This window comes from Chrysemys picta, chromosome 1, assembly GCF_011386835.1.
Source record: "Chrysemys picta bellii isolate R12L10 chromosome 1, ASM1138683v2, whole genome shotgun sequence".
Taxonomy (NCBI): Eukaryota; Metazoa; Chordata; order Testudines; family Emydidae; genus Chrysemys; species Chrysemys picta.
Window position 1 is genome coordinate 350,507,040 of NC_088791.1, and position 70,650 is coordinate 350,577,689.

General features: G+C 51.5%; 3 protein-coding genes and 1 pseudogene across 3 annotated transcripts; 2 read left to right on the top strand and 2 right to left on the bottom strand.

Annotated features, from left to right (window-relative positions):
• Positions 1 to 410: 410 nt before the first annotated feature.
• Positions 411 to 1,695, top strand: LOC101946175 (olfactory receptor 51G2-like). Its single transcript, XM_005311446.4, has one exon. The coding sequence runs from the start codon at positions 438 to 440 to the stop codon at positions 1,365 to 1,367; it is 930 nt and encodes a 309-aa protein (XP_005311503.1). The 5' UTR covers positions 411 to 437; the 3' UTR covers positions 1,368 to 1,695.
• Positions 1,696 to 11,615: 9,920 nt separating this feature from the next.
• Positions 11,616 to 12,709, top strand: LOC101946455 (olfactory receptor 51G2-like). The gene has a single exon (XM_005311447.3). It carries the CDS (start codon positions 11,616 to 11,618, stop codon positions 12,549 to 12,551), a length of 936 nt encoding a protein of 311 aa, XP_005311504.1. The 3' UTR covers positions 12,552 to 12,709.
• A 5,008-nt stretch (positions 12,710 to 17,717) lies between these two features.
• LOC135984278 (olfactory receptor 51G2-like) lies at positions 17,718 to 23,015 on the bottom strand. Its single transcript, XM_065599122.1, has 2 exons — positions 22,872 to 23,015; positions 17,718 to 18,591 (listed from the first exon to the last, which is right to left on the bottom strand). Exon 2 carries the CDS (start codon positions 18,567 to 18,569, stop codon positions 17,802 to 17,804), a length of 768 nt encoding a protein of 255 aa, XP_065455194.1. The 5' UTR covers positions 18,570 to 18,591; positions 22,872 to 23,015; the 3' UTR covers positions 17,718 to 17,801.
• A 29,319-nt stretch (positions 23,016 to 52,334) lies between these two features.
• Positions 52,335 to 53,078, bottom strand: LOC135984279 (olfactory receptor 51L1-like; annotated as a pseudogene).
• Between the last annotated feature and the right edge of the window lie 17,572 nt (positions 53,079 to 70,650).

Consider the following 70,650-nt stretch of genomic DNA (forward strand, 5'->3'; position numbering starts at 1 on the left):
TATTAGTATGGGTAACCATAATATTCAATTACAATTGTCAGGGTAGTTTTCAAAAGTCTTGGAAGGGCTCTAAACCTTCCTGATTTCTATCACAAAATGTGTCTGATTAATGGGAATAAGGGGGAAACTTTCCCTGGGAGCAGATATCTCATATCTGCCTATTGCAGGGCTTCTTCCACCTTCCTCTGAAGCATCTGGAACTGGCCACTGGATACTGGGCTAGATGGACTACAGGTCTGATCCAGTCTGGCAGTGCATATCTTACTATTAGCGGTTTAAATCCAAGAGTATGTTTTTGCTGATATTCCTTGATATCCTGGGAGTCTCTAGACTTGCACTGAGAGCAGAAACGTGTCTCATTAAATATCATCGAGTCTCTTGTTCTTTTCCGTTTCAGGAAATAAAGTTCAAAATTCCTCAGACCTGTCCATTACATTATGTCAGCTGTCAATGATACCAAATTCAAAGCGTTCCTTCTCACCGGGATACCTGGGCAGGAAGACATCCATCCCTGGATTTCTATCCCCTTCTGCCTAATGTATGTTATTTCGATAGTAGGAAATTCAGTCATTCTGTTCATTATAAAAACAGATCCAAGCCTCCATGAGCCCATGTACATTTTCCTTTCCATGTTGGCCATCACAGACCTTGGCATATCGATAGTCACAATACCGACGACACTGGGCATATTCTGGTTTAATTCTAGGGAGATCAGCCTCGATGCCTGTTTTGCCCAGCTGTTCTTCATCCACTCACTTCAATGCATTGAATCCTCCATGCTCTTGTTGATGGCCTTTGACCGTTTTCTTGCAATCCGTGACCCTCTGAGATATGCCTCCATCTTAACCTTGCCGAGAATAGCCAAGATGGGACTGGTGTTTGTGCTAAGAGGGGTGGCCATAATACTCCCACTCCCCCTTCTCCTGAAACGGTTCAGGTACTGTCGAGCCAATGTCCTGTCCCATTCCTACTGCGTGCACCAGGACGTCATGAAGATGGCTTGTTCAGATATCTCAATCAACAGCATCTATGGCTTGTTTACTACACTCTTAACGGTGGGGTTGGACTCACTGGTCATATTCCTCTCTTATGTGATGATCCTCAAAACAGTGCTGAGCATCGCATCCACTGCGGAGTATGTCAGGGCCCTGAACACCTGCGTCTCCCACCTCTGCGCAGTCCTCCTCTTCTACACGCCAATGATCGGCCTGTCTGTGATACACAGATTCGGGAAGGGCTCTCCTCCCTTGCTTCAGATTCTCCTGGGCTACATCTACCTGCTGGTTCCACCCCTGATGAACCCAATTGTGTACAGTGTGAAGAGCAAACACCTTCGTGCGAGGATAATCAGAGTGTTCATCAAGTGAAGGGTCAATTCATCACTGGCTGCAACACTGGTGATGTGGTAGCCGAAAAACACGGGCCATCTATTCCATCCTGGACCTTACAACTGAGATGACATGAGCTACTGATCTGCACTGTGTAGAGAGAGGTTCAGTTGGGGTCTAAGGCCTGGAGCAATGGAAGATGGGCTGGTGAGAGAGGACAGCGAACTGCGGGAAGAAGACCAAAGCAGGCAGCAGCATTTACAAAGTGACTGTGTTCATGGAGAGCTGGGGGACCGGTGGAATGTTGGCCCATAAATTGCCACTTCAGTGGCTGCTCCGACCTCAGTATTCCTTTTGATACAGTCAATAAAGTAAACGGTTTTAGAGTGGTAGCCATCTTAATCTGTATCAGCAAAGACAACGAGGAGTCTTTGTGGCATCTTAGAGACTAACAAATGTATTTGGGCATAAGCTTCCGTGGGCTAAAACCCGCTTCATCAGATGCATAAATAAAATGAAGGGGGTTGGATGATGTTTCCCATTACACCTGGCCTGTCACTGCCCCCTCTCTAGCTAAACATCCACAGGCTGTGAAGAAAACTAAATAAAAATGAAATGTATGGAGATATAAATATCTCATAGAGCTGGAAGGGACCCTGAAAGGTCATTGAGTCCAGCCCCCCACCTTCACTAGCAGGACCAAGTACTGATTTTGCCCTAGATCCCTAAATGCCCTCCCTCAAGGATTAAATTCACAACCCTGGGTTTATCAGGCCAATGCTCAAACCACTGAGCTATCCCTCCCCCTAGTTGTTCTGCAGTCACACCCCACGCCCTTCCTGAGTACTCTGGGTGCTCTGTGATTTATGAGAACTGCACCAGCTGTGGACAGGAGTATTCAATTGGCATGGACACCCACCCTTCCCCTACTCCCTCAGCCACGTACTTGTGACAGCGTCATGTCAGAGATATGATTAACATTGGATCCCTTGGAGAAGCCATTCAGGGAGCCCCATTGATAGCTGTGTACACCACATACCTGCTGAGCCCACTCCCCACCTAAACATAGGAATGCTGCATGTCTGAGTGAGGGTCTGTTACGGTTCCCTCCCCACTCTGAACTTTAGGGTACAGACGTGGGGACCCACACGAAGACCCCCTAAGCTTATTTTTACCAAATCAGCTTAAAAACTCCCCTATTCCTTGGATTAAGTAATGCTGCCACCACCAAGTAATTTAAACAAACATTTAGGGAGGGCTACTTGGAGCCCTACCTTCCCCAAATATCCCCCAAGCCCCTACACCCCTTTTTATGGGAAGGCTTGAGAATAATATCCTCACCAATTGGTACAGGTGAACACCGACCCAAACCCTTGGATCTTAAAACGATGAAGAAAAAAAAAACAATTAGGTTGTTAAAAGAAGAATTTTAATTAAAGTAAAGGTAAAAGAATTACCCCTGTAAAATCGGGATGGTAAGTACTTTACAGAAGAACAAAAGACTTAAGAACATAGAGGATCTCCTCTCTAGGCAAAACCTTAAAGTTAAAAATCCAGGGATAAACCTCCCTCTAGACAAGGAAAATTACAAGCCAAAATAAAAGTAAGCTATCACATTTCCTTATTATTACTTACTAATTTTAATTGAGTTGGATTGCTTGCCTTCTTGATCTGTCTCCAGCAGGCACACAGAACAAACAGACAAAGAACAGACAAAACAAAGCCTTTCCCCCCTCCCCAGATTTGAAAGTATCTTGTCCCCATATTGGTCCTTTTGGTCAGGTGCCAGCTAGGTTACCTGAGCTTCTTAACCCTTTACAGGTAAAAGGATTTTGTGCCTCTGGCGAGGAGGGATTTTATAGTACTGTATACAGAAAGGTGGTTACCCTTTCCATTACATTTATGACAGGGTCTGACACACAGGAGAACTGGCAAGAGTCTCAGGGCAAGATTCTCTCCTCCTCTCCTTCATTGTGCTGCCCCAGATGTTTTAAAAAGGGTGGAGATGGTCCTCAACTCCCCCACAGAGGCACAGAGAGCTCCTATCCCAGCCCAGCCCATTCAGTGTAGGGTGACCGCTTTTCAAAAGGCTAAAGTGTGACACATGCAGGATCCCTGTCCTCTCTGTGACCCCACCCCTGCTCCTCTTCTTCCCCCTTGAGGTCCCACGCTCTGCTCCTCCTCTTCCCCTGAGGCTGCACCCTCTGCCCCATCTCTTCCCCCAATACCACACCCCTGTGCCTTCTCATTACCCGAGGCTCCACTCTCTCTCCAGGCCAGAAGCTAGAGCCGCACATGGTAAGAGGTGCAAGGGAGCAAGAGACACTGTGAGGAGCCCCAGACCTTCCACCTGCCCTAGACAGGGGATTGCAGAGCACCAGAGAAGCCCCCAGCCTGTGTCCCTACCCCAGGATGCATGCTCCAGGGGAAGGTGGAGAGTCTGGGGCTCCCACAGCAGCCTGGTCTCCCGGGGTAGCTCTTACCACAGCCCGGTTTCAGCCTGTCTGGGGGGCGGAGCCTTGGGAGAAGTGGAGGAGCAGGGGGAAGGGCCTACTTGGAAGAGATGGGTCAGGGGCGGGGCCTCCTGGGAAAATGAGGAGAAGGTGGTGTGGCAAGCCTGAAGCAGCAGTGACCCCAGCAAGAAGGTCGGTGGGGGGCTCCTGAGTAAAGAAGGAGGATGGGGCTGGAGGGTTGGGGAGCCTGTGTTTTGGAAAAAACTGAATTAATGTGACCCCACAAAGGGGGATTGTGGGGTCACATTAATTCAGTTTTAGTATTTTAGTACTCCTGGATTTTAATACTCCAGGCTGAGAGTAAGTCATTGCAAGGACCTTAGAAGAAAGCGCAGGGTGCCTGCAGGGCTACCTTAGACCCCCAGGGAACAGTCTGGGGTGGCACCTGTCAGCAGGGACTTCACCAGAGTGTGATGTGCTCTTGGAATCCGTTACCAACAGGCACAGGTCAGCCCAGCCCCTAGGCTGCTCTAAGCTCCACTGAGGCATGGGGAGAACAGGCAAGTGAATCAAACCACTATAGCAGGCTCCTTGCAATCCCTGCTCTCTGGACGAGGGGCGGCTCTAGCTTTTTTGCTGCCCCAAGCACGGAAGGCAGGCTGTCTTCTGCGGCATGCCTGCAGGAAGTCCCCAGTCCCGCGGATTCGGCGGCATTCCTGCAGGAGGTCCACCAGTCCCGCGGCTTTGGCGTACCTGCCGAATCCACGGGACCGGCGGACCTCCAGCAGGCATGCCGCAGAATCCGCGGGACTGGGGACCTCCCGCAGGCATGCCGCCAAAGGCTGCCTGACTGCCGCCCTCTCAGGGAAGGCAGGGCACCCCCCACGGCTTGCCGCCCCAGGCACGTGCTTGGAGCGCTGTCTCTGGAACACAGAAGGGAGCTCTGCTGGCACAGCAGAGAATCCAGCCAGGCCTGTCACCGCTCAGATGGCTGGAAGGCTGGGCCTGTGGTCTGGGCCCTGCTTTGTGAGTCAAGAGAGCTCAGTTTTATTCCCTTGCGGTGCATGACCATGGACAAGTAATTGGCTGTCTCTGAGCCTCTGCACACGTAGATAATAGTCCTGCCCTGTTTCACAGAGGTGGCAGAAGGATAAATATATTCAAGGTGCTCAGATACTCTGAGACCCTAAGATCAGGACTATGTCAGGGTTCCACAGAAAATCAACACTTCAGACATTAGTCTATAAAAGGTCATTTACCACAGCCTCCTGTGACAGCTGCTTCTGGGAAGCCCTGAGACTCCAGCACCTTGGTGTCTGTGGCAGATGTGAGGGTGCTCGGGGAAGACAGTGAGGGGTAGGTAGTGGATTTCTGAGGAGAGTGTTGGAGTTTCATTGGGTCGCCGTGTTTCAGCACAGTCACCAGACCGGTGTTTGCAGACATTGAGGCTGAATGGGTCTAACTGAGAAGCAATGGAGCAATGGCCACGGAGGCCTCATCTTAGAAAGTCTTACTGGGAGAAAGTAGCCTGAGGGCACCTCGGCCGACCAGGGTTGAGCACTATGGTAACTGGGCCAAGGCTCACACATGTTTGAGCTCCCAGAGGCTGCTTCCAGAAGAAAGGGGCAAACAGATGGGAATATGCTTTCAGAAATAGAGGGAAACTAGGGTGGGTCTGAAGCAAGGGCATAGCCATGGATGAGTGTAGATGTGTGACAGCACAAAGTATTGGAGAAAATGGTTTTAAAATAACAGGAAGATATTTGCTAATAAACCTAATGTTTTAAGTAGGCTGGGGGTGACTGTATAGCTCTGGTCACAAGCACCTGAAGGGAAGGGACTGAGGTGTCCAATCAGACCTCCTTGGTGATAAGCACGTAGCATAGATGGTGTGTTGTTTCCAGCTCAAAGAGTGGGATAATTAAGAACATAAGAATGACCATACTAGGTCAGACCAAAGGTCCATCTATTCCAGTGTCTTGTCTTCCAACAGTGGCCAATGGCAGGTGCCCCAGAGGGAATGAACAGAACAGGCAATTATCAGGTGATAAATGTGTTCTCACCTATTTCCAGCTTCTGGCAAACAGAGGCTAGGGATACCATCCCTGCACATCCTGGATAATAGCCATTGATGGCCCTATCCTCCCTGAATTTATCTAGTATTTTTTTAACCCTGTTATAGTCATGCCCTTCACAACATCCTCCGGCAAGGAGTTCCACAGGTTGACTGTGTATTGTATGAAGAAATACTTCCTTTTGTTTGTTTTAGATCTGCTGCCTATTAATTTCACTTGGTGCCCCCTATTTCTTTTGTTATGCGAATGAGTAAATAACTCCTTATTTATTTTCTCTACACCCAGGAGTGGCGCCAGGGTTTTTGCCGCCCTAGGCGGCAGCGCTCCTCCTCTGAACATTCAGGGGGCCTGGGGTCTTCGGCGGCGGGGGTCCTTCCACTCCACGTCTTTGGGGCACTTCGGCGGCAGGTCCCGGAGAAAGTGAAGGACCTGCCGCCGAATTTCCACCGAAGATCCGGAGAGGAAGGACCCCCGCCGCCGAATTTCTGCCGAGGGCGGCAAAATGCCGCCCCCGAAATCCTGCCGCCTAAATAAGCCCAGTTCCTTCACCCTCTCCTCATAAGTCATGTGCACCAAACCCCTAATCATTTTCTTTGTCTTGCGCTAGACTCTCTCCAATCTGACCACATCATTTCTGTAGTGGGGGGCCCAAAACTGGATGCAATACTCCAGATGTGGCCTCACCAGTGCCAAATAGAGGGGAATGATTTCGTCCCTCGATCTGCTGGCAATGCTCTTACTAAGACAGCCCAATATGCTGTTAACCTTCTTGGCACCAAGGGCACACTGTTGACTCATATCCAGCTTCTCGTCCACTGTAACGCCAGGTCCTTTTCTGCAGAACTGTCGCTTAGCCAGTGGGTCCCCAGACTGCAGCAGTGAATGGGATTTTTCCATCCTAAGTGCAGGACTCTGAACTTGTCCTTGTTGAACCTCATCAGATTTCTTTTGGCCCAATCCTCCAATTTGTCTAGGTCACTCTGGACCCTATCCCTACCCTCCAGAGTATCTACCTTTCCCCCCAGTTTAGTATCATCTGTGAACATGCTGAGGGTGCAATGCATCCCAATGCAGGATAGATAGGCAAGAGCATTTGTTTACAGAGCTGACACTTTGGATCCCCATGAGAAATTTGAGTCTTTTCATCTTCCTCTCCCTTGCAACATAAATTAAGGTTGCACTGACAGATTGTATGGCTTCACTGTGTATATGGAAAGGTAGAAACCTCCTTCCCAGTCTATGGCTAAGGTATTGTGCTCCTCTAACTAGCCTTCCCATCTCTGTATTGCCCCCTCCACCTTGTAAAACATCCCTTCATCAGATCCTGTGTGCAGTGGCTACTGTGACAGGCCCTTGTAACACATTTCTGATGAGCCTGTGCTAGCAGGGAGTTGGAGAGGGTCCTAGAACAGTTGTAGAGGCAAAGAGATTGTGTGGGGGTGGGCTTAGCTACCAGTGGATCAATGGGATCTGTGCATAACTTTGGGGATCCTGGGTCCCCCTTTTCATTCCTCGGGGAAAAGGGAAGGGAACCCCCTCCTGGAACAATCCGAGGGAAATTTCCATGTATGGAGCCTTGTGGAATCTCCCTTCCCTGGACTGCACCCGGGGTTTGTAATGCAGAAAAGAGGTTGCTGAGAGAAATATAGTCCTATATTTATTATTATTATTATTATTTTTGCAAGATGACAGCTTTGACATCATGACCATTAGTACTTGGCTGCTCTCGAGGTAGCAACGTGACTAATCAGAACCACATGAACATTGATGACACATCTGGATTCCAGGAATAGAGCCTGCAGCAGGGCTTGCGCTGCAGTCCAGTTGGGTAGCATCACCCCACATCCCCTGTTAATTGGCCTCCTAAAGTTTGCCATTGGCCGTGATGGGGTTAATGCTGCTGCACACGAAGCCAAGCAGCTGAGGTTCCCTGATGGCCAAGTGGCCCCCAAGGGAATGTGCAGACATGCTTCATAAAGACACATGCCTCCCTATCTGAACAGATACTGCCTGCTGCCTGCACAGCCTCTCTGATGACTCCTCGTCCTTTAGGGTGAAGACCTCTGGTGTCAGCAGCTCCCGTCTAGCAGGAATTGGGTACGTTGACAGGTTTCACTAGCTTTAAAACGCGCAGAGAAGGGGAAAGGCTAAAACCTGTTCACATTTGCAGATGTTCTGTGCAGCAGCAGAGGACTCAGCTGGGCTGTCGGGGTGACTCAGTGATGGGGCTGGAGGACAGGCAGCACTAGGTAGCTTGGGAACCTCTCCCCTACATCTCCCCAGGGTCAATGGTCGATTATTCAAGCTACACCGAAATCTGAGATTGAAAGAGAGGTCAGAGTGTTAAAACACCTAAGCCCCAAGTCAGAATTTCTCAAGGGCTCCCATTTCTAGAGGTTCCGTGTGCTCTGGGCCCGATCCTGCCAGGGGCTGAGCGATAGGAGACCCCACGGAATATTAATGACTAGTTCCCAAATCACCTCAGGTTTATTTGCTTCTGGAAATTTAATCAACAAATAATTTTCAGAGGTTTTATTCTCTGGCTTGATTGTGAACGCAGGAATTCAGAGCTGTGTTGCTTTGTGGTAACAGGTATGATAGGGCATATTTCTGTTTCCTGACTGGCTGAGGGCTCAAGAATTTCTTCCCTGTAGAGACCCCTCAGAGTTACAGGGCTACTGGCATTTCTGCCCCCTCTTTTGTCTCTGAATTTCAGATGTGAGGTCTTGTACCCTGCCCTCTCCTGGGGTGGAATCCCGTGATCTTCCCACCCTCCCACCCTGTGCTACAGCACACTATGTGTCCAAGAGGGTTTGGCACCTGTGGTACTTCACTCTGGGAGTCTGTGAGCAGTGGTGAGACGAGTGACCAGTCAGACTTCTTGAACCAAAATACTGTTTAATCTGAACAGCAGGAAAAAAGACTAACATGGGAGAATAAGAGAGTTTTCAGCCAACAGTCTGTACACATCTCCCACTTTGACAGGGACCCAGGCAGGCCGAAGGCCGTCAGACTTCCCAGAGGTGTCTGTGTCTGCCAATCTGAAGAGCTTCTCAGAAATAGTTGCCCCGTCTCTGAACAGACCCCCAGCCCTGGCAAAACAATTTCCGTAACGTGGCTGTAGCCTGGAAATAGGTTCTTCTCAGCTTGTAGCTCCGGTGTTGTCTCTCAAAATCCCTGAAGTGCTGACTGAGTGATGGCTTTTCTTGAGCTGTTGCTTCTCTTCCTGCTTGTTTTCCAGCAGCCTGCGATTAAACTAAGAAGAACCAGACTGGGTTAAACCAATATAGCCATAGCATAAACATCCCAATAGTTAACGCACTATAGCTCTACAGGAAACATCCTAAGAACTGGGTTAACACACACATTAATTATGGTAGCTCAGCTCCATGTCAGTCACAATGCCGCTCCCAGGTGCCAAGTATTTTATGCATACAGGACATAGACGGGCAGAGAGAGAGAGAGAGAGAGAGAGAGAGAGAGAGAGAGAGCAATAGACGACTTTCCGGTGTGAAATGCGGTTCCATTTCCATGAATACTCACACATTTGACTTTGAAATCCACTTACTTCATGCAAACACTCATCATACCTGAATAACAGGTGCAGGCGTTAGTATGTACTAGAGAGTGAGAGCTCAGGGAATGAATATTTTATATACTTGTCATCACTCCAGTTATAAGCAACAGAGGGTCCTGTGGCACCTTTGAGACTAACAGAAGTATTGGGAGCATAAGCTTTTGTGGGTAAGAACCTCACTTCTTCAGATGCAAGAAGAAGGGCTTGCATCTGAAGAAGTGAGGTTCTTACCCACGAAAGCTTATGCTCCCAATACTTCTGTTAGTCTCAAAGGTGCCACAGGACCCTCTGTTGCTTTTTACAGATTCAGACTAACACGGCTACCCCTCTGATACTTGACTCCAGTAATAGACTATAGTCCTTCAGAACAGTACCTGAGGCGAACCAGACAGGTTTAAACCCAGGGAGAGAGGAGCTACTAGACTTTTGTTTGCTGACAAATGATTGACTGGGGCTGAGACACTGGGATCTTTTCAGGTTCTGAAGAAATCCAGATGGCAGATGCTACATTTTAAGACCCACTCTAACCTGAGAAATCTCTGAAAGAAGATCAGAGGAGAAAGAATGGGTTGACATGTGTGCTAGAGAACAGATGTGTATAAGCTATGCCAAAACTTTTCATTGTAATTTAAATATTACAGACCAAACTTTCATGACATGCATATATATCAAAAGCTAACAGCAGAGTTGTTGGAATATCTACAGGAAGGAACATTAGTAAGTTTACTAATTAATAGTTTTAGCTTTAGAAAGTATTTCAGAAATATTCTACAAACTGTTTGCAATAGGTTTGTGCTATTCTCTAACATTTACATTTAGGGTCATGCACACAATACGTTTACAAGACTTGTGCAAGACTTTCCAAAAAGTCCTGAGAAACCAGAGCCGCTGGTCAATGTTTCAGCAAAGAGTAGAGCTGAGGTGCAGGAAAGGGGAGTGTTATAGTAGTTGTAAGTATTACATTTACGACCATCACCTCTTACATGAGCATGGCTGAAGTAACTTGCACACTTAGCTGTATATTAGTGCAACACCAGTGTTTGCAGTATTCACCAATTTGAATACCCATTTGTAATGGCAACACCTCCCCTGCCCAGCTGAAGTAACTCTGTTTTCGCTTGTAACTTGCGAGATATCTACAGGCTACTGCATGGAAAGAGGATGTAGGTCCTGTGAGGATGAAAAGAAGCCTGTAGGATGATTGAACTCTCTGGATTCGGTCAACATTGGCCATTCAAAGCACTTCAGCTTCTCTTGGAAGAGTTTTTGTAGGTCAGAGTGTACAACTGGGAGCATCTGGTAAGGGAAAGTTAATAGAGATCGGTTCTGATTGAATTTACACATGTAAATCTGGAGTGATATTTTTGAAGTCAATGTTACTGAATTAAAAACCTGGCCCCAAATATTTGTCCCATGTACTGCAAACAGGCAGTAGCATAATATGAACACTCAGGAGTGCAGACAATTGTATATATATATAATGAGGCATTGAAATATGTTTATAAATAGCTTCAGTGCAGGACAGATGAATACAATGTCAGCTTTCACCCTGCTCTCACCATGTGTTTACACAGCTGTCATGATAAAATGGGAAACACTCGGAAGTGGAGGGCCAGAAGGAGTGTCTGTGGGAAGGTCTCAACTGTAAAATCACACAGCACTCAATTAGGCTGTGGAATTCACAGCCACAAGAGACCAATGGGGTCAAGAGCTTAGCAGGATTCAAAGAGGGACTGTAGGCATATATGGGTTACAGAATATTTAATTACAGTAGTGAAGATTTTTTTTTAAAAGTCTTGGAAGGGCTCAACACTTTCCTGATTTACAGCACAAAATATGTCTAACTATTGGCTCTCGAGGGGGAGGGGAATTTTCCCTGGAAGCAGGTTATCTCATAGCTGCCTATTGCAGGGCTTCTTCCACCTTCCTCTGCAGCATCTGGTACTGGTCACTGGATACTGGGCTACATAGACTACAGATCTGATCCAGTCTGACAATGCCTATCTTTCTCTTGCTTCTATAAATCCAAGACTATATTTTTGCTTCTCTGTCTTAAGCTCCTGGGTGTCTCTAGATTTGCACCGAGAGAACTACGATGTCTCGTTAAATATAACCTAGTCTCCTGTTCTTTTTTCTTTTCAGGAAGGAAAGTAAAAAATTTCTTGGACCTGCCCAGTACATTATGTCAGCTGTCAATGACACCAACTTCAACTCTGCAATGTTCCTTCTCACTGGGATACCTGGGCAGGAAGACATCCATCTCTGGATCTCTTTCCCCTTCTGCTTAATGTATGTTATTTCGATAGTAGGAAATTCAGTCATTCTCTTCATTATAAAAATAGATTCAAGGCTTCATGAGCCCATGTACATTTTCCTTTCCATGTTGGCCATCACAGACCTTGGAATATCGATATCCACCATGCCGACAATACTGGGCATATACTTGTTTAACTCTAGGGAGATCAGCTTCGAAGCCTGTTTTGCCCAGCTGTTCTTCATACACTCGCTTCAATTCATTGAATCATCAGTGCTCTTGTTGATGGCCTTTGACCGCTTCATCGCGATCTGTAACCCACTGAGATATGCCTCCATCTTAACCCTGCCAAGAATAGCCAATATGGGACTGGTGTTTGTGCTAAGAGGAGTGGCTGTAATATTCCCACTCCCGTTTCTATTGAAACGGTTCCAATACTGTCAAAACAATGTCCTCTCCCATTCGTACTGCCTGCACCAAGAGGTCATGAAGATGGCTTGTTCAGATATCAGAGTGAACAGCATCTACGGCTTGACTATTACACTCTTAACAGTGGGGTTGGACTCGCTGTTCATATTTCTCTCTTATGTGATGATCCTCAAAACAGTGCTGAGCATTGCATCCCAGGCGGAGTGCCTCAGGGCCCTGAACACCTGCGTCTCCCACCTCTGCGCCGTCCTGCTCTTCTACACTCCAGAAATTGGCTTGTCTGTGTTACACAGATTTGGGAAGGGTTCTTCTCCCTTGCTTCAGATTGTCCTGGGATACATCTCCCTGCTGGTCCCACCCCTGATTAATCCAATCGTGTACAGCGTGAAATGCAGACACCTGCGTGCGGGTATAATCAGGGCATTCGTCAAGTGAAGGGTCAGTTCATGAACCAGCTGCAGCACTGCCGTCAAGGGAGACATTGAACAGAGCCCACCTATTCCATCCTGGAGCCTTACTTCCAACACTACATGAGTTATTGATCTCCACTCTGTAGAGAGAGGTTCAGACGGGGTCTAATGCCTGGAGCAATTGGAGACGGGCTGGTGAGGGAGGAAAGTGCACTAGGGAAAGGAAACCAAGACAGGCAGCAGCATTTTCAAAGTGACTGTGTTCGTTGGGAGCCAGGGGACCGGTGGGATGTTGGCCCATAAATTGCCACATTGCTGGTTGTTCTGACCTCAGAATTCCTCTCGATACAGTCAATAAAGAGAAGGGAGGTGGATGTTGTTTCCCATTACACCTGGCCTGTCACTGTCCTGTCTCTGGTTAAACATCCCCAGGCCATGAGAAAAGCTGCAGAGCTGTTCTGCAGTCCCAGTCCTGGCCCTTCCTGAGCGCTCTGGGTGCTCCAGCTGTGATCCATGGGGCTGCACCAGCTGTATTCAGGGGATTTTCATGGGGCACAGTCACGCATCCTTCCCCTACGACCTCAGCAGGTGCTGGTGACTGAGTCATGTCAGAGACATGATTAACACAGGAACCCCAGGAGAAGCCATTCAGGCAGCCCACCCCCTCCACGTCAGTTGATGGCTCTGCATTCAGCACACCTACGGAGTGCACCCCCATCTAACCTAATGCCCCGGATGTGGAGCACAGCTGTGTCTGTGAAGGAGGGTCTGACACACAGGAGTCCTGGCAAGAGACTCTGGCCCATATTCCCACCCTGTCCCCTTCGTTGGTGCTGCCCCAGCAATGCAAAGGGGTGAAAACAAGCCTCAGCTCCCCAACAGAGGCCTGGCTAGCTCCTATCCCAGCCCAGTACATTCAGTGTAGGATGGTCCCCCTTTCTAAAGGAAAAAGCGGAATACAGGCAGGAGCCCCGTCCCCTCTGTAAGCACACTCTTCCCCCTCATCTTCCCCCTAAATCCCATCCACTAGACAGGCCGGAAGCCAGAGCCAAGCCATGGTAAGGGCCTCCCAGGGAGAAAGGGCCATGATGGGGAACCCCAGACGCTCCAGCTGCCCTGGGCGGTGGCAGGGCCTCGGGGGAAAGATGAGCAGGAGCAGGGCCTCGTAGCGAGGGGAGCTAAGGACATTCTCATTCCCCTCCCCACCGAGAAGAGGCTCGCGTCACCCATGCTCCTGGAAGCCATTACCAACGGGTGGAGGTCAGCCCAGCCCCCAGGCTGCTCTAAACTCCACTGAGGTAGACAGAGAATCAAACCACTTTATCTGGCCCCTTGACATCCCCGTTCTCTGCAGCGCACGGGGGAGCTCTGCTGGGACAGCAGAAAATACAGCCATGCCTGTCAAAACTGAAAATTGAGATTCCCGAGCAGTGTCTCGATTCCAGATATTGGGGCTTTAAGAAAGACGGGAAATAGTGCAAGACTCCTGATGAAATCCCAGGAGCTGGCACAACTGGCAGGATCTCAAGTGGAGCACCCACAAACACAGGCACTGAGGGTTAGTTAATGGTCACACAGTCCATCTGTTGCAGAGACATTTGGCTGCAGAGCTGCGTGCTGTAAGGAACAGGGTTACGCCACAGACAGCCGGACAGAGCAGTGACGGGCTCACAGAGCCGCTGGGTTCCTGAGGCACAGCTCAGAGGGTCTCCTCCCCTAGTCAGGCATGAGACATGCACACACCGGGTAAGCAAGGCCATGCATATTCTTAATAGACATGGGAGTTACCCACGCCAAGCTCCACATGCCTGCTGCTAGCTCTCTTTTGGACCCACACAACTCCTCCCCCAGTCTAGGTACCCCCAAACTTGGTGATGTTGGAAATTTCAATGCAGGGTGTGAGGTCTATCTCCAGCACTAGAGTGGCTCTCACTGCTCATGGAGTGGGTGTGGGAGTCAGGATCAAACTTAAGGGCAGCCCAGCAGGGCTCTGTTCTGCCAGGCAACTCTCTCCAGACTCTTCAATCTGTCCTTTAAATCAGCTTCTCTATCCAAAGACTGGAAGATAGCTAATGTAATACCAATATTTATAAAGGGCTCTAGAGGTGATCCCAGCAATTACAGACTGGTAAGTCTAACGTCAGTACTGGGCAAATTAGTTGAAACAATAGTAAAGAATGAAATTGTCAGACACATAGAAGAACATAACTTGTTGGGGAAAAGTCAACATGGTTTCTGTAAAGGAAAATCATGTCTTACTAATTTATTAGAGTTCTTTGAAGAGGTCAACAAACATGTAGAGAAGGGGGATCCAGTGGACATAGTTTACTTAGATTTCCAGAAAGCCTTTGACAAGGTCCCTCACCAAACTCTCTTACATGAATTAAGTAGTTATGGGATAAGAGGGAAGATCCTTTCATGGATTGAGAACTGGTTAAAAGACAGGGAACAACGGGTAGGAATAAATGGTAAATTTTCAGAATGGAGAGGAGTAACTAGTGGTGTTCCCCAAGGGTCAGTTCTAGGACCAATCTTATTCATAAATGATCTGGAGAAAGGGATAAACAGTGAAGTGGCAAAGTTTGCAGATGATACTAAACTGTTCAAGATAGTTAAGACCAAAGCAGACTGTGAAGAACTTCAAAAAGATCTCACAAAACTAAATGCTTGGGCAACAAAATGGCAAAGGAAATTTAATGTGGATAAATTTAAAGTAATGCACATTGGAGAAAAAATAACCCCAAATATACATACAATATGATGGGGGCTAATTCAGCTACAACTAAGCAGGAAAGAGATCTTAGAGTCATCGTGGATAGTTCTCTGAAGACGTCCATGCAGTGTGCAGCGGCGCTCAAAAAAGCAAACAGGATGTTAGGAATCATTCAAAAAGGGATAGAGAATAAGACGGAGAATATCTTATTGCCCTTATATAAATCTATGGTATGTCCACATCTTGAATATTGTGTACAGATGTGGTCTCCTCATCTCAAAAAAGATATACTGGCATTAGAAAAGGTTCAGAGAAGGGCAACTAAAATGATTAGGGGTTTGGAATGGGTCCCATATGAGGAGAGATTAAAGAGGCTTGGAAAAGAGGATACTAAGTGGGGATGTAATAGAGGTATATAAAATCATGAATGATGTGGAGAAAGTGAATAAGGAAAAGTTATTTACTTGTTCCCATAATATAAGAACTACAGGCCATCAAATGAAATTAATAGGCAGAAAGTTTAAAACAAATAAAAGGAAGTTCTTCTTCACACAGCGCACAGTCAACCTGTGGAACGCCTTGCCTGAGGAGGTTGTGAAGACTAGGACTATAACAGAGTTTAAAAGAGAACTGGATGAATTCATGGAGGTTAAGTCCATTAATGGCTATTAGCCAGGATGGGTAAGGAATGGTGTCCCTAGCCTCTATTTGTCTGACGGTGGAGATGGATGGCAGGAGAGAGATCACTTTTTATTATTTATGTTCTCTCTGAAAGCACGTCCTGATTCCCCCTCTTACTGCTGAGCTGCAGGAGGGGCCCAGAACTCCCTCGTCAAAGGGGGCTGTGCTAATGACAGGCCTCATCACCAAGGGGTGTTAGGAGGAGTTCACGTTCTCCACCCTGTGCCCCAAATCACCCTTATGAGGCACACAGAGCTGAAATCTCTGTAAGTTATCAGTACAACACCCCGTGCGGCAGGGCAGTACTACTAACACCACTGGGCAGATCCCAAGACCAGAAGACACCACTGTGATCACCTAGTCTGACCCCCCCCTTCCTGTATAGCACAGGCCAGAGTTCTGCCCCAAAATAAGTCCTAGTCCTTTTCTGCAGAACTGTCGCTTACCCAGTGGGTCCCCAGCCTGTAGCGGTGCATGGGATTCTTCCATCCTAAGTGCAGGACTCTGAACTTCTCCTTGTTGAACCTCATCAGATTTCTTTTGGCCCAATCCTCCAATTTGTCTAGGTCACTCTGGACTCTATCCCTACCCTTCAGTGTATCTACCTCTCCCTACAGCTTGGTATCATCCGCAAGCTTGCTGAGGGTGCAGTCCATCCCAATGAGGGATAGATAGGCAAGAGCATTTGTTTACAGAGCTGACATTTTGGATCCCCAAGAGAAATTGGAGGCTTTTCATCTTCCTCTTCTTTGGAACATAAATTAAGGTTTCACTGATTGAGTTTATGGATCACTGTGTATATGGAAAGGTAGAAACCTCCTGCCCAGTCTATGGCTAAGGTATGGTGCACATCAGATCCTCTAACCACCTTCCCATCTCTGTACATCCCCATCCACCTTGTAAAACATCCCTTCACCAGATCCTGCGGGCAGTGTCTACTGTGACAAACCCGGGTAGCACATCTCTGATGAACCTGTGCTAGCAGGGAGCAGGAGAGGATTCTACAGCAGTTGTTGAGGCCCAGAGATGGTGGGTGGGCCTAGCTACCAGTGGATCACAGAGATCTGTGCATAACTTTGGGGATCCCAGGATACTGGGTCCCCCTTTTCATTCAAGGGAAGGGAACCCCCCTCCTGGAATGATCTAAGAGAAATTTCCTTGTATGGAGCCCTGTGGAATCTCCCTTTACTTTTGGTACCCAGAGTGGAGAGCTCATTGGTTTGAGGATTGGCCTGCTAAACCCAGGGTTGTGAGTTCAGCTCTTGAGGGAGGACACTTAGGGATCTGGGGCAAAATCAATGCTTGGTCCTGCTAATGAAGGCAGGGGCTGGACTCAATGACCTTTCAGGGTCCCTTCCAGTTCTAGGAGATAGGATATCTCTATTAATTTAATGCAGAAAAGAGGCTGCTGAGAAAAATATGGTCCTATACTATTATTATTTTTATTTCTATCATTATTATTCTATTTTATTTTATTTCAGCAAGATCAAAGTGTGACAGCATCATCAATATTATTTGGTCCCCGTCTAAGGTAGACATGTGACTCATCAGAACCACACGAACATTGATGACAAGCCCAGATTCCAGGAACAGAGCCTGCCGCAGTGCTCGTGCTGCGGTCCACTTGGGTAGAATCAACACACATCCCCTGTTAATTGGCCTTCTGAAGTTTGCATTGGCTGGCACAGTGTTAAAGCTGGCGCACACAAAGCCAAGCAGCTGAGGTTCCCTGATGGCCAAGTGGCCCCAAGGGAATGTGCAGACATGCTTCATAAAGACACCTGCCTCCCTGTTTGAACAGATACCGCCTGCTGCCCTGCAACCTCTCCGATGACTCCTTGTCCTTTACAGTGAAGACGTGTGGTGTCAGCGGCTCCCCTTCTAGCAGGAATTGGGTACGTTGGCAGGTTTCACTATCTTTAAATTGCAAAGTGAAGGGGAAAGGCTGTGAGCTGTTAGAATTTGAAGATATGATAGCACAATGAACACAAAATCCACACCCACCGTTGAAAGAATGACAATTAAACCATACAGGATGTTGACTTTTATATCCGCGCAGGCCAGCTTCATGATATCAGGGTGAAAGCAAAATGAGTGGGAAAGCACATTGCTCCCACAGTAGGTTAGCCTCTTGAGCAGAAAGGGTATTGGGAAGAGGGAGATCACAGCTCTTGAAACAATTGCCAGCCCTATTTTTATGATGGTTGGCTTGGTCAAGATGGACGAATATCTCAGAGGGTTGGAGATAGCGATGAAACGATCGAAGGCCATGGCTAGGAGCACCAAGGATTCCTTCACTGACAGTATATGGATAAAATACATCTGGGTGAGACAGGCATTGAACTCAATTTTTCTGACCTTAAACCAAAAGATGCCCATCGTGGTAGGAAGGGTACACAAAGCCAAGCCCAGGTCCATCACGGCCAGCATGGAAAGGAAGTAGTACGTAGGCTTATGAAGACTTTGGGTCTTCTTGATGATGATCAGGATCAGGCAGTTCCCTGAAAGGCCGACAAGATAGAACATGCAGAAAGGGATGGAGATCCAGTGGTGATTGGCTTCCAGCCCCGGAAAGCCCGTCAGGAGGAAGGTGGAAGGCTGATAGAAGGAGGAATTGACAAGTGGCACGGTGTGCTGAAGCTGCTCCATCCCACCTCAGATGTCGCACAGCCTAGAGTTAAAAACAAAACAGCAACAAACTGCCCATGTCATTTGTCTGTACAGTGCATAAAACCCTATAACCACAACCGCCCATCTGATTACCTGCTCTGTGGTACATATGACCACATAACTACCAAAGCCCCCCATATGAGTAGAGGCTCTACTGAACCTACAGTCATGTAATGATACAAAATTGCATGTAATTACACTGCGCTACAGGGTATACAACCATTTAATAACCACCAAAGCCCCAGGTTTAGACACTGTCATGGATCACTGATGCCTCTTTATAGAATTCCTTAGGCACTAGGGAATCTCTACAGTGATTATCACCTAGACTGAGTTTATGTTGGTAAGCAGGTACAAATTGGTGTAGGTGACACCGAAGGCTCGGAAGAAGGTGAAAGTCAAGGTCTGATTCGCTGCTGTTACACCAATTTTGCAGTCACTCCAGTGTCAAAATGACATTGTAGAATGGAGATTTGAGCCCTCAGCCTCTGTGATAAATGAAGCGGCGGGGGGGGGGGGGGAGGGAGCTCCCTTTTACAGACACCCAGTCAGCCAGTTAGCTATAAAGTCCCTCTTGGTGGCTGCTTGCTTTATCTGTAAAGGGTTAAAAAGTCCCCCAGGTAAAGAAAAGGGAGTGGGCACCTGACCGAAAGAGCCAATGGGAAGGCTAGAACTTTTTAAAATGGAAAAAAAGCTTTCCCTTTGTCTCTGGGTTGTTCTCGCTTGGCTGAAGAGACAGGGGCAACAGCAATGTTGTGTAAAGTTTGAACCAGGTACGAAAAATTATCTTCCATACCTAGAAGGATTCACTGGGACAGGGGATGTTTAGACAGACGCGATCAGGTTTATTTCTTTATTGTGGCTTGTGGATTTCCTCTGTGCTAAGCTCAGGTATTTTTGTTTTCTTTTGTAACGGTAAGCTGGACCCCAGAGAGCCGTTCCTGGTGTTTAATCCCTTTTCAGTTGCTCTATAACATCTAGCAATAGCCTGATTTTCCAGATGTTTCCTTTCTTCTTCTTTTAATAAAATTTACCTTTTAAAAAAAAAACTGATTGGTTTTGTGTCTTAAAAGGTCTGAGCATATGTTTTTCAATTAGCTGGTGGCAACCACAGGGTTTCCCTTTTGTTTGTTTCCTTTCTCGGCTTCCCCGAGGGAAGGGTGGAAAAGCCAAGGGGCCTCAGGGAAAACTTTCATTTTTTTTTTTAGTTTTTTGAGGATTTGCAAGAGGCAGTTTTTCACTTGGGTGGTGGCAGCGTTTACCAAGCCAAGGTCAGAGAAAAGCTGTAACCTTGGGGGTTTAATACAAGCCTGGAGTGGCAGGTATTAATTTTAGAATCCTTGCGGGCCTCCACCTTCTGCCCTCGGAGTGACAGAGTGGGGAATCAGCCTCGACAGCCTCCTTCACCCTCAGTTCTGAATTTGTCCTCTCGCCAATCCACCAGACCAAGACAGCTGAGTTTCAGTTTGTGCAGCTACTGATCTACAGCCAATCCTCCTTCACTTCAGTATCCGATGCCCAGCGGAGAGGGGTAGAACCCGCAGAGTAAGGAAAACACCCGAGAGAAAGTTCTACTCAAAGAGCACCTGTGATTTTTGCGAACCATACTGTGAACCTCTCTTGCAGCACCTGTCTGAGGCTTGTATGGGGCTTTACAAACATTAGGGTGAAACTCAAAAACTTCACCAGGCACTGAAGTCTTGTTTGGAGGTGTCCAGTGAGGCATAGAGTTAGTGCTGGCCTGCTGGGGTGAACGCCAGCCATTAGTGCATTCAGCCTCAGGGGCAGAGATCGAGGCCAGCATTTTCAAAGGTGCTGAGCACTGCCAATACCTTCTGACGTTAATGGGAGCCACAGGTGCTCCACACCTCTGACAATCAGGCTGCTTAGTTTGACACAAGGCTTTTGTTAGTTAGCAATGAGCAGGCATCAGTCTCCAAAAGTGCTATCAGAATCTACCCAGCGGCATTGTATGACCGGGGATGTCTGATCTGGCGTGCTTCAGCACGTACGCTGACCTCTAACTGATGGGGTTAGGAAGGAAACTGTCCTTGGGAACAGATTACTCAGAGCCGCCCGCTGCAGGGCATCTTGCCCCTTCCTCGGAGGCACCTGGCACAGGATGCTACGTCATTTCATCTCTCTGGGCCTCTGTTTCCTTCCCTGTCCTTTGTCTGTCTGGTCTATTTAGATTGTAAGCTCTTCAGGGCAGACACTGTATAGTAATTAGTGCAGTGGTGCCTTGATCTCACTCGGAGCCTGTAGGACCTATGACAATACACACACAAATTAAAGTGTTTTCTTATTCTTGGTCTAAACTGAAATGAAAGGTTCTGTTAAGGAGCCTGGTTATCTTGGACCTAAATAATACTTAACTCTCGGTATAAAATGTAACAAATGTGACGAGATCATAGTTGAATGACGATAGTGCTGCAGGTGCAGAATGCTTCATTTAATAGAGCTCATTTCAGATTAACACGTGTCAACCTGTGGAACTCCCTGCCAGAGGATGTTATGAAGGCCAAGACTATAACAGGGTTCAGAAAGGAACTAGATAAATTCACGGAGGATGGGGCCAGCAATGGCTATTAGCCAGCATGGGCAGGGATGGTGTCTCTAGCCTCTGGTTGCCAGAAACTGGGAATGGGTGACAGGGATGGATCACTTGATGATGACCTGTTCTGTTCATTCCCTCTGGGGCACCTGGCATTGGCCACTGTCAGTAGACAGGATACTGGGCTGGATAGACCTTTGGTCTGACCCAGTATGGCTGTTCTTATGTGAATATTCAGTGACATGTGATTTCATTCCTAGCAAGATTTCATCCACCAGTCTCTAAACATGCATGTAAATATGATAATGAAATCAAAAGTTTGGCAGGGACATGAATTCTCCAGCTTGGGCCATACACCAATGTCTAACCAATGGGCACTGGGAAGAAACTGTCCTCTGGGCAGGTTAGTATTGTTAGCAGTGCTAGGTTACGCTGGCACCTACTCATCACCAATCAAGGACGAAGGCCCCATTGTACTAGGCGCTGTACAGACAAGTAACAAAGATGGCAGTCCTTGTTGATTGGCTGTAGCAGACTTGGTAGAGGGTTCTGCCCTTTACCTTTGCCATGTTCTTGGAAGCTCTGGTGTGATTTGTGTCTGTGGCTTTGGTGAGAAAGCTTTCCCCATGAGCTGTCTCTGCAAGGAATTCTGGGGCACTCCACACTTCTATGGGGCCCGCAGAAAACCATCTCCATCCGGGAGAGCTGGTCACTCGTTGCCTTCACCGCCTGTGTGATGAACTCGGACTGTTCTTACTGTGGTCTTTAAATGCTGACAGAGGAGTATGGCTAGGATAGTCTGCGTTGGGGGATGGGAGACTGGCCGATGGAGAATACCTGAGCATGTAACATGAGAACCAAGGAAGGGGTTAGAGGCCAGGTGACACCTTTGCCCAGGAAACTGAACAAAGGTGGTGGGAGGGGTCGCTGAAGAGAGAGTTTTCAGGAGCTGGCTGGTGAAAAGGCCGGGAGGCAGACAGGGCTCTGACCTCCCAAGGGGGCTGTGGGGCCCCGAGACCCCAAGATGGACCTAACTGAGGGGGAATCTGTTGTCTGTGCCTGCAAGACCTGTCTTGGACTGTGTTCCTGTCGTCTAAATAAACCTGCTTTACTGGCTGGCTGAGAGTCATGGTGAATCGCAGGAAGCCGGGGGTGCAGGGCCTTGTGTCCCCCCACACTCCGTGACAGCCTGCCAAGCTGAACATCACGTGAAAACAGACAGGATATGGCCATCGAATTAAGGAGCAGGGATGGTGAGAAACGTGACTGGAAACAGCCCCTTGAAACCCTGTGTGCCGTGACTGTAGAGGCCAAAATTAATGGTCTGTTACTTCCAAGTGGGGAGAGAGAGAACTGGAACCTATGAGGCTCAGACAGCAGCCGCAGCATTGTTAACTGAATTTCAATGGCCAAGCCTTTCCCTCGAGCTGCACCAGAGGTTCATTACATCTGTCTGATACCATGCCCCTCGGCCAGGCCAGAGTCACTAGCGATGAGGCACTAGCCGCAAGGCTGGGTTTCGGATCTGATCAGTGCCTAGTAAAGACGCATTTTATTTCTCAACCGAATCCCAGAGCTACATGGAACCCCCTGGTGCCATTTCAGAGACACTTTTCCCGACTTTAAAGGTCCACGCCCCCTCCATAAACTATACCCCCCTTGTTAGCCACACACTGAATTTAACACATCAAGGAACCATCAAGACGCTGCTAAACCAGTTTACTCACCGGGCTGACACAGCAGTGGGAGGTTACGGCCTGTCCTCACGTTACAAAGCGGCACAATCCAGTTCCAGACCGAATGAAGAACTCACATCCGTCTCTCAGGGTGGGGCGGAAGGTATATATAACACATCCCGAAAAGGAATCATAGAATCATAGAATATCAGAGTTGGAAGGGACCTCAAGAGGTCATCTAGTCCAACCCCCTGCTCAAAGCAGGACCAATTCCCAGCTAAATTATCCCAGCCAGGGCTTTGTCAAGCCGGGCCTTAAAAACCTCCAAGGAAGGAGACTCCACCACCTCCCTAGGTAACGCATTCCAGTGTTTCACCACCCTCCTAGTGAAATAGTTTTTCCTGATATCCAACCTGGACCTCCCCCACTGCAACTTGAGACCATTGCTCCTTGTTCTGTCATCTGCCACCACTGAGAACAGCCGAGCTCCATCCTCTTTGGAACCCCCCTTCAGGTAGTTGAAGGCTGCTATCAAATCCCCCCTCATTCTTCTCTTCTGCAGACTAAACAATCCCAGTTCTCTCAGCCTCTCCTCATAAGTCATGTGCTCCAGACCCCTAATCATTTTTGTTGCCCTCCGCTGGACTCTTTCCAATTTTTCCACATCCTTCTTGTAGTGTGGGGCCCAAAACTGGACACAGTACTCCAGATGAGCCGGCAGGGGTCACGTAGCCAATCCAGGGTCTCAGGGGAGCCTGAGCTTTCTGAGTGTAAACGCTGTGAAATGTGCAAGGGAAAATACCGTGGAAAGTAAATGATCTTTCCATTGATGAGGCTCTCTCAGTAGAGCTGTTTTCCCCCTGCTGGCTTATTGGGCAGCGCGTTGACAGTTAGCCCTGATTGATGCCTGACAAAGCAGTGGGCTGGGAAACAAATAACGTTTATTGTGAGATTGAAACTGTAATTAAAAGAGTAATAAACTGTAAGGAAAACACACACATCACAGGCTGCCAAGGCAATAAGGGAGTTGAAATGGTGCCAGCCCTCCCCACCGTGCTCCGGATTTATTTAAAAACCATAAAATACTTTGTAATGCACAATAAAAACCAGATAAAATATGACAGAGCCAGAAACAGAAGGTTTATTAGCTACTGACTCGTACAGTCCTGTGCAGTATCTGAGTTTCTCACGTTAATAAAGAGAGAAATGTTGGTCCCATGGTGCAAATAAACAAACCCTGCATTTCTGGCTCATTTCAATACGTGTTTCCCTAGACTCATTATAGTTCTGGAACATTCAGAGGGAATCTCTCAAATGGCTTAGACATAACCCGGACACATCATGTCAGATTTGCCACAGGGAGCCAACTTCTGCTCCGATCTGCATGGGTGTGATTCCCAATGAAGTCAATAGGCGTTGCACCCATGTAAATGAGAGCAGGATATGGCCCTCCGTGTTTCAATGGCACTCACTTCTGGTGCTCCCCCGCTAGTAACAGCCCCAGCCCAGGTAGTAGCTTCTGTCTGTTCCATGTCCTGCAACTCAAGTTCCACATGAGACATGCGTATCCTGGGTCAAGCATCCATCCCATCTGTGGGATTCTCTCGCAGGTGTCCCCCGGGCCCCAGCTGTCTCCATGGTTCAGTTCATAGCCTTGCTGTTGGAGCCCAGATTAACATGTGTCAACCTGTGGAACTCCTTGCCAGAGGACGTTGTGAAGGCCAAGACTATAACAGGGTTCAAAAAGGAACTAGATAAATTCACAGAGGATGGGGCCAGTAATGGCAGGCTTCTGACAGCTCTTTCTTTTTGGGTTCTTTCCCCTCCTTTTAACCTGTGTGTCAAGCAAGTACTCCCCATTTCTCCATAAGCTTTTAGCTTCTGCACAGGGGATGCACATAATCTGTGATGAGCACGAAGGACTCAATTGTGTGTATACATGTACATGCCTCTACCTAACGATTAAAGCTGCAGGGTCAAGAATACAAGGCAGGAAGTGCCAGAATGAACCTTGCCCTCAGACCTTAATCCCATCCCGGCTCTCATATTATTATGATTTTATTGCAGCAGGAAGAGGCTATTTTATCTCATAGAGCTGGAAGGGACCCTGAAAGGTCATCAAGTCCAGCCCCCTGCCTTCACTAGCAGGACCAAGTACTGATTTTTGCCCCAGATCCCTAAGTGGCCCTCTGAAGGATTGAACTCACAACCCTGGGTTTAGCAGGCCAATGCTCAAACCACTGAGCTATCCCTCCCCTGAAGAGGGCAAGAGGCACAGGAGGATGGCGAGACTGGCTTCCAGTCATGGTCGATAGCCTCCTGCTGAGTCCGAAAACATCTGCCCTCATTGAAATAGAACTTGGGGTTCAAGGATTGGCCTTATTAGCCACCTGAGGACCCATAACTCCCATGGAAGATGATCATACTCGGGAACGAGTGATTGCCTATCATTGCGGCAGGACCTAGAGGGACCCACTGAGTTTGGGGCCCCACTGTGCAGAGTGCTGCATGCACATGTGGAGCTCAGTGTCTAGGCAGACAAAGGAGATGTTTGGGAGAGAAAATAGAAACACAGGGCGGGGGCATGACTTGCCCACAGTCACCGAGCAGCGGAGCCAGGACAGAACCCAGGTGTCCTGAGCCCCAGTCCTGTGCCCACGGGGTGTCTACCACCACACTGGCTCACACCAGGACAAATCAGGAATAACTCTACGGACAGGAGTGGGGTTACACAGTGTAAAATCAATGATCAGGGAGAGGAGAATCAGACCCTGTTTTTATAAGGGTATGTCTACCCTGCCCATAGCACCATGGTGCCCAGCCCTGGTCTGCAGACTTAGGCCTGTGCTAGCACTAGACAAATAGCCATGTAGACACACACACACACACACACACACACACACACACACTATGAGCTCATTGCTGTGACATTCGAACAATTTACTCCCACACAATTATTCTTCCTGTGATTTTGCTTAATCCCATTTCCCAGGACTGGGTGTGCTGCAAAGAGGGACACCAGAAACTGGGGAATCCATTGGTCTGCTTTCCCAGTGAGACAAAAGCCACTTTCCCATACCCTGGAGGGAGGCAGCCCTGCTTGGCAAACACGCTGAAGTTAAGTGCATTTCCGGCAATGTTTATTCCATGTTCCTTGTCCCTAATCCTATTCATATTTATAATGCAGTGCAGGGATTAGCTAGTGAACTTTGATATGGGGGTGAAGAGGGACCATGTGGAACAGGGGGCGCTGGGGGATCCTCCCAGGGGAAAATGTTTTGACGATACCTGTGCGATCGGGCGCATCCACAACATTCAAGAAGGCACCCTTGGGAAGTCGGTAGATGAGCTCCAGGGATAAAACAAGGACCTAGCAACATCTGAGGAATGGTGACACCATCTAAAGCCGGTGTGGAAATTCCCCCTCAAATGGTGCATAGGCCGTGCATGGCTGGGCCACTGTGAATTTCACCCCATTTCTTTACCGTGATGCTCTGAGCAGTGCTCAGGGGGCAGGGCTCCTCTGGGATTGAGCACCTAGACCCAGAGAAGGATCTGCCACATGCTCCTGAATCAAAAGGCAAGAAACACAGGACCAGACCAAAGCTTACTGGTAGGTCTTGGCAGAGACCAGCAGAAGCTCCTGGGACCATCCCAAGCCCCGCTTTCTGAACCTTTTCCAAGTCTAATGGACCTTTTTTGAGATGATGCGACCACATCTGCACGCAGCTGTGACAATGCGGTTCTGGCGGAACCCAACTGAGAGTGCCAACTCAGGACAAATTGCTCAAATAGGGCAGTTACAGCCCAAGGCTGGGGTTTTTTCCACCTCTAAGGCAAACCAAACCAGCCAGACTAGGAGAACTTCGGTCTCATCCCCTGGCTAACCGCAAGTCTCACAAGCAATCTCCTTAGACACTCCAGTTTCCCAATATTACCACCAGTGCCACTCGTTATGGGGACAAATGGTTATGAAAACCAATACCCCAGTAAAAGAAAAAGGTTCTCCTGACCCCAAAGGACCAAGCCCCAGACCCAGGTCAATATACAAATCGGATCTTCCCCACAAATCACGCTGTTGCCAATCCTTCAGAATCTAAAATCTAAAGGTTTATTCATAAAAGGAAAAAGATAGAGATGAGAGTTAGAATTGGTTAAATGGAATCAATTACATACAGTAATGGCACAGTTCTTGGTTCAGGCTTGCAGCAGCGATGGAATAAACTGCAGGTTCAAATCAAGTCTCTGGAATACATCCCCCGCTGGGATGGGTCCTCAGTCCTTTGTTCAAAGCTTCAGCTTGTAGCAAAGTTCCTCCAGAGGTAAGAAGCAGGATTGAAGACAAGATGGAGATCAGGCATCAGCCTTATATAGTCTTTTCCAGGTGTAAGAACACCCCTTTGTTCTTAAATTACAGCAACATGGAGTCTGGAGTCACATGGGCCAGTCCCTGCATACTTTGCTGAGGTACAAGGCGTTCTCTCAATGGGTCCATTGTATAGCTGATGGTCCTTAATGGGCCATCAAGCAGGCTAGGCAGAGCTAATCTCAGCTTGTCTGGGATGTCACCCAGAAGCATAGCATAAGTTTGCCATACAGACAGTATAGAGCCAATATTCATAACTTCGACTACAAAACTGATACACACATATAGACAGCATAATCATAACCAGTAAACCATAACCTTGTCCTAGACACCCCATTTGACCCCCTTTACACAAGATTTGGGTGCCACTACAGGACTTTGGTTGCAACAATGATCTATATGGTCCCAGTTTATGTCAATAACGTCACACCCCCAACGCAAAATTGATGCAGGAAGGGATGACACAAACATCACTGACTGCATCCCAAGAGCTCCCCATCCTGGGTTCTGTCTTACTACAGCTAGTATTGGGTTAGAAGCCATACCAGTGTATAACAGAAATGGTTTATCAAAATCATGTTTAACCACATGATTGAACCTCTTTACAACCTCAAGGTAAAACTTAGTTAGAACAATAGTGGATTGGATCTGCTCTGGCAGCATGGTTCCTGTATGTGTTATGTGATCTTGCCAAGAGCTAAAGAAAACAGCTACTTTATCCATACCAGCTCGGGCGAATGTTTGGAACCCCATTAACATCGAATAAATGCAGATATTAATGTTCTTCATAGTACAGGAATCTTGGCATTTAGCCATGAAAGCAATATGGTAGTGTGCCTCAGTCTTCCTTTTCATACAGCACATTAGGTCTGGAATGTCTTTTCCCCTGTGAAAAGTTCCCATATTGTTTATAGGCATTACCTGTGAAACCCCAGTGTAACAAGGCCTTTTAACATAATGTGTGTTCTCATGTATTCCTTTTAACATGTCCAAGGGATTCTCCAAAAGATTAGACACATTGTACATTTTTACAGTTTGTGGCAATAGCAACACATTCATTACAAAATTAAGCAATAACAACAAGTTCATTGCAAGTGTCCATCTGCAATCATGGTTGTCATGCCACACCTTTGGTTCAATACCATTGGAGTTTGGGCATTTTAAGGTTAACCTGTGGCTTCCCTTTGCCAAATTCAGTTTTCTCTTTCCTCCTTGTCCTGCAGAATCAAACCCTGATTTCTCTTGCTTAACAGAATTCACTGGCTGATGGGGTGGGCCCTCTGTGCTAACAGCTATTAGCAAGTCCTCCCTTTCCCAGCCAGGCAAGTAATTTGCACTACCCCAGACCAGAGCCAGTCCACCAGTTTTCCTATCCTTAACTGCTATAATTTCCAAGGCTGGACTCTGCCTTAAAGAGATACCACACAAATCCAAAGAGTCTGCGGGTGAGAGTTTGCTTGCTCTCCCCCGCATCCTCAAGCATTCAGCCATAAAACTGCTGTGCTCTGACACATCAGTAACCAAATCTGTCCTCAAACCCTGAAGCGCAAACTGCTCGTTTAAAGAATTAGAAAGGAGACATTTCTGTTCCAACACCATTGTCTCCCCAACAAGTTGGCCCCACACAGCCACTTGGTTATAGGGCTGCCTCAATTCCTTAACAACTTTTACTTCCTCTGAGACCTTCTCAAAGCTACCCACACTGGATCTTTTAAAAGGAAAGTCAGTGGATCCATTCACAACAGACAATTTCTGGCTGCTAGGAACTGAAACTTCCTTGATTAAATCACTCTCACACCCTTCAGTTGCAGGGAACTGCTTGCACCGAGTACCATGAGGATTCCTTTCTCCAGGAGCTTTTCTAAGCAGCAAATCACCCCTCACAGAAATTCTGCCCTTACCCTCTTCACCTAGGGCCTGCTCTAAAGGAACACTTTCCTGAGCAACAACAGACTCTGTCTGGGTTTTACTTGCATTCAGGATCACCTTTGGCCCATCAGGCAGATCTCTACACAATCCCCTTTCAGGCACACCCATAGACTTTTTAGATAAAAGGTTAGAAATACTTCCCTTCTCTTTGCCACACACAAGCTTAGGAATTTTTTCCTTTTTGCTACAAGTTGTTAAACTGTCCGTAGGTACCACAACCAAATTACCTTTCTGCTCTCCTTGTGCCCTGGCTAGGGTATCACCCTGATCAGACAGAGTTGTTACACCCTTCTCCAACCACACATGAGCAACAGGCAAAATACAAGCACCAGAATTTTCTGGTCTCTGGGACTTTGCTAAGACACTAACTGGATGCAACCTAGTTACGGGGCCATTCTCCCCAGCAGATGCAAACTTAGGACCATTCCCTTCCTGGGCTTTAGTTGAATCCAGAACCAACTCCGAGACAGCTAAATTACTCTCAACCATCACAGGCCGAAAGGCCCCTTCTGTCTGCTCCACAGACAAAAAAGAGTTGGAGACGCATTTTTCTTTACCAGACATACAGTTTGGGATTTCATTTCCCTTGTCCCAGCAAACCGGGCTGTTCACAGACAACTGCTTGGAGACTGGGGTAGCTTCCTCCATAGGCAAGTCAATACCCCTGACAGACACAGGCACATTTCCTTCACTGTCGCTATTCTTCGCACAGGAAACAGATAAGGTATAGGGACACTCATCTTCCACTCTCCTTGCCTTCCCAAACTGCTGACTAGATAAAGCCATCAGTTCACAAGACTGCCTAGACTCATCCAAAATCTCCTTGTTCTCCTCTCCCTTCGCTTGATCTAATTCCAGATTTACTTCTGAGACATTAGATAGACATTCAGAAACTTCATTTACAGCCAAACAGCTACTTTCCAAGGACAAACTTTTGGAGAAACCCTCCATAGGCACAACCTTAGGATCAATCCTCTCTTGTGCCTGGTTTGTATTAACTTGACTGACCATAGCTTTAATATCATTTCCAATCATAATATCCTTAGGGATTATGTCTTTTACTCCCACAACCATGGTGCCCTCCAATCCCTTCCATTTCAGGTGGACTTTAGCCAAAGGCACCCTGACAAAATACTTAGATAAGGCTACAACTGTTACATCTTCACCTGGCAAATAATCTCCCTTCCTGACCAGACTTGCTTTAACCAGAGTAATATCTGCTGCGGTGTCCCTCCATGCCATACACCTTTCTCCATTCACTTCTGCACTGCTAATAAACTCTGCGTTATTTCCCCCATATTTAGCTTTAATGTGAGTTTTAAGGTCAAATTCTTCAGAGACCACAGAAACAGCATTTGCACACAGGGCACCAATGCTGGGCTCTGTGTGGCTTTCCTGTGAGTTTACAACAACAGGGTTAGCATTTGCCGTGGCATTTGGGGTTGCTGGTTTTGGGCTGCCCTTCAGTGTCGGGCAGTCTGATCTCATGTGGCCCAGGATACCACAGTGATAGCATGTAACCTGTTCCGTCCTGGGATGTGAGTTCCTACCCTCCAGGCCCCCTTGAACTCCTTTAGAAGAGTCAGGTTTATTTTTAAATCCTTCCCTCCTCTTGAACTGGGGGGAATGGTGATTACTTTTCCCCGGGGTTTTACACCCTTCTCGAGCCCTGTTTTGGGTATGGGCATCCGCAATCTCTGCTGCCCGTAGGACTGACTCAGGGTCCCTGTCACACACAGCTGCTCTCACATTGTCAGGCACAATGTCTAAGAACTGTTCCAAAGTTATCAAATCCAGCAGTTTTTCAAAACTCCCATGCGCCTTAGCTCCCACAACCCACTTTTTAACAAAACCCATCAGCTTATGAGCACATTCTACAAAAGTACAATCCTTAGACATTTTAAACTCTCTAAACTTAACTCTGTAAGATTCAGGAGTAACCTTGAACCGCCTTAACACAGAATCCTTAAACAGCTCATAATCTAAGGCTTCTTGTTGCCCCAAGTCATTGAATACCTCCCTGGCCTTTCCAGTCAGTCTGGTCAGCAGGACAGGCATTCGCTGACCCTCGGGGATCTGGTACAGATTGCAGAGGCGTTCAAAGGTAGACAAAAACTCCTCTATATCCTCAGTATCGTTGTAAATGGGACACATCCTTTCCCAGTTTTTCTCATGGCGGGGGGGAAGTGGAGCACCAGGTGGGGATGACTTTCTCCGCTCTTCCAGTACTTGGAGCTGAAGTCTGGCCGTCTCCTGTTCCATCCTGTGAGTCTCCTGCTCAGCAGCGAGCAGCTCTAGACGTCCCTTACGAGCTCTCTCATCAGCCTCCTTCTCTAATTCTGCTATTTTTTGCTTCTCCAGCAACTGAAGATCCGCTAGCTTCTGTTCATGCTCAAATTGCAGTTTACTTGTCACCCTTTGCATCCTAATTTTTTCTGCATCTTCTGCAGCCTCAGGTAAGGGCTGTGCTCTTGCCCCCTGATCACTGGCTATTAACAGATTTCTCAGTTCTTCCTTTGTAGCTTTCTTTCTAAAGCTTATCCTCTTTTCTGAACACAAATTTTCCAGGGCTTTTTTGCCAAGTCCCTCATATGCTCTTTGCTCAGCCATTGCAGCAGCTCTTTAACCAACAAAACTCTCAATCCCAAAATTCAAATTTGGATAGCGTGGGGTTCTGACCCAAAGCTTAATTGACCTGGTTCTGTGGATCCAAGCACGACTACGCCACTGTGACAATGCGGTTCTGGCGGAACCCAACTGAGAGTGCCAACTCAGGACAAATTGCTCAAATAGGGCAGTTACAGCCCAAGGCTGGGGTTTTTTCCACCTCTAAGGCAAACCAAACCAGCCAGACTAGGAGAACTTCGGTCTCATCCCCTGGCTAACCGCAAGTCTCACAAGCAATCTCCTTAGACACTCCAGTTTCCCAATATTACCACCAGTGCCACTCGTTATGGGGACAAATGGTTATGAAAACCAATACCCCAGTAAAAGAAAAAGGTTCTCCTGATCCCAAAGGACCAAGCCCCAGACCCAGGTCAATATACAAATCGGATCTTCCCCACAAATCACGCTGTTGCCAATCCTTCAGAATCTAAAATCTAAAGGTTTATTCATAAAAGGAAAAAGATAGAGATGAGAGTTAGAATTGGTTAAATGGAATCAATTACATACAGTAATGGCAAAGTTCTTGGTTCAGGCTTGCAGCAGCGATGGAATAAACTGCAGGTTCAAATCAAGTCTCTGGAATACATCCCCAGCTGGGATGGGTCATTCAGTCCTTTGTTCAGAGCTTCAGCTTGTAGCAAAGTTCCTCCAGAGGTAAGAAGCAGGATTGAAGACAAGATGGAGATCAGGCATCAGCCTTATATAGTCTTTTCCAGGTGTAAGAACACCCCTTTGTTCTTAAATTACAGCAACATGGAGTCTGGAGTCACATGGGCCAGTCCCTGCATACTTTGCTGAGGTACAAGGCGTATCTGCCTTCTCTCAATGGGTCCATTGTATAGCTGATGGTCCTTAATGGGCCATCAAGCAGGCTAGGCAGAGCTAATCTCAGCTTGTCTGGGATGTCACCCAGAAGCATAGCATAAGTTTGCCATACAGACAGTATAGAGCCAATATTCATAACTTCGACTACAAAACTGATACACACATATAGACAGCATAATCATAACCAGTAAACCATAACCTTGTCCTAGACACCCCATTTGACCCCCTTTATACAAGATTTGGGTGCCACTACAGGACTTTGGTTGCAACAATGATCTATATGGTCCCAGTTTATGTCAATAACGTCACAGCAGCATTCAGGGTGTGGGCGTACCATGGATTTATACAGAGGCAATATGATATTTTCTGTTTTACTATCTATCCCCTTCTTAATGATTCCCAGCACTCTGTTTGCTTTTTCGACTGCCGCTGCACATTGAGTGGATGTTTGGTCTGACCCAGTATGGCCATTCTTATGTTCTTATGTTTTCAGAGAACTATCCATAATGGCTCCAAAATCGCTTTCTAATTTAGACCCCAACATTTTATATGTATAGTTGAGATTATGTTTTCCAATGTGCATCACTTTGCTTTTATCAACACTGAATTTCATCTGCCATTTTGTTGCTCAGTCACCCAGTTTTGAAAGGTCTCTTTGTAGCTCTTCGCAGTCTGCTTTGGACTTAACTATCTTGAGTAGTTTTGTATCATCTCCAAATTTTGCCACCTCACTGTTTGCCCCTTTTCCAGCTAATTTATGACTATGTTGAACAACACTGGTCCCAGTACAGACCTCTGGGGAATCCTGCTATTTACCTCTCTCCATTCTGAAAACTGACCATTTATTCCTACCCTTGCTGTGTGTGTGACAAGAACCGGGGACGTGGGAGGGGGAAGGGACAGCCCTCTAAGAGGGGGATGGAACCTGAGTCCCCCCCCAGCCTGGGGGAGGGCTCTGCCGGCTGGGCTAGCAGTCATAGGGGTGTCACTGCCTCCTCCAGCTCTGCCTTTTCCACGACTGACTCAGCCCCCCGAAGCTGCCCTGCTCCAGGCTAGGGGGCCTGTTTGTGGCTTGCTAGCTGAGTGAGGGGCCACCATGGGATGGGGGGGGGTTAGCACCCACCCCTCTGGTCAGCATCTCCCCATGGCTGGTGTACGTGGCTCCCCGCCAGGTGTGTTGGCTTTGTGGGTCCCCTTTCCCAGCGCCCATCTCTCCCAGTCACTGTGCAGGGAGCCCAGGCGCCGAGCTCCGCTTCGTGGAGCCCAGGGATCGAGGGGACTGACAGCGCCATGTTGCATCGCTCTACCCCAGAGGCTTTGTGTGTCCAGCTGCAGGGACTTGCTCAGGATCGCGGAGGATGGACCTGTCTGAAGCAGGAATTGAACCCAGGATTCTTGAGTGTCAGGCCTGTGCCTCGCCACTTGGTCCCCCACGCTTGCTTCCTTCCTAAGGGGGCTCCTATCTTATAAGCCTTGTTCCCATCTGTTAACAATACCCCTGAGGCCATCTCCCAATCACACCCAGCTCCTCTGCACACCCACGGCCGGCCGGGCAGCCGCCCCGCACCCACCCGTCCCGTCTTGTCCCAGGTTAGCCCCACTCCTGCGAGGCGCTGCATGTAGGGACACAGCTGTGCCCATAGGGAGCTCACCACAGGATCGGGGCCTAAGCCTGAGAGCTCTCTGGGGGAGGGGATGGCTTGTAGGCCACGTCTGCCCAGCACAGGGCCCCCTGCTCCGGGATGGGGCAGACGGGCCTGAATGCAGTTCGAAGGATGCTAATTATAGTGCAGCTTCTGCTCGTTATCATTAGTTATCTCACAGCAGCACCCAGAGGCTGCAGCTGAGATCAGAGCCCCCTTGTGCCGGGCGCTGCACAGACACAGCGCGAGAGACAGACCCTGCCCCAGCTGGGATCAGAGCCCTGTTGTGCTGGGTGCTGTACAGACACAGTGCGAGAGACAGGCCCTGCCCCAGCTGGGATCAGAGCCCCGTTGTGCCGGGCGCTGCACAGACACAGCGCGAGAGACAGACCCTGCCCCAGCTGGGATCAGAGCCCTGTTGTGCCAGGCGCTGCACAGACACAGCGCGAGAGACAGACCCTGCCCCGGCTGGGATCAGAGCCCTGTTGTGCCAGGCGCTGCACAGATAGGGTTGCCAATGTTCTACTTGCACAAAACACCCTTGCCCTGCCCCTTCTCCGAGGCCCTGCCCCCTCTCACTCCATCCCGCCTCCCTCCGTCGTTCTAGGGTGACCAGATGTCCCGATTTTATCGGGACCGTCCCGATATTTCCTTGTTTGTCCCGCGTCCCGACCGACGTGCGGTCGGGACAACCGGACAAACAAGGAAATGCCCCGAGCCTCTTCCCCGGAAGTGCTCGCGCCCACCCCCCCTGCCCCGACTCCGCCCCCTCCTCCCCCGATTGGCTCCCTCCCCGAATCCCCGCCTCTTCCCCGGGCTCACCATTCCCCCTCCCTCCGCAAGTGCTGGAGGGAGGCCCGGGAGACGCAGGGGAAGCGCGGGGCCGGGGTGAGTAACAGTCCGGCCTGGCCCAGTGCAGGCAGGACTCAGTTGGGTGGTTGGGAGAGGAGGGGGGCGACCCGCGGGGCCAGGCGACGGGGGCAGGAAGCGGCCATGGCGCTCGGCGGCTCTGGCGCCCCCGAACCCCCCGAGCCGGGGCCTGCAGCAGCGCGTACGCTGGGCCCAGCCCCTGGCTAGGCACGTCTGGGCTGCCCAGCTGGTGCTATCGCGCGGTGGCCCCGGGGTGGAGGCATCGGCCGCCCAGCCCCGTTCGTTCCCCTGCGGGACGGGGGGGCTGGGGCCTGCTGCCCCCACTCCGGGGCCGCCGCGGGATAGCACCGGCTGGGCAGCAGCCCAGACGCTGGCCAGGGGCTGGGGGCAGCGTGCGCGCTGCTGGGTCCCTGCAGCAGGCCCCGGCTCGGGGGGTTCGGGGGCGCCAGAGCCGCAGCCGCGGAGCGCCATGGCCGCTTCCTCCCCCGCGGCAGTGGGAGCTGCAGCAGCGGCTGCTCCCGAGTCCCGCTGCCCGGGGGGACAACAACAGCCGCCGCCTGGCCCCGCGGGCCGCCCCCCTCCTCTCCCTACCACCCGACTGAGTCCTGCCTGCTCGGGGCCAGGCCGGACTCTCACTACCCCGGCCCCGCGCTTCCCCTGAGTCTCCCGGGCCTCCCTCCAGCACTTGCGGAGGAAGGTTTTTTTTTTTTTTTTTTTTTTGGCCCCGCCCCCCGCCACGCCCCCCCACGTCACCCCCCCCCCCCCCCCCGCGTCCCGATATTTGTCTTTGGTGATCTGGTCACCCTACGTCGTTCACTCTCCCCACCCTCACTCACACACTCATTTTCACTGGGCTGGCTCTGGAGGTTGGCGTGCAGGAGGGGGTGAGGGCTCTGGTAGGGAGTGCCGGCTCTGGGGTGGGGCCAGAAATGAGGAGTTCAGGGTGAGGCAGTGGGTTGGAGTGCAGGGGGGTGAGGACTTCAGCTGGGGGTGCAGGCTCTGGGGTGAGTCTGGGCCTGATGGGTTTGTGGTGCAGGACGGGGCTCCAGGTTGGGGCTGAGGGGTTTGGGGGGTGGAAGGGGATCAAGGTTGGGGCACAGGAGGGGGTTAGGGTGCAGGATCCTGGCAGTACTTACTTCAGATAGTTCCCGAAAGTAGAACTTTCGACTCCTCCGACTCCTACGCAGAGGCACGGCCAGAGGGCTCTGCGCGCTGCCCTGTCTGCAGACACTGCCCCGCAGCTCCTATTGGCCAGGAACCGCGGCCAATGGGAGCTGTGAAGCTGGCGCTGGGGGTGGGGGCAGCATGCGGAGCCTCCTGGCTGCCCCTATGCGTAGGAACTGGAAGGGAGACATACCGCTACTTCTGGGCGCCGTGCGAAGCCACGGCAGGCAGGGAACCGCTGAGCCGCCAAGTGGACTTTTAACGGCCCGGTCAACATTGCGGACCGGAGCCTCCAGTGTCCCTGTCAAAAACTGGACACCTGGCAACAGTAGTGCCAGCCACTAGACCCTGCCTTCCCCCCTACTGCTGTGTCGGGCCCCAGATCACTCCTGCGGATTGCACACAAAATAGAGGTTTATTAGCAAACCAATCCTAACTCTCGTCCAAGGCCCGGAGGCGGCTCTCCTCTTCGGAGGCGGCGCTGTTGAGTGATGGGGACAGCTTCCTCCGCCGGACCTGCATCCTCTCCCGCAGGGCACACAGGTTCTCTCCACGCAGCGCTGGCGTTCTGCCGTGTACCTGGCGAAGGTGGGCGTGAGCATGACGCTGATGGAACCAGCACACGTGGCCTGCGCTCTTGCCAGGACGTGACCCTGGCTGCGGAAGCTCAGTTTCCACCCCGGCCCGGTGTCCACGGCGCTCCAGGTTAGACGCTCCGACTGTCCCGGATGTGTCCTCGGTGGCATTTCCTCTGTTGAGTGACGGGGACAGCTTCACGCTCTTGGGGGACGGGGTGAGTTTCCGAGGGGGTGGCGGGGCGCCGCGCGGTGCAGCCACCGACCTGTCGACCTGTCCTCTCTCCCGCACTGATGCCCTGGAAGTGACACGTTCGAGGAAGCCCAGTATGATTCCCCTGAAGGTGGGGCCCTTCCCCTTGCAAGGGATGGACAGTGACTCGGCCCCTCTCCCTGGAGGAGCACGGGGTGGCTGTTCAGCCCTGGGCGGTGCCTCAGTCAGCACCAGGGCCTCTGTCTGCCTCACGTTTGTTCCAGCTGTCAGGAATCCCGGCTCTCCTGTGCCCGCGGGGCGGGCTCTTTCTCCCAGGGCTTCCTGACGGGGCCCTCCCAGCTGGCTTTTCCGGCTCCTCCTGCGCTGCAGCCGGATGTTCATTTTCCGCCGGCGTTCCTGGGCAGCGGCTCTCAGCCGCTCAGCTGCCATGTCGGCATAGACGGCCTGGGAGTGTATGACGCAGGGCGGCAGGATGAAGGAGCCCAGGGCCTTCTGCGCCAGGTGGATGTCCAGCCGGTGTGCCGCGGCCCGCGGAGAAGCAAGCTGCTCCCGTGCCAGCGAGGGCCCCTCGGGCGCTGGGCGAGAGGCTGCGCGAGCGCTTTCTCCAGCAGACCAGTCGGAGGCCCTGGACTCGCTGCCCTCCAGAGACGACGGAGAGGAGGCAGGTGGTTCATCTTTCGCCACGCTGGGAGCGCCCTGCCCCTGCCATCCAGGCTCAGCATGCAGAGGGTTTGGATCTGCCGCGTCTCCTAGGAGAGTTGCTGACCCCCTTACACGGATACGCTGTGTCTGCCACACCGGAGAGCTGGCCCCCGGAGAGCGGGCGCCGTCCCCCCCCTCTAGCTTGCAGCACGGGCAGTCCAAGCATGTGCAATGGTCCATTTCCAGGTGGCCCACGATTTCCAGAGACAGAGGCTGCTTCCCTCCTGGGCCATGGCGGCTGCGGCTCCGGGCCATTCTCCTGAAGCTGGATTCCAGCTCCCGTGAGATCCTCTTCTCACTCCAAACGGCTGACTCCACGGACGAGCTCTGGGATCGCCTGCCGGTCCCCGCCAGCCGTGGAGCTCCTTCACCATTGTGGGTCCTCCAGTGCCCGGGACTCTCCTCAGAGCTCTGCTCTCTTTGCTGTGGGTGAGGCTCATGGGTCGCTGGGCGAAAGGCCAGTCCCTGGGACTCCTGGGCCCGGTGGGAAATTCCCAGCCCCTTCTTCCCAGGAAAGTCCAGGGTGGATTTCAGCTCTGTCTTGTCCTCCGGGAAGTGACGTGAGGAGCCGGGGGACCCTTCCCCATCACTCGTCTGGGAGGTCTCCTGGCTTCTCCTGCTGCTGCTCCCCAGGACGTGTTGGGACACTGCCTCGGGGCAGCTGGCTTTGCCCTCCTTTACCCCCATTTCATGCCAGTGCTGGGACCGGTGGGTGAGGGGCTCCCCGGGGCCTGGCTGGAGCTCTCCCGATTGCCCCATGGAGAGGGCTGTAGGACCTTGGCGGGGTGTATGGCAGACATTGAGCGGGGGCTGGGTTTGGCCTCTGGGCTCTGCTCCTGGTGGGGCAGGTGGCAGGAACAGCCGCAAGGACTCCTGGATCCTCCGGGGAAGCCCCCACCTCCGCTGCAGCGTCATCTTCCGGAGGTGGCGCTCCAGGCGGCCTCTCGTGTCCCCGTCCATGAGCGAAGGCTGCTGCCCCAGGACGAGGATGTGCAGCTCGGCGCGCTGGCGGGCTGCGGTCGGCCCCGGCAGTGGGGGCTCTGGCACAAAGGCTCTGAGCGACCGCTGGATGAGTGCGGGGAAGCCCCATTCGTGCTGCAGCCCTTTTTTCCTAACGTGCAGCTCCAGGGCCTCTCTGGCCTCCGGGCCCAGGAACAGAGCCTCCCGCGCCCGGAACTCGACTTCAGCCTCACGGGGTGGAACCGGCGCACGGGGCGCCCTGGGAACCATCCTGCTGAGGGACTGGGTGTAGAGAGTGCCCAGGCCCCACAGGGCCGTGAGATGTTTGTGCTGCACATTCAGCTCTAGGTGGCAGACGTCCTCCGGGTGCACAAAGGGCAGCAGGGGGTTCCTGGCTTTCGGGGCCCTGTCCCCCGCAGGGATCAGCTTGGGGAGGGGCAGCCGGGACACGAGATGCAGCCTTTGCCAGGAACGTCTCACTGCAGCGGGGATGGCCCCCAGCCGGGTCTCCACACATTTCTTTGCCACGTGGAGCTGCAGCCGCTCCTGAGCGTCACGTCCCAGGCTGGGCTGCGGGCGGGGAGCAGCGACCACTCTCCTGGCTTTCCCCACACCCCGCTCCAGGTGCACGGTGCTCTTGTGCCAGGGCAGCAGGAAAGGCCCCTCTGCATCCTTTTCTGTACGGCTGCAAGGCCCGAACTCCGCGGGGGCTGAGGTAGGTCGGAGCAGCCGCACCGACTCCTGGATCCTCCTGGGCAGCCCCCAGCGCCGCTCCATGAGTCTCTTGCGGAGGCTGAGCTCCAGCTCTCGTCTGCTGCACTCGCTGAGGAAGGACAGCTCGGCCTGGAGAACAGCCACTTCCCCGTCGGCCGGCAGAGGGGCCTTGGGCTGGCCGGGGCGGGGGGGAGCCGCCATCAGGCCCCACATGGATTTCTGGACGATGAGAGGCAGCCCCCACTCGTGCTGCAGCCTCTTCGTCCTGACGTGCAGCTCCAGGGCCTCTCTGGCCTTCGTGCCCAGGAACAGAGCCTCCCACGCCCGGAACTCGACTTCAGCCTCACGGGGTGGAACCGGCGCACGGGGCGCCCTGGGAACCATCCTGCTGAGGGACTGGGTGTAGAGAGTGCCCAGGCCCCACAGGGCCGTGAGATGTTTGTGCTGCACATTCAGCTCTAGGTGACAGACGTCCTCCGGGTGCAGGAAGGGCAGCAGGGGGTTCCTGGCTTTCGGGGCCCTGTCCCCAGCAGGGATCAGCTTGGGGAGGGGCAGCCGGGACACGAGATGCAGCCTTTGCCAAGAGCGTCTCACTGCAGCGGGGATGGCCCCCAGCCGGGTCTCCACACATTTCTTTGCCACGTGGAGCTGCAGCCGCTCCTGAGCGTCACGTCCCAGGCTGAGCCGCGGGCGGGGAGCAGCGACCACTCTCCTGGCTTTCCCCACGCCCCGCTCCAGGTGCACGGTGCTCTTGTGCCAGGGCAGGAGGAAAGGCCCCTCTGCATCATTTTCTGTACGGCTGCGAGGCCCGAACTCCGCGGGGGCTGAGGTAGATCGGAGCAGCCGCACCGACTCCTGGATCCTCCTGGGCAGCCCCCAGCGCCGCTGCATGACTCTCTTGCGGAGGCTGAGCTCCAGCTCTCGTCTGCTGCCCTCGCTGAGGAAGGACAGCTCGGCCTGGAGAACGGCCACGTCCCCGTTGGCCGGCGGAGGGGCCTTGGGCTGGCCGGGGCGGGGGGGAGCCGCCATCAGGCCCCGCATGGATTTCTGGACGACGAGAGGCAGCCCCCACTCGTGCTGCAGCCTCTTCGTCCTGACGTGCAGCTCCAGCTCCTCCCGGGCTCCCGGTGGGAGGAAGGGCAGCTCCTGCGCCGTGAACTCGGTCCCAGCTGCGCGGGAGCTGGAGGGCGGCGGGGCGGACGAGGGGCCTGCGTGGAACAGCTTGGCCAGGGACTGTCGGTAGAGCGTGGGCAGCCCCCACCTGAAGCTCAGGTGCTTGTGGAGAAGGTTGAGCTCCAGGTGATCCGACGTCGCCTGCTCCAGGAAGAACAGCTCCCGGGGTCGCTGCTCCAGGGATCTCTTGCCCGGCCGAATCAGCCGGGGCAAGGGGAGCTTTCCCGCCTGGCGGGCGGCTTCCTGCGAGTGTTGGGCCCTGCGAGGGATCAGGCCCAGGCGGATCTCTATGTTTTTCCTGGTCACATGTCTCTCCAGCAGCTGGTGGCACGTGTCCCGGCTGAGCTGCTGGCTCCATGCGGTTCCCAGGGGCCCGGCTAAGGAGACAGCCACCGCTGCGGGGCCCACGGGTGCCCCCCTGGAGGGTGATTCCCTTGGAGCCCTTCTCGCTGACAGCCCCCTGAGAGGCCGGCTGGCCCTTCTGCCTCGCGTGTCTGGATGTGTCCCCGGAGCTGCGGTCGTGGGGGGCATGAAGCCCCGCAGGGACTCCCGCACCCTCCTGGGGAGCCCCCACCTCCTCTCGGCCGCCCTCCGCCGGATGTGGGCTTCCAGCTCCCTCTTGGTGGCCAGAGGGATGGGAGGGGCCCCGCTGCTGACACGGAGCTCCATGGCTGCCGGCCGGACTCTCCCCTTGGGCCTGGGGCGCGTGGGCGGGGGTGGCATGAAACACCTCAGCGATTGCCGCACCAGGCCCGGCAGGCCCCATTCGTGCTGCAGCCGCTTCCTCAGGACATGCCTCTCCAGCAGCTCCCGGCCCTCGGGGGCCACGAAGGGAGTCTCCAGGGGGCAGAACTCGATGGCCGTGCCGTGGGGCAGCAGGGGGGCGTATGGCACAGGCGGGCCGGGCTCCATCTTGGCCAGGGACTCCGCGTACAGGGTGGGGAGAGCCCTGAAGTACTGGATGTGCTTGTGTCTCACGTCGAGCTCCACGCTGCCCGCCTTGCAGCTGAGCAGGGGGCAGAGCCGGTGATGGGACAGGGGGGCCTTGTGGCCTGGGGGGATCACTTTAGGCAGGAGCAGGTCTCTGCGCCCCAGGGCAGCCATTTTCTGAGAGCTCCTCAGCACGGCGGGCAGTGCGCCCAGTCTGATTTCCAAGCCCTTCCTGGCAATGTGCCCCTGCAGCTCCCGGGTGTCTCTGCAGCAGCGCGAGCCGGGCGCGGATTCGGACGCTCTGGCGGGGCCCTGGGAGGCCCGGGCTGGGGCTCTAGCTCTGAGGCCGGGCATCTGGGCTGCCCTCGTCACTGGGCCTGGCCCCTTTGGAGCCCATCTCCCGGATGGCCGGGGGCCGAGCTGGGGGTGTGGAGATGTGGCTGGCATCAGCAGCCTCAAGGACTCCTGGATCCTTCTGGGCATCCCCCATCTCTTCAGATGCACCATCCTTTGCAGATGCCGCTCCAGCTCCGTCCTGGAGCCAACGCTCAGGAAGGGCAGGGCCTGTGGTACCGTCACCACGCTGCCTGCCCCCGAGGGTCTGCGTGCGGTGGGTTTCGGTGGTGGGGGCATTAAGATCTTCATAGTGCTCTGCAGGGTGCAGGGCAGCCCCAGGGCGTGCTGCAGCCTCTTCACCTGGACGTGCCGCTCGAGACTCGCCCTGACGTTGCTCTGGAGGAAGGGGGTCTCCGCTTCGGCCAATTCGATCCTTCCGGGCACACGCAGGGCTCCAGGACTGACCCGCACCGGGGGTGTCCCAGGCAGAGACGTGAGAGCTTTCCCTGCGGCCCTGGGTGCCGCGCTCTCTCGGTCTCGCTGCCGTTTGGCCTCCCGCCCTGACATCCTGGCCCCACCTGGGGACTTGGCCAGAAACGGCACCCAGTCGGGGCGATGCGCCTGCTTCTGGGGAGCGGCCTGGGGGCTCCTTGCTCTGCCTCTGCGCAGGAAACTCCCTCCCCAGCCACGTTCCCCTTGGCTTGGAGGGAAGGGCTCGTGCTGGGCAGGAGAGGGGCCGGGGTACTCCTCATGCCTGGGAAGAAATGTCTCGTGCTGGCTCGATCCAGTTCTCAGCTCCCAAGCGAGTAGGGGCGGCTCGTGCTGGAGAGAAGAGGAGCTCCGAGCTAGCCCCCAGCTGTGCAGGAACGGCTCCTGCTGGCTCCGTGCGATGTTCTGCTCCGGCTTCCAGCTGATGCGGGATGGTGTGTAGTGGCCGGACAAGGAGGTGGGAGGGGGAGGTGACCCTGGCCCGGCAGGGACCCACGCGCCGGCCCTGTTGGTGTACGCCAGCCGCTCAGCTTTCCGGGCTGCCTCGTTGCACACGGCGCAGTCTGCGTCGTCACACAGCAGCTGGCGGATGGAGCGGCGCCTGGTGGCTCGGCGAGCACGGCTGGGGGGTTCCCGGCACAGCTGGTCACGCGGCTGCGTCACCCGCTGCTTCTTTGCACCTAAAACAGAACAGCAGAGAGGGCTTCTGAGGAGAGACGGGAACGTGGAGCTGCTGTGTGCCCCGGGCCAGGAGCCACGGAAGCTCCCTGAACGTAGTGGGGGCCAAGGGCTCCCGAACCGTGAACCCTGCCCACTTCTCCTGCCCCAACCTCAAATCCCCGCTCCCACCCTGCTCCTAACCCTGAGGCCCTACCCCTGTGCCACTCCTTCTCCAGGCGCCCCTGCCCTCCTGTGACCCATTCCCCACAAGGCCCTGCCCCACACCACCACTTCATCCCAAGCCCCACTCCTCCGCCACTGCTTCCCTCCAAGACCCTGCCCCGCGCTTGCCCTTTCTTCTCTGCACCCCCTGCCTCCTGTTCCTCGCCCGACCCCCTCATTCCAGTGCCCTGGCCCCAGGCCGCTCTGTGCTGCTGCTCCAGAACCTGGTATGCTGAGCTTGTGAGCGCACGGGGCCGATGAAACACTCCGCCGGCACCACGCCAGGCCCCTCTCAAACACTGCCAGTGCTGTGAACCCAGCCAGGGCATCGTGCCAGGGCTGTGAACCTGGCCAGGGCACTGTCCCAGTATCAGAAACCCAGACAGCGGATCGTCCTATTGCAAATAACCCAGCCGGTGCCCCATCCTGCAGAAACGGATCTCGCCAGTGTGCGGTATCCCAGGTAAACACTCTGGCAAATGCCGGGGCTGGCAGCACCTAGCAGCCTTGGTCTTGCCAGCCCTGGTACGATGCACACCCCTATCCAAGACAGAGCAGACGGGGTGAAATAAAGAGACAAGATCTGCTGGGCAGGGGGCAGTGCCTCCTGCTGGCAAAGCTGCCCTGTTCCGGAGGCTCCTGGGAAGGGCAGGGAGCCCTGAAGGACATGGGGACAACCAGCCAGAGGGGACAGACAATCGGGGTTTCCCTCCAGACGACGGGTCATTAGCACCATGTCAGCTTATCCCAGCACCACTCAGCACCTTGGCTCTCACTCTCATCCCCTGGGGCAGGCCAAGCCTGGGGGGCCTCGTGTGGGACCCCTGAGGTACCGTGGAGCGCTTGGGAGAGACCCTGGGATTCTGAGCCCGGGAACCGGCAGGGAGCGCGAGGCAGAGCCTTACCTTCTCCCTCGTCCTCCGTCCCCCTCCGCCAGAGTCTGCTGACCAGGAGAGCCTGTGGGAGCCAAGGAAGTGGCAGCGTTACGTGGTACCCAGACTGAGGCCACGCATAGACTCATAGACTTTAAGGTCAGAAGGGACCATTATGATCATCTGGTCTGACCTCCCGCATGATGCAGGCCACAAAGCCGTCCCAACCCTTTCCCTTGACTCTGCTGTTGAAGTCCCCAAATCCTGTGGTTTAGAGACTTCAATTAGCAGAGAATCCTCCAGCTAGCGATCCCTGCCCCATGCTGCGGAGGAAGGTGAAAAACCTCCAGGGCCTCTGCCAATCTACCCTGGAGGAAAATTCCTTCCCGACCCCAAATATGGCGATCAGTAAAACCCCGAGCACATAGGCAAGATTCTCCAGCCTGACCCTCATTAGCCATGATACTATTTACCAGCGATGGCACGCTGTCCCTCCCGCCCAGCCCAGCCCGGTGCCAAGGGTGCCCGCGCTTCCCTCCACCTCCTGCAGCTGGAGAACTCCAGGCTCCTTCGGCCACGCCCCGGGCTCCCCACCCGAGTGTAATTGGAACAATCCTAGATCCCTTCCCCCCCCCGACATCGGGGTATCGCCACACTGTGGGCCCTGGGTCTACCCTTGCCGGGGGTGATTTCTGCCCCTGGTGTTTTGAGTCGAATGGGGACCAGGCCCTTGGGCTTCCCAATGTGCTCTGGCTTCCTCTTCTCTCCCCGTCTCCCCTGGTTCCCACCTGCGAGCCCAGCTCCCCAACTGATCTGGGATGGAGGCAGGACTCTGCCTGCCCGAGGCAGGATCCCCGACTGACCACACCTAACGGCTGTCCAAAGATCTGTCCCGACTTCCCCCTTTCCCCCAGGGACCCAGGAAAGCTTGTGGCTTTGGGAGGGAGCTTGGAGGGTTTGTGGGTCAGCTTCCCCGAGCGTAGGGAAATAACTGGCCAGAGGCGGCTCAGTGCCGGGGTGCCAGGGAACCACGAGGGAGAGCCCTGGCATTTCTAGCACTAGCTGGTGGTCAAGGCAGTAAGGAACAACCCATGAATGGAGCCACGAGCTCGGTCTGTGGCCCTGTCTCTCTCTGCGGATGTGCCATGCCAGCCCAACGGGGCCTGGTCAGAACAGGGGGCCTCGGGTGCTCCCACCCACCCTCCCTTCCATGGGGCTGTGTCCAGGCAAGCTCTGCTGAGAGCACAGAACTGCTGCTGGAGGGCTGTGGGGGGGCGGTCCTCCTACCATCCTGCTTCTCCAGGAGAAGCTGTGCTGGGTCGCCATGGCCACCCAGATGACCAGGACCAGAAGGACGCAGGTGTACAACACCCAGGAGCTGTCCCAGCAGGCACAGAACCAGCTCTGCGTGATCCCCATCCCCGTGCCAAACATGCTGGGGAGGGCGGTCTGGACGCGCACTGGGGTGGAGATGCTGCACTCCCGGCTGTTGCTGCCACTGGATCTCTCCTGAGGGGCTTTGTTCCAATGAGCGTCATAAAGGGCCAGGACCAGGTGGGTCCTGACATCACAAAGGGACTGCAGGCATCAGAGGTGGGCAAGATGCTCAACTCCCTGCAGCCCCTCCCCAGCCCCCCATGTAGATACTTAGAGACTGTGACTGAGTCACCCCGTAACCTTCTCTTGGTTAAGCGAAAGAGATTGAGCTCCGGGAGTCTCTCACTAGTCTGTGTGGTGGGAAGAACATCTCAACAGCCCAACTCTGTGGCATTTAATTTCAAAAGGGGGAACTATGCAAAAATGAGGGGGTTAGTTAAACAGAAATTAAAAGGGACAGTGACTAAAATGAAATCCCTGCAAGCTGCAGGGTGCTTTTTAAAGACACCATAATAGAGGCCCAACTTCAGTGTATACTCCAAATTAAGAAACACAGTAAAAGAACTAAAAAAGAGCCCCCGCGGCTTAACAACCATGTAAAAGAAGCACTGAGAGATAAAAAGACTTCCTTTAAAAAATGGAAGTCAAATCCTAGTGAGGTAAATAGAAAGGAGCATAAACGCTGCCAAATTAAGTGTAAAAATGTAATAAGAAAAGCCAAAAAGGAGTTTGAGGAACGGCTAACCAAAAACTCAAAGGGTAATAATAAAATGTTTTTTAAGTACATCAAAAGCAAGAAGCCTGCTAAACAACCAGTGGGATGGAGGCAGGACTCTGCCTGCCCGAGGCAGGATCCCCAACTGACCACACCCAACGGCTGTGCAAAGATCTGTCCCGACTTCCCTCTTTCCCCGAGGGACCCAGGAAAGCTTGTGGCTTTGGGAGGGAGCTTGGAGGGTTTGTTGGTCAGCTTCCCCGAGCGTAGGGAAATAATTGGCCAGAGGCGGCTCAGTGCCGGGGTGCCAGGGAACCACGGGGGGGGGGGGGTGCCCTGGCATTTCTAGCACTAGTTGGTGGTCGAGGCAGTAAGGAACAACCCATGAATGGAGCCACAAGCTCGGTCTGTGGCCCTGTCTCTCTCTGCGGATGTGCCATGCCAGCCCAACGGGGCCTGGTCAGAACAGGGGGCCTCGGGCGCTCCCACCCACCCTCCCTTCCATGGGGCTGTGTCCGGGCAAGCTCTGCTGAGAGCGCAGAATGGCTGCAGGGGGGTTGCGGGGGGGTTGCGGGGGGGGGTCCTCCTACCATCCTGCTTCTCCAGGAGAAGCTGTGCTGGGTCGCCATGGCCATCCAGATGACCAGGACCAGAAGGACGCAGGTGTACAACACCCAGGAGCTGTCCCAGCAGGCACAGAACCAGCTCTGCGTGATCCCCATCCCCGTGCCAAACATGCTGGGGAGGACGGTCTGGACGCGCACTGGGGTGGAGATGCTGCACTCCTGGCTGTTGCTGCCACTGGATCTCTCCTGAGGGGCTTTTTTCCAATGAGCATCATAAAGGGCCAGGACCAGGTGGGTCCTGACATCACAAAGGGACTGCAGGCATCAGAGGTGGGCAAGATGCTCAGCTCCCTGCAGCCCCTCCCCAGCCCCCCATGTAGATACTTAGAGACTGTGACTGAGTCACCCCGTAACCTTCTCTTCGTTAAGCGAAAGAGATTGAGCTCCGGGAGTCTCTCACTAGTCTGTGTGGTGGGAAGAACATCTCAACAGCCCAACTCTGTGGCATTTAATTTCAAAAGGGGGAACTATGCAAAAATGAGGGGGTTAGTTAAACAGAAATTAAAAGGTACAGTGACTAAAGTGAAATCCCTGCAAGCTGCAGGGCGCTTTTTAAAGACACCATAATAGAGGCCCAACTTCAATGTATCCCCCAAATTAAGAAACACAGTAAAAGAACTAAAAAAGAGCCACCGTGGCTTAACAACCATGTAAAAGAAGCAGTGAGAGATAAAAAGACTTCCTTTAAAAAGTGGAAGTCAAATCCTAGTGAGGTAAATAGAAAGGAGCATAAACACTGCCAAATTCAGTGTAAAAATGTAATAAGAAAAGCCAAAAGGGAGTTTGAGGAACGGCTAGCCAAAAACTCCAAAGGTAATAACAAAATGGTTTTTAAGTACAGCAGAAGCAGGAAGCCTGCTAAACAACCAGTGGGGCCCCTGGACGATCGAGATACAAAAGGAGCACTTAAAGACGATAAAGTCATTGCGGAGAAACTAAATGGATTCTTTGCTTCAGTCTTCACGGCTGAGGATGTTAGGGAGATTCCCAAACCTGAGCCGGCTTTTGTAGGTGACAAATCTGAGGAACTGTCACAGATTGAAGTGTCACGAGAGGAGGTTTTGGAATTAATTGATAAACTTAACAGTAACAAGTCACAAGGACCAGATGGCATTCACCCAAGAGTTCTGAAAGAACTCAAATGTGAAATTGTGGAACTATTAACTAGGGTTTGTAACCTGTCCTTTAGATCGGCTTCTGTACCCAATGACTGGAAGATAGCTAATGTAACACCAATATTAAAAAAGGGCTCTACAGGTGATCCCGGCAATTACAGACCAGTAAATCTAATGTAGGTGTGACGAAATGGGGGATTTTCTTGTTTATTTTCTTGTTTTCGGTAGGGTTTCAATGGTTTGCATGCGGAGGGGGTGGGACCCCAGCGACCGGACCCGGAGACCCAGCTCAGGAATCGCAGCCGGTTCTGGCCAGTGGGAGGACAATGGCCTGCAGAGCGAGGAGCCAGTGACCTAACCAGCCGGTTCCAGCCAGAGGACAGAAGCGAGGAGAGGAGGCCCCGGTTTATGACCTTGTTTACCTGGAGAGAAGACAATGGACAGAGGCCGGGCTTGAGGCCGGGGATCTGAGATGCCCAGCTGGGAAGCAGGGGGGCTCGGGGCTGGAGAGGGGGAGCAGGCAGAGCCCACCTGGATGCAGAGAGACTGGGATGTGCTGGGCTGAGGGAGGCCAGGCCTGAGGCCCTGAGAGTTTCCTGTGCTGTGTTCAACTCTCAATAAATCCTCCTGTTTTATGCTGGCTGAGAGTCACTCTGGTCTAGAGAACAGGGTTGCATCAACCCCTTCGGGGGTGGATGCCCCGGGGGTCCAGAGCGAGTGGACTCCCTGAGGGGGCCCACGGCAGAGACAGATGTGCTAAGGCTCAGAGAGGTGTGGCTCCAGGAGGCGGGGGGGCCTGACCCCGAGAGAGAGTGGACCCCCAAGAAGGGCTGTTGCACTGAAAGGGGCACCCCCCATGGGCCGCACGGGGCCAAGAGCGGGCACGATCTGTGAGTCCATGACAGTAGGTACCGGGCAAATTAGTCGAAACAATAGTAAAGAATAAAATTGTCAGACACATAGAAGAACATAAATTGTTGGGCAAAAGTCAACATGGTTTCTGTATAGGGAAATCATGTCTTACTAATTTATTAGAGTTCTTTGAAGAGGTTAACAAACATGTGGACAAGGGGGATCCAGTGGACATAGTGTACTTAGATTTCCAGAAAGCCTTTGACAAGGTCCCTCACCAAAGGTTCTTACGTAAATTAAGTTGTCATGGGATGAAAGGGAAGGTCCTTCCATGGATTGAGAACTGGTTAAAAGACAGGGAACAAAGGGTAGGAATTAATGGTAAATGACCAATCCTATTCAACTTATTCATAAATGATCTGGAGAAAGGGGTAAAAAGTGAGGTGTCAATGTTTGCAGATGATACTAAACTGCTCAAGATAGTTAAGACCAAAGCAGACTGTGAAGAACTTTAAAAAGATCTCACAAAACTAAGTGATTGGGCAACAAAATGGCAAATGAAATTTAATGTGGATAAATGTAAAGTAATGCACATTGGAAAAAATAACCCCAACTATACATACAATATGATGGGAGCTAATTTAGCTACAACAAATCAGGAAAAAGATCTTGGAGTCATCGTGGATAGTTCTCTGAAGTTGTCCGCGCAGTGTGCAGAGGCGGTCAAAAAAGCAAACAGAATGTTAGGAATCATTAAAAAGGGGATAGAGAATAAGACGGAGAATATATTATTGCCCTTATATAAATCAATGGTATGCCCACATCTGGAATGCTGCGTACAGATGTGGTCTCCTCATCTCAAAAAAGATATACTCGCACTAGAAAAGGTTCAGAGAAGGGCAACTAAAATGATTAGGGGTTTGGAAAGGGTCCCATATGAGGAGAGATTAAAGAAGCTAGGACTCTTCAGCTTGGAAAAGAGGAGACTAAAGGGGGATATGATAGAGACATATCAAATTATGAGTGATGTGGAGGAAGTAGATAAGGAAAAGTTATTCATTTCTTCCCATAATACAAGAACTAGGGGTCACTAAATGAAATTAATAGGCAGCAGGTTTAAAACAAATAAAAGGAAGTTCTTCTTCACACAGCGCACAGTCAACTTGTGGATCCCCTTACCTGAGGAGGTTGTGAAGGCTAGGACTATAACAGCATTTAAAAAAGAACCTGGTAAATTCATGGAGGTTAAGTCCATTAATGGCTATTAGCCAGGATGGGTAAGGAATGGTGTCCCTAGACTCTGTTTGTCAGAGATCACTTGATCATTACCTGTTAGGTTCACTCCCTCTGGGGCACCTGGCATTGGCCACTGTCGGTAGACAGGATACTGGGCTGGATGGACCTTTGGTCTGACCCAGTACGGCCGTTCTTATGTTCTTATGGTCTAGGCATCAGGGTTTCTAACCTTTGAATCATTCTTGCGGCTTTTTTCTGACTTCTCTTTCATTGATAACATCCTTCTGGATGGCGTTCACCAGCATAAGCCCTTGGAGAATGGCATTAAATTGGAGTAACACCACAGTGAATCAGGCAGGTGTGGTGAGGCTCTGGATGGGACTGGTCTCCAGACCAGGTGTCTGTCTGTCAACATCCCCTGGCCACTGTCGGAAGACATGATACTGGGCTAGATGGACCTTTGGTCTGACACAGTATGGCCGTTCTTATGTTCTTATGTGTCACCATCTTCCACCCTGGCACTGTTCAATTCAGAGACAGGGAGAGGAGAATGTTCAGAAGAAAATCTGATTAAGCAGTTCTCTGCTCAGTATGACTAAGGAGACCTCCATTTACTGTACACATTCACACAGCATTGCTCATGCTTGCATTTCATCAGGAGATTCGCTATATTTAATGCAAAGCCTCAACTGCTGGAGTCACGTGATTATATGAGACTCTCAGCTTCCATGACAACAAGAAGTAAGTTTCTGGCATTCATGGTTATTCAGGAGAGAAAAAATGTGACCCAAATGCATCCTAAAGATTGAAAACCCAGAAGGTTAATAAACAGAATCCAAATTTATTATTATTATTATTAAAAATCGTGGTTTTGGAACCAATCTCTCGATTTTTGGGGGTCCTGAATCAAGATTTTTGCACTTTGGAGGTTCATAATACTGAAATTAAAACTGTTCTGTTTGCAACACATTTGTGACCTCTTGATAACCCTCTTATTTTTCATGTAGAGTTTAAATAAATAAAAATAAACTGAGTTGTGGAGTTTTATTTCTGATAAATCTGGGAATTAAAGCAGCAGCCATTTCTGTATTATTATTAGAGCTGGTCCAAATTTTCAAAAGAAATATTTTTGCTGATTTTCTTTTTTCAAAACAAATACATTCGTACAAGGAATTATTGATATTGTCAAAATTCTTCATTTCCCCCCCTAAAAATATGGTCGTATTTGATTTTATTTTCAAAAATTGTATCCAAAAATGTGTTGACATCTTTTCTTTCATGAACAATCATTTTGATTGTGTTTTTATAACAATCTTTTGGGAGAAAACACAAATGGACCCGTTAAAAAATGTTTGTTGGGGTGTGATTTTTTTTCAATCTCCCTCCCAAACAACACTTCCTTATTTACTTGCTCTATACCGCTCATGATTTTATAGACCTCAATCATATCTCCCCTGAGCCGTCTCTTTTCCAAGCTGAAAAGTCCCAGTCTTATTAATCTCTCTTCATATGGAAGCCATTCCATACCCCTAATCATTTTGGTTGCCCTTTTCTGAACCTTTTCCAAGTCCAAGATATCTTTTTTGTGATGGGGCGATCACATCTGCACGCAGTATTCAAGGTGTGAGCGTACCATGGATTAATATAGAGGCAATGTGATATTTTCTGGCCTATTATCTATCACTTTCTTAATGATGCCCAGCGCTCTGTTTCCTTTTTTGACTGCCGCTGCACATTGAGTGGATGTTTTCAGAGAACTATCCATAATGATATCCAGGATCTCTTTGCACTCTTTGATCACATGCACTGCAGTAGCCCCTCCCTTCCAGGGACAACGTTGTGGTGGACTCTGCTTCCCTGTGACCCTGTGTGTGCTGTGCTGTATAAAGATGGTCTGATGGTTAGGGGGCTAGGCTGGGAATTGAGGGATCTAGGTTCTGTCCCCAACTTGGAAGCTCATTTATGATACAAGCTTGGCAGCTGGGGTGGGGTAGGCTGGGGTGATATCTAAGAAAACCACATTTGGGCCTTAGGTTTATGCTCTGGAGTGGGGAAGGGAAGATGCCAGGAACCTAGCTGTGTCCTAACAAACTCCCCCCAGTAACAGCCAATCTGCTGGGACAGCCCTGCAGAATTCCCTGGATCTCTGTGGGGCACGAGCCAGCTGATCCAGGGAGCCACGCCCCACTAGAAGGGGTTTGCTGATTGGATTCTTCTCCGATGAATAATTCCCAGAATCCTCCGACGGATCTGCTTGGTTTTCAAGCTGTCAATGATGGGGTTCAGGACGCGGTGGGGAAGAGGGGCACTAGCAGGTAGGCATCGGCCAGGAGCATGTGCGTGAGGTGGGACAGGTGCCTCCCAAACCTGTGTAGGACGGACAACCCAATGAGTGGACTGTAGATGGTGCAGCAGGTGTGAGAGATGCAGGTGCTGAATGCCTTGACGTGCTCTTCCCAGGAGGCAGTGCTCAGGACGGCCTTCAGGATCATGACATATGATGGGTGGATGGACAAGGAATCTAATCCCTTGGTCAGTACCATGGCAGTCAGACCGTACAAGTTGACCTGTTGACCTGTTTTGTCCCCATGGGCCAACGTCCGCACATCCGAGTGCAGGCAGAAGGGAAGCCTTTTAATGAGGAAGACAACTGGCAGCATCACACAGACTGCCCACAATAGAATCGCCGCCCCTGCCTTTGTGCTCCTGGCATTTGTCAAGACGGAGGCATATCTCCGAGGGTTGCATATGGCCACAAAGCAGTCAAACGCCATGGCGACCCAGGACCCCAGACTCCGCGGTGGAGAAGGCTGGATGAAGTACATCTGGGTAACGCAGGCATTGAAATGGATGGAGCTGGAATCCAATCAGAAGATGCTCAGCATGGTGGGCAAGGTGGAGACAGATAAGCCCAAGTCTGCTAATGCCAGCGTCGAAAGGAAATAGAACATTGGGATGAGGAGACTGTGGTCCAGCCATATGACAGAGAGCATGATGAGGTTCACTGAGCCCAGAGGGAAAGCCATCCAATAATAGACATGCTGCAGCCCTGGAATTCCTGTGAGGATTCAGGCCAAGTGGCTGAAGCCAGTCTGACTCATCACTGATGTCTCATGCATTCAGTGTCCTCTGTAGGTCCAAACAACAACTGTAATAACAGCAGCATTATCCATTTGTAGGTCATCTACCAAAATACTACATTAAAAGAACATTATTAAGGTTACAAAGTCAAGCACTTAAAAGTTAGGGCATGACAGAATTAAGACTGCCTGCCAGCCCTCTTTGTGTGTATCCCTCATGAGACAGTTTGTTATTACAGGCCACATAGAATTTAGCCACAGGACCTCTGCCTCATTCAATGCATAGCATGGACCGTGCTTGCTTCATGAGCAGCTATTCAAACTCTGATTGCTGTTCCTTGATCCGGGTGTGGCCTCTGGCTTTATTCAAACCCTGTACTGAAGACAGAGGAATTAATTTGTTTTCCAATTATTATGTCCATTGTAGAGATTGGGGAAATGAGGCACAGGGAGATCAAGGTAAAAAGTGTCCCCTACTTCAGCATGGCCAAGCTGAGACGCCAGGACTGGAATCTTCAGAGTACTTAGCGTTAGGCAGCGCTTCGTATGTTCAAAACACAGTCCCCAGTGGCACCAGTGAGTGTTCAGTGCCTCTGCACCCAGGATATGAGGATCACACAATTAGTGACACGTTCGGTTTAAGTGACTTGCCCAGTATCACATAGTCAGTCTGTGGCAGAGGCAGGGATCCGATCCAATTCTCCAGGGCAGCACTCAATAGCCTTCACCCTGAGACCATCCTCTCTCTTCCAGTGTACGTTGCTCTCACAAACTGTGCCTCAACCTGATTGACGTTTACCCAGATCACCAAAAATAAACATGGATTCTCCCAGTTCTGCCCTCAGATGCGATTGTGAGACTCCCTTTGGGGATAGTGAAGTTGCCCCAGTCAAAGTCAAAGCAGAATTTGGTCAAACGGGAGTGGCACTAGGTAACTGGCAATGCCCAGATGCTGTGGGGATGGGTGCCAGACAGAAAGAAAGGAAGGAAGGAAAAAAGAAAAAAAAAAAAGAATGGTCAGCAGACAAAATGCAGTTAAACCAGAGAGAACTTACTACTGCAGGATCAGAAATAATGTGATTATTTTTGTATCTTGATGGATTTTTTATTTGGAACAAAGTCATATAAAATGTTTTAGTAGCTCTGTCATCTCCCTTCAAAGCCCGCAAGCCCATTCCCCAAACCTACACTGATGGGAGGAAAAACGGAGTTGTGTTTCTAAATTGCCAATAAAAGATCAAAGGGAAGGAAAAAATTCGGAATCGCGGCCATCAGCAAACACTGCGGCGTTGTCATGACGGTCTGAAATGTCAGCAATAAAAATGACAGCGGCAGAGTCAGTTTAACATGAGAAGAGCCTGCCATATTTTTATGCAGCGCAAGGAGTGGGGATCACTTCTTAGGTACATTTACAGGACAACAGATTCACCCACGAAAGCTTATGCTCCAATACATCTGTTAGTCTTAAAGGTGCCACAGGACTCCCTTGCTGCTTTTTACAGATCCAGACTAACACGGCTACCTCTCTGATACTTGTTTCAATAGTATGTCTGTCCAAAGCTTGCAAATCGCTCAGTAACAAAGCAGAACAGTTTAAAGCGCTGTCGCCACGATGGGATTAATCAAAGTGACAAACGCTGCCCAGAGCCCTTCTAGCACCATGAGCGACAATTCCCATGGGATCATTTGAACACAGGCTTCCCCGAACAAGCCAACATGGATTTTCAGTGACACTAAGAAAAAGCTCTGACTGCAATTGAAGTGACTGGAGTCAGAGAGAGGAGAACTTTGGTAACCGACAAGAGAGACTGTTCGTAACTTTCAAACAGGAGGAAACAGAACCATTGTGAAATCAGTATCATTAGTGATTGTGTATATGTGCCATACATATCATTGGATATAGGAACAATGAGCTTATTGATCAGACCCCGGGGAGCTTTTTCAGCCCAAACCTATATATATATAGGAACAAAATGAATATTTGGTGAAATTGACTTTCTGTCTCAGCACTTTTCTGACAGGTCATCTCACTTCTGCAGCAGACACGTCTCACTTTGAACCAGTCCCTTTAATACATTACCCGTACAGTAGGTGGGACGTGGGACTTCCTATCTATTTCGTTGCACTGTACATGGCAAAGCCAGCACTTACCCCAAATCACAGCAGAGGAGACAAGCCAGATGACTCATGAAAGAAGAGGCACAAAAGAAGACCCCAGACACAAGCAATCTGCCTGAATCTCATCCTGGCCAGAAGGAATGCACGGAGAGCCTTTATTATAGCACAGCCATATCAAACCCAATGGGTTCATTTCACCAGCAGGGGATCTCAGCTTGAGGTCACAGTTTCTCAGTGGAAATCTGACCAAGGCTGGGAACACGAGGGCTGGGTAGTGGATTGCACCCTGGTGGGGAACAAATATTTGATAAGGGGCTCTTCAATCGAGCAGACAAAGTGGAATTAATTCAGGAAAGGTTTATGGATACAGGAGGTCAGACACCAAATGATCACAATGATACCTTCTGGCCTTAGAGTCTATGAATCTATGAAAATCTCTCTATAGACTGGAGAGATGTAGATGGGTCCCAAATATGGTGATTCGGGGGCAATTCAGACTTGGGTCTCTTAGAAATGGGAAAAATGGGAAAAATTCTGGATTTGGTTCTGGAAAGAGGTAGCGTTAGAGGAGGAATCCAAGGCCGATTCAAAGGTGTGTCTCAGGATGGTGTCCCCACCAGGGCAGGAGCAGTCAGCACCCCCAATGCAAGAGGAAGATGCTTTGTTTGGGGGAAGGGGGAGCTGTATAGCGTTGGGGATTCATGGATTAAAGATCCATCCTTAGGGAACACTGAACCACTGCTCTCTAACTCTTGATGTCTGGAGGCTCCTCACTGACATAGGAAGAAGTTTGATGCTGAAATCAACCTCAGTGGCTTCTCGAGAGCTTAAATTGTGATGTCCTGGTCAGCCATTGCCAAGGCAAGATATTGCACAGGCACTAGGGGGCTGTTTCCTGGTAGGGGACAGGGTCCCCCACGTCCAAGGTGTTGCCTGGGAGATAGTGCATTTCCTTTGCCTCCCCCTGGAAATTTAATCCTTCCTTCTAGGGAAGTCCTAGACTATTTTTTTGGTGGGATAAGGGACATTGCACCATCTGCAAGTTAAATTCTGTCCTTGGTCAAATTTCTGGCCTTTCTAAGGCCAGAGGGACCAGTGGACTAGCCTGACCTCCTGCATAATATGATGAAGTGGGGTTTTCCCCCTTGTTATGTTGCATGTGAGTCTTACTGTCTTGTATGAATACTGCGTGTACCTCAGTTTCCCTGTGTACTGCACCAATGCCTAGGTGGTGGGAATATGAGTGCCCCCACCCCACCCCTTCTCCCCATGTTAATGGGTAGATAGTAGACAGAGATATTTGAAGAAAGGTGACTGTGGGGAGACACAAACACTTTCTGCAGGCACACTGGGCTATTGCTAAGGGATCAGAGATCAGTAATTCTCATCAGTAACTATCATCATACTGTGCAGCACCTTTCATTGAAGGATCTTCAAAACACCTAGCAAAGGAAAGTGACTATGAACATATACCCATTATACTGATAGGTAAACTGAGGGAAAGGGAGATGTGACTTGGTGAAGGTCACACAGAGAATGACAGACAGAACCCAGGAGTCCTGACTTCCCTGCTGTAGCCATGGTCTCTCCATTAGTAACAAGAAGGAAATGGATTCATGGTGTAGCAGGGATTGTTCATTAGGTGGGTGTGACGGACTTGCCCAGGATGCAACCTGGAACAGGGGTACCGCTGAGCCCTCTGGCATACCAACCTGGGCTCCCTCTCACACTGTGAGGCTGTGACAAGCAGCAATCCTCTCTGGGTTCTGCACTTCCACAGCCAGACACAGCCAGGGATGCACCCAGCTGCAGTTACATGAATGCTTTCACTAGGCACTCATGAACCAACATTAGAGAGGCTCCAGCCAATTCCCCCCCATCCCAGCTCCCCAGCCTAGGACCCCAGAGCTGTACCGTCTTACCCTGGTCAGAAGCCCGGCGAGGGTAAGTTTATTCCCCAATCTGCCCCCACCCCCTCAGTGTGGAGAGGACAATGCACCAGCCCCTGGTCCTGAGCAGGTTTCCCTTTTGCATTTCAAACAGAACGAGGTTTCCAGTCCAATGCCTGGTGGACAAGTGTCCGCGTCACAAAACCGACATGGATGGAACTCACAGCTCTCTCCTCTGTGAGGTTGTGTCGTCAGGTCAGAGAGCAGGGTCGCACGTGAGAGCCACTGAGAACTCGAGCTGCCTGTCAGCCCGGAAACTTTCTCCACCACTGAATTCACTAAGACCTCTAGTCCTGTAATGATTTTTGTGTTGGTTGGTTGGTTTTTAATTTCTGGGGCTGGGCACAGCCCGAGCACGCAGTACTGCAGGCCAGACCCTCAGCTGACCCCGGCTTTGGTGCTGACGCGGTATCAAAACCTCTGCAGAAGAGAAGAGAATTCATAGAGTTCAAGGTCAGAAAGGACCCCTGTGATCATCTGCTCTGACCTCCGGCATGACACACGCCAGAGAACTTCCCCCATGCCATGCCCGCTGCGGGTCTTGTAGCTCTGGATCTCACACTACAGTGCTCTTGCTAGCTAAGTCATTTCTCATGGGACGACTAGGCAAGAAAGAATAGGACTATTGGTCTGGACACAGCAGTGTCAAATGCCTTACGTCTAATCTTGGCAGGATTAGATTCTCAGTCAACGTTGATTTCACCACACACACAAACCGACAAGAAATATTCCCATTGATGATTCTAGACATTTACAGCTAGGCAAAGTAAGACAAATGCTACTTGAGAACATATTAGAGTTTCAGTTAAGGATATTGACTGGGTATATTTTGACCTGTGATGGTGACAATTTGATGTTTAACAGCTATAAAGCTTTCATTTTTGGAACCTCAATGTCTGCTATTAAATAATTGTCTGATCCCCGCCATTGCCTGGCACCCTCCCCGCCCCCCCATAATTTCCTGCAAGTGTGAACATTTAAATAGATAAAATTGGGAAAGAAATGCTCTAAAATAAACATCAATATTATCCATCAAAATTATATTAAAAAAATCGAATTCTCTCCCGCTTTCTGGGAAAAAATCAGCGTCTTTAGCTGAAAAGTATAAGCAGAAGTAGTTGTGTGGGTGTTTGAATGACTGCTGATCCAGCCGGAGAAGATCTGATGTAGGGTGGGATTTCTTGGGCACACCGAGAAAATCCACATCGCCCTGGGGTGTGGAATATTTTCCCTGCTAACGTGTCACTTCCATCGCCTTTCCTTCCCGGCAGAGCTGGGGGAATGGTAGATAATCGTTAGCCAAATATGATGTTGGAAAACAATAGCGGATAAGTTATTCAACGGCTACATTTGCAAATTATTCAGCGAGCTCAGTAAGCTGGGTGGATAATGGAGAGAAAAAATGATGGAGGTAATGATCCAAAAAGATCAGAAGACGTGCTGAAGGCATGAACTGAGGAGTGTCGTCTGGCCAGCGCGTCTGTGGGTTTGTCCGCATTAGAAATGGAGCTGTATTTAACAGCCATTGTCCAGGTAGCTGCTGGTCTGAACAGAGCCAGCCCCTGCATAGAGACAATCTCCCTCTGGAAGAGGCCAATCATGTTGTCCGCACAGGGAGTAGAATTTGGTTTACTTTGTAGTGTACTGGTTCTTAACAAGAACCCAAGGCCAGGTTTTTTTAAGGTATTTAGGTTCCTAACTCTGATTTCAATGGGAGTTAGGCACCTAAATATCTTTAAAAACCTGACCATGGTCTATATATAGCACTTGGCATCCACAGGTCTCAAAGTGCTTTACCAAGGGGGACCAGGGCCATCAGCCCCCTTTTAACAACAGAGAGACTAAGAGGTAATCAAGAATAAGCCCCCTCCAGGGCCCTAAATCCCATTGGCACAGAACTTGGGCACCTAAATCAGCTAGGTGTGTTTGAAAACGTTACGCTGGGAGTTTAGGTGACTGGGCCAAGACAACACAGTGAGTCAGTAGCAGAGCCTAGACCCAGGTCGCTTGACGTCACGTCTGCTGATGCACAGCTTGTGTAGCGTGTGTGTATGTGTCTGTGAGAGAGAGAGACAGGCAGACAGTGCATGCAGGTACCCCTTCATGGGCTACAAGTCTGCCTGACACAACCTGCCAGGCGTTGCCGTTGTCTTTGGCAGGACGCTGTACTCTGGTCAAAGCAGGCAATTTAAAACTCAGCACAGCATTTCTTGTCAGGTTTAGGTCACAACCGTCCACTTTTTCTGGGTACTAGACCTGCATGTGGGGGCATCATTAAACGGAGGCTATGTTTTAAGGTACATCCAGGCCCCCAGGGGGGTGGGGTGGGGGTAGAGCTTTGGGGAGAAGGGGCAGTGTGGGGTGAGGGGCTCGGGGAGAAGGGGCAGGATGGAGGCACAGCCTTGGGGAGAAGGGGTGAGGTGAGGGCAGGGGCTCAGGGAGAAGGGGCGGCGTGGGGGCAGGGGATTGGGGAGAAGGAGCGGGATGGGGGCAGGGCCTTGGGGATAAGGGGTTATGTGGGAGCAGGGAATGGGGGAGATGGGATGGCATGGGGGCAGGGGCTCAGGGAGAAGGGGCAGGGTGGGGGCAGGGCCTTGGGGAAAAGGGGCAGGACCTTGGGGAAAAGGGGCGGGATGGGGGCAAGGCCTCGGGGAGAAGGGGTGGGGTGGGGGTAGGGGTACAGGGAAAAGGGTTAGGGTGGGGCAGGGACTTGGGGCTCAAGGTGGCCTGGGGACAGGGCCACGGGGACAAGGGGTTATGTGGGGGCAGGGGCTTGGGGAGAAGTGCTGGGGTGGGGGCAGGGGATTGGGTAGAAGGGGCAGCGTGGGAGTAGGGGATTGGGGGAAAGGGGTAGGGTGGGGGCAGGGCCTCAGGGAGAAGAGGTGGCGTGGGGGCAGGGCCTCAGGGAGAAGTGTGCCAGGCTCAGATAGAATGACATGGGCCTATATCTTCAAAGGGTGTTAAGCAACTAACCCCCAGTGATAAGATTTAGACCCTGGTCCTTGTGCCAATGGGCTGGCAATGTACTTTCCAGCATGGCGCATGGCAGGGGGCAGGGCAAACAGTGGTGCGTAGGAGATGGATAAAGAAGGACCAAGGTTCCAGCCAGCTGTTTATTTACTGAGGTCCCCACTTCAGCAAAGTGCCTCGACTTCAGTGGAACTCGAAGAGCTTCAGTTTCTTAGCTGTAGTGAGCCCAGTGTGTGTGTGTGTGGTGGGGAGTTGGGGGATTGGACTGGAAAAATGCACCAGTTTCCTTGGAATATCAAGGCAGGGCAGGGAAGATACAGCCACATGGGGGTCCGTTCTCTAGTACTGTCCAACGGGAACCGGGGTTCCCATGGGCTCCACTTAAGGGGACCTAAGGAGAATGATTCATGGATTCCAAGTCCAGAAGGGACCATCGTGATCATCTAGTTTGACTCTCTGTGTAGCACAGGCCAGAGACCTGCCCACAATAATCCCTAGGACCAGTCCTATTCAACATATTCATAAGTGATCTGGAAAAAGGGATAAACCGTGAGGTGGGAAAATTCCCATTCGAGGCAAAATTACTCAAAATAGTTAAGTCCCAAGCAGATTACAAAGAGTTACAAAGGGATCTCACAAAACTGGGTGAGTGGGCAACAAAGTGGCAGATGAAAGTCAATGTTGACAAAGGAAAAGTAATGCAAATTGAAAACGTAATTCCAGCTATTCAAACAAAATGATGGGGTGTAAATTAGCTGTTACCACTCAAGAAAGAGATCCAGGGGTCATTACCCCTAGTTCTTTGAAAACACCCACTCAATGTGCAGCAGCAGTCAAAAACCACAACCAAATCAAAACTAACACAATGTGAAGAACCATTAGGAAAGGGCTAGAAAATAAGACATAAAATATCATATTGTCTCTCTATATACCCAGGATCTGCCCAAACCTTGGATACTGCGTGCAGTTCTGGTTGCCCCATCTCAAAAAAGATATACTGGAATTGGAAAAGGTACAGAAAAGGGTGACAAAAATGATGAGGGGTATGGAACAGATTCCACATGAGGGGAGATTTAAAAGACTGGGACTGTTCAGGTTGGAAAGGAGGGATATGACAGAGGCCTGTAAAATCATGAGTGGTGTGGAAAAAGTGAATCGGGAAGCGTTGTTAACCCCTTCACAAGAACCAGGGGGTCACCCAATGAAGTTAATAGGCAGCAGCTTTTAAAACAAATAAAAGAAAGTATTTCTTCACACAGTGCGCAGCCAGCCTGTGGAACTCACTGCCAAAGGATGTTGTGAAGGCCAAAAGTATAACTGATCCAAAGAATAATCAGATAAGTTCATGGAGGGTAGGTCCATCAATGGCTAGTAGCCAAGATGGTCAGGGACACAGCCCCATGCTCTGGGTGTCTTTAAACTTCTGACTGCCAGAAGCTGGGAGCAGATGATGGGATGGCTCACTCGATAATTGCCCTGTTCATTCCCCCTGAAGCATCTGCACCAACCACTGTCAGAAGACAGGACACCGGGCTACATGGACCATTGGGCTGACCCAGTCTGGCCTTTGTCATGTTTCTAAAGTGTTCCACTGATGGATGGGCTGCTGCAGACAGGCCTTTTCCAGGGGATCCCTCTGGTACAGAGCTGGCATAGCCCCGGCCTAGCAGACGTCCAGGGGGTGCTGAGTGTGGGAGGCTGATGGGATCGAGTGCTGCCACCTAGGGGTGTGGTCCTGTAGCACGAAGGACAGAGGTGCATGATTTGACCTAGAGCTGGGCTTGAAAACAGAGTTTTTTTCCCCCATGAAAATTTTTGACACAAACTAAAATGTTTCTTTTTCATCCATGTTTTGGGTGAGTTTTCATAGAAAACGGATCATTTTTCTCTGAAAGCTCAGCTGCCATGATGCTGCCCAGCTGCAACTGCCTGGATCCCGAAGAGAGATGGAGGCTTTTCATCTGCCTCGTCCTCGTCACATAAATGAAGGTTGCACTGACCGAGTCTATGGCTGTGGTATGGAAAGGTCAGAAGCTCCTGCCCAGTCTATGGCTGGGTTATTATGCCCATCAGCTACTCTAACCAACTTCAGCAGGTGCTGCAGTGACAAACTCTATTAGCACATCTCTGAGGAGCCTGTGCTAGCTGGGAGCTGGAGAGGGTCCTAGAGCAGTTGTGGAGGCCCAGAGATTGGGGGTGGGCTTGGCTACCAGTGGATCACTGAGATCTGCACCTAACTTCAGGGATCTCTGGATCCTGGGTCCCTCTGTTTATTCCAAAGGTAAATTTGTTGGACTGGAAGGGACCTCGAGAGGGTCCATCTAGTCCTGTCCCTGTACTCGTGTCAGAACTAAGTATTATATCGACCATTCCTGACAGGTATTTGTCTGACCTGTCCTTAAAAATCTCCAATTATAGAGATTTCACAACATCCCTGGGCAATTTATTCCAGTGCTTAACCCCCCTGACAGGTGAGAAGTTTTTCCCCTACTGGAACGATCCAAGGGTTAAAGCTGGTGCGCACTCAGCCAAGCAGCTGAGGTTCCCTGATGGCCAAGTGGCCCCCAAGGGAATGTGCAAACATGCTTCATAAAGACACTTGCCTCCCTATCTGAACACATACTGCCTGCTGCCCTGCAACCTCTCCGATGACTCCTTGCCCTCTAGGATGAAGACCTCTGGCAGCTCCCCGTCTAGCAGGAATTGGGTACGTTGGCAGGTTTCACTATCTTTACAATGCGCAGTGAAGGGGAAAGGCTGCGAGCTGTTTCCATTTGCAGATGTTCTGTGCAGTGGCAGAGGACTCAGCTGGGCTGTCGGGGTGACTAAGGCTTTGGCTACACTTGAGAATTCACAACGCTGCCGCGGCAGGGCTGTGAAGCGCGAGTGTAGTCGCGCCGCCAGCGCTGCGAGAGCTCTCATGCAGCGCTGCAAGTACTCCACCTCTCCGAGGGGAATAGCTTGCAGCGCTGCGAGCGAGCGTGGAGCTCTGCAGGCGCTGATTACACTGGCGCTTTACAGCGCTGTACTCGCTGTGCTCGGGGGGGGGGGGGGGGGGGCGTTTTCACACCCCTGAGCGCAGCAAGTTGCAGCGCTGTACAGCCAGTGTAGCCCAGGCCTCAGTGACGGGGCTGGAGGGCGGGCAGTGCTAGGTAGCTCGGGAGCCCCTCCCTGACATGTACCCAGGTTCCTCGGTGGGTCATTCAAGCTACACAGAAATTGGAGTGTTAAAGCCCTCATGCCCCGAGTCAGGATTTCTCAGTGGGTCCTATTTCTGGAGGTGCCGTGTGCTCTGTACCTGATCCTGCCAGGGGCCGAGTGACAGGAGACCCCACAGAATATCAGTGACTAGTTCCCAAATCACCTCAGGTTTATTTACTCCTGGAAATTTAATCAGCAAATGTATTTTCAAAGCTTTTATTCTCTGGCTCGATTGTAAACGCAGGAATTCAGAGCTGTGTTGTTCTGTGGTAACAGGTCAGATGAGGCATATTTCTGTTTCCTGACTGGCTGAGGGCGCCAGCATTTCTGCCCTCTAGATACCCTTCACAGTTACAGGGCTACCTACATCTCTGCCCCCTCTCCAGTCTCTGAGTGCCACATGTCAGGCCTCGTACCCTGCCCTCTCATGGGGTGGAATCCCGCGATCCTACCACCTTCAGACTGGACTCTGGGATACAACACACTGTGGGTTGACTGTGCTTGCCGAGCAGGTCCGAGTGGGTTCGGCACTTGTGGTTCTTCCCTCTGGGACTCTGGGACTAGTGGTGAGACGAGTGACCAGCCAGCCTTCCCGAACCAAAATACTGTTTAATCTGAACAGTAGGGAGAACAAGAGGGTTTTCAAACAGTCTGTACACGTTTCTGACCCCAAGTCCTCCCACTCTGATGGGGACTCAGACAGGCCGAGGGCCGTCAGACTTCCCCAGCACTGTCTGTGCCTGTCAGTCTGAAGAGCTTCTCAGTAACGGCTGCCCAACAAATGAAAAATGTTGAAAATTAGAGTGAGAGCCCAGGGCATGAATAATTTCCATACTGATCCCAATGTCTGTTACCACTCTGGATACAGGCTACAGACTGACAGAACAGAACCTGAGGAGAACCAGTCAGCTATTAACCCAGGGACAGATGAACTACTAGACTTTTGTTTGCTGGCAAGTGATTGACTGAGGGCTGAGATGCTGCAAACTTTTCAGGTTCTGAAGAATTCCAGATGACAGACGCTACATTTTAAGTCCCACTTGAACCTGAGAAATCATCTCTGAAGGAAGATCAGAGGGGAAAGAATGGGTTTATGTGTGTGCTACACCATAGATGTGTAAGTGATATAACTTTTGCTTTAGAAAGTATTTCAGAAGTACTCCAAATACCGTGTGCAATGGGTTTGTGCTATTAACTCTTTGTTCAGTGAACAGTTGGACGCTACCGTCTCCTGGTAACTGACCAGAAACTGTTTCTAACACTTAGATTCAGGGTCATGCACACAATATCTCTGCAATCCACGTGCCTGACTTTCCAAAAAGTCATGAGAGACCAGAACCGGTCATGAGTGGACCCTCAGGGATCTGGTACAGATTGCAGAGGTGTTCAAAGGTAGACAAAAACTCCTCTATATCCTCAGTATCACTGTAAATGGGACACATCCTTTCCCAGTTTTTCTCATGGCGGGGGGGAAGTGGAGTACCAGGTGGGGATGACTTTCTCCACTCTTCAATTACTTGGAGCTGAAGTCTGGCCGTCTCCTGTTCCATCCTGTGAGTCTCCTGTTCCATCTTGTGAGTCTCCTGCTCAGCAGCGAGCAGCTCTAGACGCCCCTTACGGGCTCTCTCTTCTCTCTCATCAGCCTCTTTCTCTCTCTCTCTTTCTAACTCTGCTATTTTTTGCTTCTCCAGCAATCGAAGATCTGCTAGCTTCTGTTCATGCTCAAATTGCAGTTTACTTGTCATCCTTTGCATCCTAATTTTTTCTGCATCTTCTGCAGCCTCAGGTAAGGGCTGTGCTCTTGCCCCCTGATCACTGGCTATTAACAGATTTCTCAGTTCTTCCTTTGTAGCTTTCTTTCTAAAGCTTATCCTCTTTTCAGAACACAAATTTTCCAGGGCTTTTTTGCCAAGTCCCTCATATGCTCTTTGCTCAGCCATTGCAGCAGCTCTTTAACCAACCAAACTCTCAATCCCAAAATTCAAATTTGGACAGCGTGGGGTTCTGACCCAAAGCTTAATTGACCTGGTTCTGTGGATCCAAGCACCACTACGCCACTGTGACAATGCGGTTCTGGCGGAACCCAACTGAGAGTGCCAACTCAGGACAAAATTGCTCAAACAGGGCAGTTACAGCCCAAGGCTGGGGTTTTTCCACCTCTAAGGCAAACCAAACCAGCCAGACTAGGAGGACTTCGGTCTCATCCCACTGGCTAACCGCAAGTCTCACAAGCAATCTCCTTAGACACTCCAGTTTCCCAGTATTACCCCCAGTGCCGCACGTTATGGGGACAAATGGTTATGAAAACCAATACCCCAGTAAAAGAAAAAGGTTCTCCTGATCCCAAAGGACCAAGCCCCAGACCCAGGTCAATATACAAGTCAGATCTTACCCACAAATCACGCTGCTGCCAATCCTTTAGAATCTAAAATCTAAAGGTTTATTCATAAAAGGAAAAAGATAGAGATGAGAGTTAGAATTGGTTAAATGGAATCAATTACATACAGTAATGGCAAAGTTCTTGGTTCAGGCTTGCAGCAGCGATGGAATAAACTGCAGGTTCAAATCAAGTCTCTGGAATACATCCCCAGCTGGGATGGGTCATTCAGTCCTTTGTTCAGAGCTTCAGCTTGTAGCAAAGTTCCTCCAGAGGTAAGAAGCAGGATTGAAGACGAGATGGAGATGAGGCATCAGCCTTATATAGTCTTTTCCAGGTGTAAGAACACCTCTTTGTTCTTACTGTGGAAAATTACAGCAAAATGGAGTCTGGAGTCACATGGGCCAGTCCCTGCATACTTTGCTGAGGTACAAGGCGTATCTGCCTTCTCTCAATGGGTCCATTGTATAGCTGATGGTCCTTAATGGGCCATCAAGCAGGCTAGGCAGAGCTAATCTCAGCTTGTCTGGGATGTCACCCAGAAGCATAGCATAAGTTTGCCATACAGACAGTATAGAGCCAATATTTATAACTTCAACTACAAAACTGATACACACATATAGACAGCATAATCATAACCAGTAAACCATAACCTTGTCCTAGACACCCCATTTGACCCCCTTTATACAAGATTTGGGTGCCACTACAGGACCTGGGTTGCAACAATGATCTATACGGTCCCAGTTTATGTCAATAACGTCACAGCAGCATTCAAGGTGTGGGCGTACCATGGATTTATACAGAGGCAATATGATATTTTCTGTTTTACTATCTATCCCCCTCTTAATGATTCCCAGCACTCTGTTTGCTTTTTTGACTGCCACTGCACATTGAGTGGATGTTTGGTCTGACCCAGTATGGCCATTCTTATGTTCTTATGTTTTCAGAGAACTATCCATAATGGCTCCAAAATCTCTTTCTAATTTAGACCCCATCATTTTATATGTATAGTTGGGATTATGTTTTCCAATGTGCATTACTTTGCTTTTATCAACACTGAATTTCATCTGCCATTTTGTTGCCCAGTCACCCAGTTTTGTAAGATCTCTTTGTAGCTCTTCGCAGTCTGCTTTGGACTTAACTATCTTGAGTAGTTTTGTATCATCTCCAAATTTTGCCACCTCACTGTTTGCCCCTTTTCCAGCTAATTTATGAATATGTTGAACAGCACTGGTCCCAGTACAGACCTCTGGGGAATCCTGCTATTTACCTCTCTCCATTCTGAAAAGTGACCATTTATTCCTACCCTTGCTGTGTGTGTGACAAGAACCGGGGACGTGGGAGGGGGAAGGGACAGCCCTCTAAGAGGGGGATAGAACCTGAGCCTCCCCCCAGCCTGGGGGAGGGCTCTGCCGGCTGGGCTAGCAGTCATAGGGGTGTCACTGCTTCCTCCAGCTCTGCCTCTTCCACGACTGACTCAGCCCCCCGAAGCTGCCCCGCTCCAGGCTAGGGGGCCTGTTTGTGGCTTGCTAGCTGAGTGAGGGGCCACCATGGGATGCGGGGGGGGGTTAGCACCCACCCCTCTGGTCAGCATCTCCCCCTGGCTGGTGTACGTGGCTCCCCACAAGGTGTGCTGGCTTTGTGGGTCCCCTATCCCAGCGCTCGTCTCTCCCAGTCACTGTGCAGGGAGCCCAGGGGCCGAGCTCCGCTTCATGGAGCCCAGGGATCGAGGGGACTGACAGCGCCATGTTGCATCGCTCTACCCCAGAGGCTTTGTTTGTCCAGCTGCAGGGACTTGCTCAGGATCGCGGAGGATGGACCTGTCTGAAGCAGGAATTGAACCCAGGATTCTTGAGTGTCAGGCCTGTGCCCCGCCACTGGGTCCCCCACGCTTGCTTCCTTCCTAAGGGGGCTCCTATCTTATAAGCCTTGTTCCCATCTGTTAACAATACCCCTGAGGCCATCTCCCAATCACACCCAGCTCCTCTGCACACCCACGGCCGGCCGGGCAGCCGCCCTGCACCCACCCGTCCCGTCTTGTCCCAGGTTAGCCCCACTCCTGCGAGGCGCTGCATGTAGGGACACAGCTGTGCCCATAGGGAGCTCACCACAGGATCGGGGCCTAAGCCTGAGAGCTCTGTGGGGCAGGGGATGGCTTGTAGGCCACGTCTGCCCAGCACAGGGCCCCCTGCTCCGGGATGGGGCAGACGGGCCTGAATGCAGTTCGAAGGATGCTAATTATAGTGCAGCTTCTGCTCGTTATCATTAGTTATCTCACAGCAGCACCCAGAGGCTGCAGCTGAGATCAGAGCCCTGTTGTGCCGGGCGCTGTACAGACACAGTGCGAGAGACAGGCCCTGCCCCAGCTGGGATCAGAGCCCTGTTGTGCCAGGCGCTGCACAGACACAGCGCAAGAGACAGGCCCTGCCCCAGCTGGGATCAGAGCCCCGTTGTGCCGGGTGCTGCACAGACACAGCGCGAGAGACAGGCCCTGCCCCAGCTGGGATCAGAGCCCTGTTGTGCCAGGCGCTGCACAGATAGGGTTGCCAACGTTCTACTTGCACAAAACCAAACACCCTTGCCCTGCCCCCTGCCCTGCCCCTTCTCCGAGGCCCCGCCCCCTCTCTTTCCATCCCCCCTCCCTCCGTCGTTCACTCTCCCGACCCTCACTCACACACTCATTTTCACTGGGCTGGCTCTGGAGGTTGGCATGCAGGAGGGGGTGAGGGCTATGGTAGGGAATGTCGGCTCTGGGGTGGGGCCAGAAATGAGGAGTTCAGGGTGAGGCAGTGGGTTGGAGTGCAGGGGGGTGAGGACTTCAGCTGGGGGTGCAGGCTCTGGGGTGAGGCTGGGCCTGAGGGGTTTGGGGGGTGGAAGGGTATCAAGGTTGGGGCACAGGAGGGGGTCAGGGTGCAGGATCCTGGCAGTACTTCAGATAGTTCCCGAAAGCAGTGGCATGTTCCCTCTCCGACTCCTACGCAGAGGCACGGCCAGAGGGTTCTGCACGCTGCCCTGTCCGCAGACACTGCCCCGCAGCTCCTATTGGCCAGGAACCGCGGCCAATGGGAGCTGTGAAGCTGGCACTGGGGGTGGGGGCAGCATGCGGAGCCTCCTGGCTGCCCCTATGCGTAGGAACTGGAAGGGAGACATACCGCTACTTCTGGGCGCCGTGCGAAGCCACGGCAGGCAGGGAACCGCTGCGCCGCCAAGTGGACTTTTAACAGCCTGGTCAGCAGTGTGGACCTGAGCCGCCAGGGTCCCTGTCGAAAACTGGACACCTGGCAACAGTAGTGCCAGCCACTAGACCCTGCCTTCCCCCCTACTGCTGTGTCGGGCCCCAGATCACTCCTGAGGATTGCACACAAAATAGAGGTTTATTAGCCAACCAACCCTAACTCTCGTCCAAGGCCCGGAGGCGGCTCTCCTCTTCGGAGGCGGTGCTGTTGAGTGACGGGGACAGCTTTCTCCGCCGGGCCTGCATCCTCTCCCGCAGGGCACACAGGTTCTCTCCGTGCAGCGCTGGCGTTCTGCCGTGTACCTGGCGAAGGTGGGCGTGAGCATGACGCTGATGGAACCAGCACACGTGGCCTGCGCTCTTGCCAGGACGTGACCCTGGCTGCGGAAGCTCAATTTCCATCCCGGCCCGGTGTCCATGGCGCTCCAGGTTAGACGCTCCGACTGTCCCGGATGTGTCCTCGGTGGCATTTCCTCTGTTGAGTGACGGGGACAGCTTCACGCTCTTGGGGGACGGGGCGAGTTTCCGAGGGGGTGGCGGGGCGCCGCGCGGTGCAGCCACCGACCTGTCGACCTGTCCTCTCTCCCCCACTGATGCCCTGGAAGTGACACGTTCAAGGAAGCCCAGTATGATTCCCCTGAAGGTGGGGCCCTTCCCCATGCAGGGGACGGACGGTGACTTGGCCCCTCTCCCTGGAGGAGCACGGGGTGGCTGTTCAGCCCTGGGCGGTGCCTCAGTCAGCACCAGGGCCTCTGTCTGCCTCACGTTTGTTCCAGCTGTCAGGAATCCCGGCTCTCCTGTGCCCGCGGGGCGGGCTCTTTCTCCCAGGGCTTCCTGACGGGGCCCTCCCAGCTGGCTTTTCCGGCTCCTCCTGCGCTGCAGCCGGATGTTCATTTTCCGCCGGTGTTCCTGGGCAGCGGCTCTCAGCCGCTCAGCTGCCATGTCGGCATAGACGGCCTGGGAGTGTATGACACAGGGCGGCAGGATGAAGGAGCCCAGGGCCTTCTGCGCCAGGTGGATGTCCAGCCGGTGTGCCGCGGCCCGCGGAGAAGCAAGATGCTCCCGTGCCAGCGAGGGCCCCTCGGGCGCTGGGCGAGAGGCTGCGCGAGCGCTTTCTCCAGCAGACCAGTCGGAGGCCCTGGACTCGCTGCCCTCCAGAGACGATGGAGAGGAGACAGGTGGTTCATCTTTGGCCACGCTGGGAGCGCCCTGCCCCTGCCATCCAGGCTCAGCATGCAGAGGGTTTGGATCTGCCGCGTCTCCTAGGAGAGTTGCTGACCCCCTTACACGGATACGCTGTGTCTGCCACACCGGAGAGCTGGCCCCCGGAGAGCGGGCGCTGTCCCCCCCCTCTAGCTTGCAGCACGGGCAGTCCAAGCATGTGCAATGGTCCATTTCCAGGTGGCCCACGATTTCCAGAGACAGAGGCTGCTTCCCCCCTGGGCCATGGCGGCTGCGGCTCCGGACCATTCTCCTGAAGCTGGATTCCAGCTCCCGTGAGATCCTCTTCTCACTCCAAACGGCTGTCTCCACGGACGAGCTCCGGGAGCGCCTGCCGGTCCCCGCCAGCCGTGGAGCTCCTTCACCATTGTGGGTCCTCCAGTGCCCGGGACTCTCCTCAGAGCTCTGCTCTCTTTGCTGTGGGTGAGGCTCATGGGTCGCTGGGCG

Coding starts and splice junctions, on each gene's coding strand:
- LOC101946175 (XM_005311446.4), top strand. CDS start 438: ATGTCAGCTGTCAATGATACCAAATTCAAAGCGTTCCTTCTCACCGGG.
- LOC135984278 (XM_065599122.1), bottom strand. CDS start 18,569: ATGGAGCAGCTTCAGCACACCGTGCCACTTGTCAATTCCTCCTTCTAT.
- LOC101946455 (XM_005311447.3), top strand. CDS start 11,616: ATGTCAGCTGTCAATGACACCAACTTCAACTCTGCAATGTTCCTTCTC.